Consider the following 60,948-nt stretch of genomic DNA (forward strand, 5'->3'; position numbering starts at 1 on the left):
AGTTGCAAAATATTCTGTTTTGCAACTGTTTGGACAAATGATTACAGCCCAGTCCATCATTCTGGAACTAGCACATCACTCTGGAACCAGACCATCACTCTTGAACCAGACCATCACTCTTGAACCAGACCATCACTCTTGAACCAGACCATCACTCTTGAACCAGACCATCACTCTTGAACCAGACCATCACTCTTGAACCAGACCATCACTCTTGAACCAGACCATCACTCTTGAACCAGACCATCACTCTTGAACCAGACCATCACTCTTGAACCAGACCATCACTCTTGAACCAGACCATCACTCTTGAACCAGACCATCACTCTTGAACCAGACCATCACTCTTGAACCAGGCCATCACTATGGAACCAGCCCATAACTGTGGAACTAACCTACCATTTTGTAACTAGACCATACTTATGGCTTTTTCCACAGTACCTGGGATCTTCTTTCATAATGAGTGATCACAGTGCCATTTTATACCCGTCTAAAACATAATGTTCTTTCACGACGAGTCAGCCCTGAGCAAAAACCTTTCTTTCAGTTAACTTGTTGTAATTACAAACATTGACTGTGGACAGTTGTCTCATTTTTGTAATCCCACTCCTGTATGGGTAAAGTGACTCTCACTGTCCTGCCACACTCACACCCCATTAGCAAAGGGCACGTTGGCTTCCTGATTGATACTCTCCTTGATCTCTAGGGGGAGTGAGTCAAACAGGTGGTCCTCCACCAACAGGCAGTTCCTGCGGAGGAGGTGACACTGGCCTAGCTGGGGCGGCAGGCGGTCCAGACAGTTTCCCTTCAGCTCCAGGTTTGTTAGCTGCACCAGATTGCTGATCTTCTCTGGAAGGACGGCAATACAATTGTGTCCCAGACTTAGTGTCCTCAGTTTGGTGCACTTAAACAGCTGCTTGGGTACTACCTCCACCTTGTTGCCTGTAATGGCAAAGTGCTGGAGGTTCTGCATAAAACCAATCTCCAGCGGAATCACCGCTATGGAGTTGTGGCTAATGTCCAGATACCTCAGCTTGAGCAGGTTAAACAAGGGTACGGGCAGAGATTCAAGTTTATTGTGAGAAAGGTAGAGGGACTCAAGGTTTTTGACATGGATTATTGACAATGGAATGGTAATGATTTTATTGTGCCACAGTTTGAGGCAGATCAGCCTCTTGAGGTGCTGGAAGCTGATGACCTCCTCAATGGTACGAATGTTGTTGGATTTCAGGTCCAGCTCCTGCAGGTTGGTCAAACTGAAAATAGCATGGGGTATCCTCTCCAGTTCACAGTTGTGAAGCTCTAGTTCAGCTAGGTTCATCATTTTCTTCAAACTGTTCAGTACCAGGAGTTTAGTACCATCATTGTGTACCACCAGCTTGATCAGGTGTGGAGAGAGATCTGTTATGTTGGTCGGGACCTTCGTCAAATTGCTTTTTAGATGCAGAATCTTTAGATGCCTCAGGTCTCTGAGAGATTCTAAACCGATCATCTTGTTGTTTTCAGAATTCAGATTCCCGACCAAGTACAGCTCCCTCAGACTTTTCAACAGGTACACCCAAGTGGGGATCTCGGCTACATCCGTAAACTTGACATGAAGGCACCGGAGGTGGTCACGAAGGAAACTGAACGCGGTCTGCTCGACTTTGGCAGGACAGTGGTAGAAGTGTAGCTCCTGAATGTTGATCATCTGGGAGATCTTGGCTGTTATCCTGGCCTCTGGGATCAGCTCCAGCTTCAGGATCTCCAGATCTGTCAGGTCAAAGACAGCGTCTGGCAAACCTGACAGCATGAAGAGATGGAGCTCCAGTTTGTCCTGAGCGTTGCGGGTTACATGCTGTCTCAGTTTCTCGAATGTCCACTCGTGATTCAAGCTGATCTCCCGCAGCTTGTTCTCACTGACTTCAGAGAGGAAGACACCAAAACGCTTAGAGTACAGCTGGTCGTACTGATCGACCATGTGCAAGAGAAACGCAAAGTCGTTCTTCACGTCAGGAATGTCACTGAAGCTACTCTCCTCCCTGACTTTCTCGAAAGAGTACTCCTTGAGAGGTCGTCGAAAGAGCCAGAAGAGAGTGTATATACAGATGAGGCCGTATATACACACGAGGGAAATATAGCTGACAAGCAGCTTCCTTAACATGAATGCCATGTTATGTGTGCATTGGAATTTAGTGTATCCAGTTAAATGTTTTATGTCAGGCTCACACACATGGTCAAAGTCAATGGCAGCAACAAACGTCATTGTGTAACACAAAATCAAAATGAACTTCACAGTTTTGATCACTGTTTGGGCAACGTAGAGCTTGTAGATCAAATCACTGTCTTCCACGTGGGTACGGAATTTCCTAACCTTTTCAAATAGGGCCTTGGCTTGCTCTCCATCTTTATTGTCTAGTATGGTCATGCATGGGACTTCAATGACAGGCTTATCAGCAGTGAACTTGACCCCAGACTTTGCCAGCATCGGGGTGGACTGGTTAGGACTTCCCTCTTCACTGCTTGTTGAGAAATGTTTTGGCAGGAAAGGGGCACCAGTGAGCCTTTGCTTATTCTCCTCTGAGTCCTCACATGCCGTCTCAGATAATGCCTTGGTCGTCCAAGGAGACTCAAAACACTTCCCCAGAATCCCCACAAAATGTTCTATTTTCGAACATGTCTTTGGATATTTGAACCAGAAGTTACTGCTGACCATGAGGACGATGGTGTGTATGAGAGCAAGGTATGGGAAGTATTTGGAATACCATGGCAGGGCGACATGGTAGCACATCTGATTGACAAAAACATATTGCTGAAAGTCCAGGTTTGTCCTGATGCCTGTTGGCAGAGGCTGCTGTCTAACACCACCAGAATGTGTAAAGTGAATCTGATGAACAACACTATCCGGTAGATCCTTAGTCACTAGGGGAGTGGCGGCTAGCGTCACCCTACTTCCTCCGTTCCCTGACCCAGAACCAGACCCCTCCGCTGGCTGCGGTGTTGTGAAGCCGCTGGGGTCCTCTGAAGCTGGTTCCAGGATAGGAAGGCAAACCACCTGGTCTTTGGTTAACTGCATGGTTCCAGAAAATATGGCTAGCATCAGCATGACGACGCCCAGGTAGTCCATAAAGACGTCCCACCATGGTTTCAGGATCCGATAGGTTGGCTGGATGTCATTCAGGGCGGCTACCTCGGTAAGAGTAAACATCACTGCAACAGAAAGCAGACGTATTAATTAAACAGTGACAAACATAATATACACATGATTTAACAAACAAGTGCAATTAAACCTTCTGAAAATGAATTAAGCCCAAAATGTTAAATCTGCAGGATTTACATTACATTAAATGTCTTGATTAGATTCACTATGGGTCCTAATTTGACTACATGCAATTTGGAAAATCAGTCATCACTGATAAACTCAGATTTTTGCAATAATAATGCAGAACACACATCATTGAAGAAAAGAACAATACATCTTCAAAAACATGAGGCTGCAGGTAGCCTACTGGTTAGCGAGTTGGGCCAGTAATCGAAAGGTCGCCGGATCAAACTGACAAGGTAAAAATCTGTCGTTCTGCCACTGAACAAGGCAGTTAACCCACTGTTCCCCGGTAGGCCGTCATTGTAAATAAGAATTTGTTCTTAACCAAATTGCCTAGTAAAGAAAAAAAATTGCATATGGCAACATTCCCTATTATGACTACGGTAGTATTTATTTTTACAACATAGCCTAGAGGCTATCTGCCACTCATTCCTTTCATTACTACATGAACATTAGGGTTGGGACTGGCCAGGGACCTCAAAATACGATATTATTACGATACTTAGGTGCCAATACCATATGTACTGCGATTTTCATGATTCTATATATATTGCGATTCAATACTGTGATTTTTTATTGCAATTCGATGTGCCAAACATATTGCTCACCATACAGTGCATTCGGAAAGTATTCAGACCTCTTAATTTTTTCCCTCATCAATCTACACACAATACCCCATAATGACAAAGCAAAAACAGTTATTTTATTTTTGCAAATGTATAAAATAAAAAACTGAAGTATTCAGACACTTTGCTACGAGACCTGAAAATGAGCTCAGGTGCATCCTGTTTCCATTGATCATCCTTGAGATGTTTCTACAACTTGATTGGAGTCCACCTGTGGTAAATATAATTGATTGGAAATTATGTTGGAACGACACACACCTGTCTATATAAAGGTCCCAAAAACCAAGCCATAAGGTCGAAGGAATTGTCCATAGAGCTCGGAGACAGAATTGTGTCGAGGCACAGATCTGGGGAAGGGTATCAAACATTTTCTGCAGCATTGAAGTTCTTCAAGAACACAGTGGCCTCCATCATTCTTAAATGGAGGAAGTTAGGAACCACCAAGACTCTTCCTAGAGCTGGCCGCCTGGCCAAACTGAGCAATCGGGGGAGAAGGGCCTTGTACAGGTCGGTGACCAAGATCCCGATGGTCACTCTGACAGAGCTCCAGAGTTCCTCTGTGGAGATGGTAGAACCTTCCAGAAGGACAACCATCTCTGCAGCACTCCACCAATCAGGCCTTTATGGTAGAGTGGCCAGACAGAAGCCACTCCTCAGTAAAAGGCACATGGCAGCCCACTCGGAGTTTGTCAAAAGGCACCCAAAGGACCCTCAGACCATGAGAAACAAGATTCTCTGGTCTGATGAAACCAAGATTGAACTCTTTGGCTTGAATGCCAAGCATCACATCTGGAGGAAACCTGGCACCATTCCTGGGGAGTGTCGTGGTGGCATCATCATGCTGTGGGGATGTTTTTCAGCGGCAGGGACTGGGAGACTAGTCAGGATCGAGGGAAAGATTAATGGAGCAAAGTACAGAGAGATCCTTGATGAAAACCTGCTCCAGAGCGCTCAGACTGAGGCGAAGGTTCGACTTCCAACAGGACAACGACCCTAAGCACACAGCCATTACAATGCAGGAATAGCTTTAGTACAAGTTTCTGAATGTCCTTCAGTGGCCTAGCCTGAGCTCGGACTTGAACCCGATCTAACATCTCTGGAGAGACCTGAAAATACCTGTGCAGCGACACTCCCCAAGCAACCTGAGAGCGCTTGAGAGGATCTGCAGAAAATAATGGGCAAAACTCCCCAAATACAGATTAGAGGTCGACCGATTAATCGGAATGGCCGATTCATTAGGGCCGATTTCAAGTTTTCATTAACAATCGGAAATCGTTTTTTTTTGGGCGCCGATTTTCAGATTTATTTAACTAGGCAAGTCAATTAACACATTCTTATTTTCAATGACGGCCTAGGATCGGTGGGTTAACTGCCTTGTTCAGGGGCAGAACGACAGATTTTCACCATGTCCGCTCGGGGGATTCAATCTTGCAACCTTACAGTTAACTAGTCCAATGCAATAACGACCTGCCTCTCTCTCGTTGCACTCCACAAGGAGACTGCCTGTTACGCGAATGCAGTAAGCCAAGGTAAGTTGCTAGCTAGCATTAAACTTATCTTATAAAAAACAATCAATCATAATCACTAGTTAACTACATATGGTTGATGATATTACTAGATATTATGTAGCATGTCCCGCCCCGCGTTGCATATAATCTGACTGAGCATACAAGTATCTGACTGAGCGGTGGTAGGCAGAAGCAGGCACGTAAACATTCATTCAAACAGCACTTTCGTGCATTTTGCCAGCAGCTGTGTGCATCGAGCATGGCGCTGTTTATGACTTCAAGCCTATCAACTCCCGAGATGAGGCTGGTGTAACCGAAGTGAAATGGCTAGCTAGTTAGCGCGGGCTAACTAGAGGGACGGAAGCTATACTGTTACACTGGCAATACTAAAGTGCCTATAAGAACATCCAATAGTCAAAGGTTAATGAAATAAATATGGTATAGAGGGAAATAGTCCTATAATTCCTATAATAACTACAACCTAAAACTTCTAGCCTGGGAATATTGAAGACTCATGTTAAAAGGAACCACCAACTTTCATATGTTCTCATGTTCTGAGCAAGGAACTGAAACGTTAGCACTTACATAGCACATATTGCACTTTTACTTTCTTTTCCAACACTTTGTTTTTGCATTATTTAAACCAAATTGAACATGTTTCATTATTTACTTGAGGCTAAATTGATTTTATTGATATATTAAGTCAAAATAAGTGTTCATTCAGTATTGTTGTAATTATTATTAATTATTACAACAACAAAAAAACGAAACAAAAAAATTGGCAAATTAATCGGTACCGGCTTTTTTGGTCCTCCAATAATCGTAATCGGCGTTGAAAAATCATAAGCGGCCGACCTCTAATACAAATGTGCAAAGCTTGTAGAGTCATACCCAATAAGACTCGAGGCTGTAATCTCTGCCAAAGGTGCTTCAACAAAGTACTGAGTAAAGGGTCTGAATACTTATGTAAATGTGATATTTCTGTTTTTATTTTTAATACATTTGCAAAAATGTCTAATAACCTGTTTTTGCTTTGTCATTATGGGGTAGTGTGTGTAGTAGATTGATGAGGGGGAAAAAAGCTATTTAATCAATTTTAGAATAAGGCTGTAACAACAACAACAAAAAGTTAAGGGGTCTGAATACTTTCCAAAGACACTGTATATCCGCTGCAGAGGGGCAAGAGAGAGCCATGAGAAAACGAGATTTGATCAGTGCTGATAAATTGGCTTCCTATTTAAAAAATAAGATGGAGAACAAGCTATGAAGAACCAGCAGAACAGCATAGCTCTGCATTTTTTCCCATTTCTAAAGCTAATCGACATAGGCGTAGTCATGACATGTTCCATCGAAAACTCTACTTTATTATCTAATCAAAAACGGTTTGTCATTACTGTCTTTGTTCTTTGTCTTTGCTTGTCTTTGTGATCTCTAGCTTTATACATACCCTTCATCATATGAAACTTATTTGGGCTTCGATGTGACTAACCCACGCGTTAAGAACAAACCCAAAGCCTTACTAAAAACTGGCAGCCAGATAGAAAAGATGGCAGGGGAATTAAGAATGTCTGGCTTGCAGAGAACTAAAAAAAACAACAAAGGGTGGTCCCTAATTCTGTCCTTTTGAATAGAGACCTGGAAAGTAAAGTGAACAGTGAGACAATCAGTCACACGTTTGCTATAGGCAGAGTACTCTGTAGCTCATTTGTAATTATGTGCATTTAAGCTAATTGCGGTCTCAAACATCCTATGTCTAATTGTACATATTGTCTTCAAATAAATAAATACTTCAATATAATGACTATATCATTTGAGATCCTTAAATTCTGATACACTTTCATAATACTGTAGGGAAAGGCAGTGCAGTAAAGGGAACCTGGGTTTGCTGGCGTGAAAGGCAAACACCCTACAAATAGGGTTAACCCCCTTGGTGGGAATTCTAACATGGCTCATAGAGCGAGGATCGCTACACTGCCCCCTCCCAATGGTAATGCGTGTCTCCATGCTTCAACTACTCAGCCTCCTCACCAGTCTGGGTAGTGCGTTCCGATGGCCTCACAGCCGCCATCCCACTTCTGGGAATTGTAACATGGCTCATATAGCAAGAATCGCTACAATACATTCCTCTGAGACCTGCTGTCCAGAGTGATGCACTTGGCCCATGTTATCACCTTCAGTGGTTCATCATTCATTCATCCAGAAGGTAACCTATCGACACAGCCTACAGGAATAGCATGCCACATATTCCCTAGTGCCGTCATAATACCAAACATGACCAATGCCCTAAATGTCCTTCTGCTTACCACAAGACTAAGGATGTGTCCCAAATGGCACCACATTCCCTATATAGTGCAGTACTTTTGACCCTTTGGGCCCTGGTAAAAAGTAGTACACTATATAGGGAACATCTGTGTATAATTCCTCTAGCTAGCCTTTCTCCACTGCATATAAATGTGTAAAAGACAAAAGCAGAGCCCAGTGACATCATGCCAGAGAGAACTAGTGATTAGCACAATGCCAGTGTGTTTTTATGAAGGTCACACTTGCAAGCAGACTAGACTGTGGTTTAGTTTCAGTCAAATGTGGTTAAGGGTGTTGGTGGAAAAGTCATGTGGATGCAAAAGTCAGGTTTCCACATCCAAATCTGCTCAGACAAAATGCTGAAATATAATGGAAATCAACTGGTACGCGTTTCTGTACTTCAGAGGCAGTGCAAGTTGGAGATCAAGTTGTCGCCCTATTCCCTACACACTACACAGAGGCCCAGATGTTGGGGTTGCTTTAAGACGGAACTGAACTCGAGTGAGCAGAAATGTAGACAGTACACTGTGTACTTGTCCCAGCTTCAAGATTTAGTGACACATTTGTTATCGTTTACCTTTATACATCGGTTGAGAACACTTATGTTTTTATAAATTGAAGCGGCAGGTAGCATAGTGGTTAAAGAGTTGGGCCAGTAACCGAAAGGTTGCAAGATCAAATCGCCGAGCTGACAAGGTAAAAATCTGTCGTTCTGCCCCTGAACAAGGCAGTAAACCCACTGTCCCTTGGCTGTCATTGTAAATAAGAATTTGTTCTTAACTGACTTGCCTAGTTAAATAAATGTGCACCTAAAGAAGACATATATTCCAAGTTCAAATAAACCACTATGCCAACTCTATATTTTCAGCTATATTGCCAGCTGTGCACAAGAGGGTTAAGACTAGAACAGCAGCTTGGAGGATTATGCCTAGTTATGTAGAATTTGGTTAGCATACTGACTGAAGACCTAAGCTAACCTCAGTATGGACATTTTCCAAAGTAGGTCAAGTGCTGAAGAGCTATGCAAGTCACTCATTTGTCAACAAATAATGATTGGCATCTAAAACATCCAATCAGAGCACTCAGTAGACCCATTGACATGAAATTAACAATAGGATCTCCCAATGGTGAGCATTATCACACTGAGGAAGGCTATGGTTTGCTGGGCAGATCACTACTCTACCCAGCCTCTTGGTGTCAAGAATAGGCAACTGTGTTGTGCAACATGCCCATATTTTAAACTGAGCAAGCATATGCACTAGATTGTTGCATGCAATTGATTTATTTGGATCCCCATTAGCTTTTGCAGAAGCAGGAGCTATTCTTCCTGGGGTCCACACAAAAACACGACAAGTAACAAAACACTGATAGGCAAGAGCAGTCACACAAACAAAATGTAATGCAAATCTGTTCAAAGCCTGGGTAGGTGAGAGGAGAAATTGACATTTGAACTTCAGAGACAGTAAAATATTCATTTTAGGCCTACCATAGATCCAATGTCTTATCCTGAATAAAAATAGAACTCCATGTCAACTATTTAGTTGTAAATATAGCATAGGCAGTACAATGCTGATGTAGTATTCACAAATATGTGGGACATATGTGGGATATGCAAAGCATTGATAGAGGTAGCCTATAGCGTTTTAACATCAGCTGGGGCTTTGTCCCAATTCCACAGCATCCCACAATCAAAAGTGGCCATGTTTGCGGTAGCTACGCTGTTAACTGGGTTTCTCAACATCGTGGAGTTTATTAAAAACTCGTCTACACTACTGTAGGCTACTGTATTCACAAGCTGCTGGACCACATTTAAGGGCAGTAGTCAGATATTAAATATGCCTTGTTTACATTGCCATGTGACAGAAAGGCTAAACACTGCGTTATACATCAGCTACTGTAGGTTATATGGTTCCTATATTATGAAGAGCTTCGGCTACTTACTGTGTTCCAAAATGGGATCAGTACGCCGACAACTGAAATTGCATAGGCTACCCACCACCTCCTCCTACATAGAACATAATGTTCACCAGCGCTACTGTAGGCTACATAGATTGAATGAAAAGTCCAGTGGCTGTACGTGACTATGTCGATTTTAAAAATGTTATAACACATAGCGTGGTAAATACATCGCCGGTTTAGTCGACCAGACTGGATATATCCAACAACATCATCGATGGCGCACTGAGCGCATGCACTGGCTCTGGCTCAGACTGGCTGGCACGGGATGCGCGTGAGTGGCCTCCAAATGTGACACAGCATTTTTCCTCCTCGCTATAGCATTTTGATAGCACTGCGAATGGATGATGTCTTATCCAGCGTATTTGAACTATACCCAAATAGTACAGTTCAATGCACATTGCCCAAGGTATTGGGATAACATCCACAAGCTATTTCTACGCGGTCCACTTGGATTCGTTTACCCCAAAATCCTGTAGCCCAATAGCGCATGTACGGAATTGCTCAATGCCGACTTGGGAAATAAATCTCGGCCATTGAATGTCCTGTTTGGGAGTGCATGCGTTCTATTTTCAATTTCGGATGTATAGTTTGTGCTTCATACGAGGTAGCCTACGGGAGATCCAATATTGCGCGCCTGAATCTGCATTGAAATATGTTCTGACGGGGCGAAGTCTGTCTAAAACACCTCGAAGTACATCTCTCTTTGAGCTATGAGACACTTGAGTCGCGCCAGCCAATGGCGGAGGACGTTGAAAATAGAAATGGTTTTAGCCGACCAAAGATGATGGATAAATAAAGAGTTCAATCAGTCCGTTTACCATTGAATAAAAGTGTCACTTCCGGTCTACTTAACAGGGTGGGTCTCCCATAGACACCAATGCAATAGCAGCTGGGTTTGGTCTACATAGTACATTCTTCATTGACTTTCATTGAACCAGAAAAAAACAGCGAGTGGAATATTTCGATTCCTCTTCCGTCTCTGAGCCTAACGCTAGAGCGTATAGGACAGGTGTAGGCAACTAGATTCAGCCGCGGGATCATTTTTGTCGGAGCGGATGGTTTGAGGGCGGGTGTGATATGAGAACTCGATCCGGTGGAATACGATGATACGAGCGCATATTTCAGAGCGCTCCTTAAGCCACGCCCCAGTGGGGAGAACTAGGCATGTTGGACTGGGACACAGAAGATTTGTATTACTTAACCAAGATAGACCACAGCCTGTCGTTTCCAATGTGAACAAATTAGTCAAAGTGGGCAGAACAAGATAGGAGGTGGACAGAGCCAAGCACGAGATCTAGCGAGGTCCTATTGGCGATATTTTTAGATATTTAAAAAAATGTTATTTGACCTTTATTTAACTAGGAAAGTCAATGAACAACACATTGTTATTTACAAACCCTAACCCGGACGACGCTGGGCCAATTGTGTTCCGCCCTATGGGATTCCCAATCACAGCCGGTTGTGATACAGCCTGGAATCGAACCAGGGTCTCTAGTGATGCCGCTAGCACTGACATGCAGTGGTTAGAGCATTGGACTAGTAACCGGAAGGTTGCAAGATTGAATCCCCGAGCTGACAAGGTAAAAATCTGTCGTTCTGTCCCTGAACAAGGCAGTTAACCCACTGGTCCTAGGCCATCATCGAAAATAAGAATTTGTTCATAACTGACTTGCCTAGTTAAATAAAGGTAAAATATATATTTCCGTAAGGGAATGCCTCCTCTGTGAAGTGCGGGTGTGCAATAACTAAATTTGCCTTTGCACTCCTTCTAAACAATGTGATTTAAAAAATTAAAAAATTCCAAAGGGTAAAGTCTACAAAACTTAGTCCACTCTGTTCATAACATATTGTAGTTTTAGGAACAGAACTGTTTTGAGATCAAGTGTTTCATCAATGAGAAAATGTGCAGAATGTCAGCCAAAATCTGTGGTTATGTGTTGCCTAGTTATGCTAATATATTTAGTCTTTGACTTAATAAGTCAAATATCTTTGAGTAGTCAACAGGGAAACAGTGAACCCTAGACAGTTCGCAATAGAACATACCAGAGGGGGCATCATTTACTAGGTAACCTAAATTATTGGGATCGTCTGCTTACCACAAGTCTTTGGAATAGGGTCTTGAAGTGTGAGTACTTTCTCTATAGCCATTATGGATATTGTCTGAGCCTGCTGGCCATTAATACTGGTATTGGCCTTTCCTTATTGAAATGGTGGATAAAGGAAGACTATGCTTTCATGTTCAATTAAAACACAATGAAGACATTGTTAGATAGAATGTATGCTTTTATACTGCCTGTATCTCTGTATTACAGCAAATCAAATAAAGATTCGTACAAACTGGATATGTGACTTCTTTCCCAAATTATTTCCTAAGGATTAAGTACTTTGTCCATTATCAGTTATTCTCTACCAACGCTAGATGAGGCTGAATGGCAACAACACCAGACACAACTGCAATAAAACTAATTCATCTCATGTGTACATGCCTGTTCAGTCTGTTGAATATTTCATCAAGGAAAACATGGACAACCATACACAATAAAGGGTGTTAATCAAATAAAGTCATAGACAGAAAAAGTAATTTACTGCATTAATTATAGTCACAGCCTCTCCCCTTCGTTTGCTAAACTGAGTGAATGGGATGGAGATGGTTTACAATGGGCTGGGTGGGGCTCATGGCTACATGGAACTCTATTCCACATCAAGCAACTCATGCAAGCAGTAAAATCAGATAAAACAATTATAAAAAGACACCTTATGGAACAGCTGTGATTGTGAATAGACACACACACAGGCACAGGCACATGCATTCACTCACACACCCATGAAAACATACACATGGATTTTGTGTTGTAGATACAGTTGAAGTCTGAAGTTTACATACACTTAGGTTGGAGTCATTAAAACTCATTTTTCAACCACTCCTCAAATTTCTTGTTAACAAACTATATTTTTAGCAAGTTGGTTAGGATATATATATATACTTTGTGCATGACACAAGTACTTTTTCCAACAATTGTTTACAGACACATTATTTCACTTATAATTCACTGTATCACAATTACAGGGGGTCAGAAGTTTACATACACTAAGTTGACTGTGCCTTAAAACAGCTTGAAAAATTCCAGAATTTTGATGTCATGTCTTTAGAAGTTTCTGACAGGCGTATTGACATAATTTGAGTCAAATGGGGGTGTACCTGTGGATGTATTTCATGGCCTACCTTCAAACTCAGTGCCTCTGCTTGACATCATAGGAAAATCAAAAGATATTATTCAAGACCTCAGAAAAAAAATTGTAGACCTCCACAAGTGTGGTGCATCCTTGGGAGCAATTTCCAAATGCCTGAAGGTACCACATTCATCTGTACAAACAATAGCACGCAAGTATAGCACCATGGGACCACGCAGCCGTCATACAGCTCAGGAAGGAGACGCGTTCGGTCTCCTAGAGATTAATTACTTTGGTGCGAAAAGTGCAATCCCAGAACAACAGCAAAGGACCTTGTGAAGATGCTGGAGGAAACAGGTACAAAAGTATCTATATCCACAGTTAAACGAGTCCTATATCAAAATAACCTGAAAGGCCGCACAGCAAAGGAAGAAGCCACTGCTCAAAAACCGCCATCAAAAAGCCAGACTATGGTTTGCAACTGCACATGGGGACAAAAATCGTACTTTTTGGAGAAATGTCCTCTGGTCTGCTGAAACAAAAATAGAACTTTGGCCATAATGACCATCGTTATGTTTGGAGGAAAAAGGGGGAGGCTTAAAAGCTAAAGAACACCATCCCAACCGTGAAGCACAGGGGTGGCAGCATCATGTTGTGGGGGTGCTTTGCTGCAGGAGTGGGACTGGTGCACTTCACAAAATAGATGCCATCATGATGAGGAAGGAAAATTATGTGGATATACTGAAGCAACATCTCAAGACAACAGTCAGGAAGTTAAAGCTTGGTCGCACATGGGTCTTTCAAATGAACAATGACCCCAAGCATACTTCCAAATTTGTGGCAAAATGGCTTACAACAAAGCCCTGACCTCAATCCTATAGAACATTTTTGGGCAGAACTGAAAAAGTGTGTGCGAGCAAGGAGGCCTACAAACCTGACTCAGTTACACCAGCTCTGTCAGGAGGAATTGGCCAAAATTCACCCAACTTATTGTGGGAAGCTTGTGGAAGGCTACCTGAAACGTTTGACCCAAGTTAAACAATTTAAAGGCAATGCTACAAAATACTAATTGAGTGTATGTAAACTTCTGACCCACTGGGAATGTGATGAAAGAAATAAAAGCTGAAATAAATAATTCTCTCTACAATTATTCTGACATTTCACACTCTTAAAATAAAGTGGTCATCCTAACTGACCTAAGACAGAGCATTTTTACTCAGATTAAATGTCAGGAATTGTGAAAAACTGAGTTTAAATATATTTGGCTAAAGTGTATGTAAACCTCCGACTTCAACTGTATGTGGTAATAGAGTAGTGGCCTGAGGGCACACACTTAAAGGACATTTCCACCCCCAAACCATATTTTGGTATTTGTTTCATTAGTCCATTGTTGACATAGTCCCAAAATGTTTTGCTTGTCAGCAATCAAGATATGTAACTTAAAAAAAACAGAAATATTAAATATAATGTAATGTTTTTAAATGTTTGCAGCCACTAATGGGGATTCATAATAAATACAAATACAACAGGCAGAATGTGTCCCAAAGGGCACTCTATTCCCTATAACTTTTCCTTGTATAATGCACTACTTTTGACCAGAGCCCTGGTCAGAAGGAAAGATGACTTTTCATAAAGATGGGGGGAGGGGTTCAGTAATTTGAGGGGGACCAGCAGGCAGGTAGCAGGTTGAGTGTGGCCAAGTGTTATTGGGCCAGGCACATCCAGGTGTCAGGCCAGGGTGTACTCAGTCACAGTCTAAGAGCCTCAGGCCACACCTGTTTGACCTCGCTGTGATACTGTAGGCCTACTTATGGTACTTTTCTGAGTCAATTCAGGTATCATCATATATCCTGTGTTTATTTTTTTTTAAGAAACACAATTTATTTAAATCTCTAGTTGAGTAAAATACATTTTTTTGTTCTGGTCACAAGATAATCCAGAAAAATGCGGTAAACAGCGCCACACTCAGGCAGAAAACTGAATGTTGGGCCTCCCGAGTGACGCAGCAGTCTAAGGCACTACATCTCAGTGCCTGAGGCATCACTACAGACCCGGATTCGATCCCAGGCTGTGTCACAACCGGCCATGACCAGGAGTCCCATAGGGCGGCACACAATTGGCCCAGCGTCGTCCGGGTTAGGGGAGGGTTTGGCCGAGGGGGCTTTACTCGGGGAGCAAGGCCTTGTGGCAGGCATGGCGTCTGCCACAAGGAGTTTCCCTGGCAGATTTGGCTTCTACTTAGAAATACTGTAAGAGTAAATGAATAGATGACATTCACTGCCTATACACCTGTCTCCAATATAATCACATAATTTACACAGACCCACCACGGACCTTCATGTGAAAAGGCGTCTGTTTTTTCAACAAGCTCAATGTATTCCAAAGACTTTTGGTAGCCTTGTAAACTATGTCCCCTTTGGTATGTTCTATGTTCTATTGCGAACTGTCTGGGACTCGTTGTTGTTTCCCTGCTTACTACTTTACTACTAGATATTCTACTTACTAATTCAAAGACTAAATTAACTGCAATACACTGGTCTCAAATATATTAGCATAACTAGGCAACACATAACCACAGATTTTGGCTGACATTCTGCACATTTTCTCATCGATGAAACACTTGATCTCAATACAGTTTTCTGTTCCTAAAACTTAAAAGTTATCTCTTCACACCGGAACATAATTATAATAATTTGTACAGTGCAAATTGACCACAACTACAGTAAGGCCAAAAACAGGGTATTGAAAATAACATTTTACATACCTTGATTGCATTGACACACAATTACTTACTGTATTTCTCAGTTTTAATTAGTTGGAATACTTGGTGAACAGATTTCCTAACTTAAAAGCATTTTTTGCAAGAAAAAAAATCTCAGTGGCAGGTTTTGGCCCTTGTAGCTAACCCCTGGTATAGACTATAGAGCTTGCCAGCTTGTAGTCCTAAGAACCGGAAATGAGGCCCTTCTCTGTTTCATTCAGCCCTTCCCATGTGGGAAATTCTTGGAGAAAGAATGGGGTTTAAATACAGAAAATAAGATCTGAGGTTAACACAGGCTGTTCTATGAGATAATATCCATCCGTTAACATGACCTTTATGAATTATGAAGACTTTGTGCTTGTTTTGATTAGATAAATGCTTAATATTCACAAACAGTGACATTAGCTGATGAAGATCACATTAGCTGATGAAGAAGGCTTGGATCCACTCTACAAAAAAATCTCACTCACACTGTGCCAAAATCATCTTTATCACTATCGGGACGAGGCTCAAACTCGGCGGTCGTCACCGCACCTGCCACTGTAGTTATCTCATCCTCACTCTAGTCATGTTCAATTTCCTTCTGCAGCACTCCATATTTACACTTAAAATGTTCCACTGTCTTCCTTTTTTTCCTGCCCACCTTCTTACCGACCCTGACTCCAAATCCGACAACCATTAGGGCGTACCCGCCATCTTGTCCCAAACCTCATTACATTCTCCCCCCCAAACCTTCCTCTTCCGTCTCTGCTGGAGCGACCATATACAGTCTTAGAGAGCTATGCACTTTTATCACAAACTTTCTGGTTTGATGGGACAGGAAGTGTATTTTCATGAAACACCTGAACAAACTTATCAGCCAATCAAATGCATCCGGTTCCGGTTGGAGCGAGTGGTCGCATCTGCACGTCGCTCCAACGGGTAGTATAACTTTTTCATTATATTTCATTATATCACAACGGTTTGATTTGTCTTATCTTAGCAATTTCTTCTCAGCTAGCTACATAGCCGTCTTTGTATCAAAGATAATTGCGTAATTATCGTATTTCGCCGTCCTAACGTAGTCTTCACTAGCCAGCTAGCTAACGTCCACTGATTAGCTGCACTGAGAAACTATTACTATTACACTCAACTGAACGACTTGATTAGTTTAGTGTCAGCTACCTACATAGCTGTCTTTGCTGTCTTCGTATCATCGTATCCAATATAATTGTGTTGTTTAGGTTTAGAGTGTGTAGTCTTAGAGTGATTATCTTAATTTACCGAGGTTAGCTAGCCAGCTATTTGTCGTCCTTAACGTAGGTGACTCTGCTAGCTAGCCAACTCTGCTAGCTAGCCAACAGCTAGCCAACGCTAGCCAACGTCTTCTGTATAGAACTCAACTACCCGGTCGCATTCACAGGTTGTATCACTTTTTCACTTCATTTCATTACAGTACAACGGTTTGATTTGTTTGATCGTAGCTAGCTACTTAGCTAGCTACATAGCCGTCTTTGTATCAAAGATAATTGTGTAGTCTAGAGCGATTTTCTAGGTTCGCTAGCCATCTATTGTCGTTCTTTTAACGCAACGTAACGTAAACAACACTGCTAGCTAGCCTGCTAGCCCCGAATAGCAACACTGCAGAAACTATTACACTCAACGGAACGACTTGATTAGTGTAGTGTCAACAACGCACCCACTGCCAGCTGGCCTACTTCAGCAGTACTGTATCATTTTAATCATTTTAGTCAATAAGATTCTTGCTATGTAGCTTAACTTTCTGAACATTCGAGACGTTTAGTCCACTTGTCATTCCAATCTCCTTTGCATTAGCGTAGCCTCTTCTGTAGCCTGTCAACTATGTGTCTGTTTATCCCTGTTCTCTCCTCTCTGCACAGACCATACAAACGCTCCACACCGCGTGGCCACCCTACTCTGGTCGTCCCAGCGCGCACGACCCACGTGGAGTTCCAGGTCTCCGGTAGCCTCTGGAACTGCCAATCTGCGGTCAACAAGGCAGAGTTCATCTCAGCCTATGCCTCCCTCCAGTCCCTCGACTTCTTGGCACTGACGGAAACATGGATCACCACAGACAACACTGCTACTCCTACTGCTCTCTCTTCGTCCGCCCACGTGTTCTCGCACACCCCGAGAGCGTCTGGTCAGCGGGGTGGTGGCACCGGGATCCTCATCTCTCCCAAGTGGTCATTCTCTCTTTCTCCCCTTACCCATCTGTCTATCGCCTCCTTTGAATTCCATGCTGTCACAGTTACTAGCCCTTTCAAGCTTAACATCCTTATCATTTATCGCCCTCCAGGTTCCCTCGGAGAGTTCATCAATGAGCTTGATGCCTTGATAAGCTCCTTTCCTGAGGACGGCTCACCTCTCACAGTTCTGGGCGACTTTAACCTCCCCACGTCTACCTTTGACTCTTTCCTCTCTGCCTCCTTCTTTCCACTCCTCTCCTCTTTTGACCTCACCCTCTCACCTTCCCCCTACTCACAAGGCAGGCAATACGCTCGACCTCATCTTTACTAGATGCTGTTCTTCCACTAACCTCACTGCAACTCCCCTCCAAGTCTCCGACCACTGCCTTGTATCCTTTTCCCTCTCGCTCTCATCCAACACCTCCCACACTGCCCCTACTCGGATGGTATCGCGCCGTCCCAACCTTCGCTCTCTCTCCCCCGCTACTCTCTCCTCTTCCATCCTATCATCTCTTCCCTCCGCTCAAACCTTCTCCCACCTATCTCCTGATTCTGCCTCCTCAACCCTCATCTCCTCCCTCTCTGCATCCCTTGACTCTCTATGTCCCCTATCCTCCAGGCCGGCTCGGTCCTCCCTCCCGCTCCGTGGCTCGATGACTCATTGCGAGCTCACAGAACAGGGCTCCGGGCAGCCGAGCGGAAATGGAGGAAAATCCCTGCGGACCTGGCATCCTTTCACTCCCTCCTCTCTACATTTTCCTCCTCTGTCTCTGCTGCTAAAGCCACTTTCTACCACGCTAAATTCCAAGCATCTGCCTCTAACCCTAGGAAGCTCTTTGCCACCTTCTCCTCCCTCCTGAATCCTCCCCCTCCCCCCTCCTCCCTCTCTGCAGATGACTTCGTCAACCATTTTGAAAAGAAGGTCGACGACATCCGATCCTCGTTTGCTAAGTCAAACGACACCGCTGGTTCTGCTCACACTGCCCTACCCTGTGCTCTGACCTCTTTCTCCCCTCTCTCTCCAGATGAAATCTCGCGTCTTGTGACGGCCGGCCGCCCAACAACCTGCCCGCTTGACCCTATCCCCTCCTCTCTTCTCCAGACCATTTCCGGAGACCTTCTCCCTTACCTCACCTCGCTCATCAACTCATCCCTGACCGTTGGCTACGTCCCTTCCGTCTTCAAGAGAGCGAGAGTTGCACCCCTTCTGAAAAAACCTACACTCGATCCCTCCGATGTCAACAATTACAGACCAGTATCCCTTCTTTCTTTTCTCTCCAAAACTCTTGAACGTGCCGTCCTTGGCCAGCTCTCCCGCTATCTCTCTCTGAATGACCTTCTTGATCCAAATCAGTCAGGTTTCAAGACTAGTCATTCAACTGAGACTGCTCTCCTCTGTATCACGGAGGCGCTCCGCACTGCTAAAGCTAACTCTCTCTCCTCTGCTCTCATACTTCTAGATCTATCGGCTGCCTTCGATACTGTGAACCATCAGATCCTCCTCTCCACCCTCTCCGAGTTGGGCATCTCCGGCGCGGCCCACGCTTGGATTGCGTCCTACCTGACAGGTCGCTCCTACCAGGTGGCGTGGCGAGAATCTGTCTCCTCACCACGCGCTCTCACCACTGGTGTCCCCCAGGGCTCTGTTCTTGGCCCTCTCCTATTCTCGCTATACACCAAGTCACTTGGCTCTGTCATAACCTCACATGGTCTCTCTTATCATTGCTATGCAGACGACACACAATTAATCTTCTCCTTTCCCCTTCTGATGACCAGGTGGCGAATCGCATCTCTGCATGTCTGGCAGACATATCAGTGTGGATGACGGATCACCACCTCAAGCTGAACCTCGGCAAGACGGAGCTGCTCTTCCTCCCGGGAAGGACTGCCCGTTCCATGATCTCGCCATCACGGTCGACAACTCCATTGTGTCCTCCTCCCAGAGCGCCAAGAACCTTGGCGTGATCCTGGACAACACCCTTCGTTCTCTACTAACATCAAGGCGGTGGCCCGTTCCTGTAGGTTCATGCTCTACAACATCCGCAGAGTACGACCCTGCCTCACACAGGAAGCGGCGCAGGTCCTAATCCAGGCACTTGTCATCTCCCGTCTGGATTACTGCAACTCGCTGTTGGCTGGGCTCCCTGCCTGTGCCATTAAACCCCTTCAACTCATCCAGAACGCCGCAGCCCGTCTGGTGTTCAACCTTCCCAAGTTCTCTCACGTCACCCCGCTCCTCCGTTCACTCCACTGGCTTCCAGTTGAAGCTCGCATCCGCTACAAGACCATGGTGCTTGCCTACGGAGCTGTGAGGGGAACGGCACCTCAGTACCTCCAGGCTCTGATCAGGCCCTACACCCAAACAAGGGCACTGCGTTCATCCACCTCTGGCCTGCTCGCCTCCCTACCACTGAGGAAGTACAGCTCCCGCTCAGCCCAGTCAAAACTGTTCGCTGCCCTGGCCCCCCAATGGTGGAACAAACTCCCTCACGACGCCAGGACAGCGGAGTCAATCACCACCTTCCGGAGACACCTGAAACCCCACCTCTTTAAGGAATACCTAGGATAGGTTAAGTAATCCCTCTCACCCCACCCCCCCTAAGTTTTAGATGCACTATTGTTAAGTGACTGTCCCACTGGATGTCATAAGGTGAATGCACCAATTTGTAAGTCGCTCTGGATAAGAGCGTCTGCTAAATGACTTAAATGTAATGTTAAATGGAATAGAAGGGCGGGTGCAGTGATTGAAAGGTAAATAATCCAATGAAACAAACCAAACCAAAAGTGAGGTGTGACGGTTGAAAATTACCAATCAAATGAAAGCGATTTGAAAACTCTACCATAGATGCACACGGCGAGGCATGACGTGACCATGCCGTCGAGTTTGGTTCAGCCATAGGGTATTCCCTTCACTCCCATGTTAAAATTGCCTATTTTACTCATAACCAGACAATAGCTGTATTTTTTTGAAATCATTCTATAAACATTTAGGATATTCTTGGTTGGTCGTTTTTAACATTCTTCCATGTTGTCTTAATCAACAAACTACATCATACCTAAAAAACACTTTGGTTCTAAATGTAAAAAATGTTAGCAGGAACAGATACTGTCACATGGAATGTACATCACGATTATCAGCCAAAGAGACGATTCCAATTGACTTTCTTCAGCTAGCTAACTTTAGTTAACTAACCACGCTTTTATAGCTAAGATGTCGAAATGATGTTGCATACTGTTTTGTTTGAACAATAGTAGGAGAAAAGACCACCAAATGAAGTTTCATCAACTGTCCAAGGACCAGGTTAGACGAACCTCGTGGTTTCAGGCTATACGCCGCGAATATGATAGAAAGCTATGCGCTCCGGTTACTCAATACATTTGCGTGTTCGAAGCATTTAATTCACGGTAAGTCACTAGCTAACACTTGTTTGCATCTAACTAGCTATGTGTATTGCCCATGTAAACCTGGAGATTCCAACAAGTAGGTGTAGATATCGCCATAGGCTACTTTGGGCCATTTGGTAGGGTTGTCTGCACAGCTGGTCCACTAAGAAATGTCCTTGTTTTCCAAGAAAACATAAATCAAATGAGTTGCAAAATGAATAGGAAATATAGTCAAGACGGTGACAAGGTTATAAATAATGATTTTTATTAAAGTAATAATTGTGTCCTTCAATGTTTGCTTTTATCAAAGAATCCTCCATTTGCAGCTATTACAACCTTGCAGACCTTTGGCATTCTAGTTGTCAATTTGTTGAGGTAATCTGAAGAGATTTCATCCAATGCGTCCAGAAGCACCTCCCACAAGTTGGATTGGCTTGATGGGCACTTCTTACATACCATTCGGTCAACCTGTCCCACAACAGCTCAATAGGGTTGAGATCCGGTGACTGTGCTGGCCCACTCCATTATTGACAAAATACCAGCTGACTGCTTCTTCTCTAAATAGTTATTGCATAGTTTGGAGCTGTGCTTTGGGTCATTGTCCTATTGTAGGAAGAAATTGGCTCCAATTAAGTGCCGTCCGTAGGGTATGGCATGGCGTTGCAAAATGGAGTGATAGACTTCCTTTTCAAGATCCCTTTTACCCTGTACAAATCTCCCACATTACCACCACCATAGCAACCCCAGACCATCACATTGCCTCCACCATGCTTGACACATGGCATCAAGCACTCCTCCAGCACCATTTCTTTTTTTTCTGTGTCTCATGAATGTTCATCTTTGTGATCCGAACACCTCAAACTTAGATTCGTCTGTCCATAACACTTTTTTTCCCGATCTTCCTCTGTCCAGTGTCTGTGATCTTTTGCCCATCTTAATCTTTCTTTTTATTGGCCAGTCTGAGATATGGCTTTTTCTTTGCATCTCTGCTTAGAAGGCCAGCATCCCGGAGTTGCCTCTACACTTTTGATGTTGAGACTGGTGTTTTGCGGGTACTATTTAATGAAGCTGCCAGTTGAGGACTGTTTCTCAAACTAGACACTCTAATGTACTTGTTCTCTTGCTCAGTTGTGCACCGGGGCCTCCCACTTCTCTTTCTATTCTGGTTAGAGCCAGTTTGCTCTCTTCTATGAAAGGGAGTAGTACACAGCGTTGTACGAGATCTTCAGTATCTTGGCAACTTCTCGCATGGAATAGCCTTCATTTCTTAGAACAAGAATAGATTGACGAGTTTCAGAAGAAAGATCTTTGTTTCTGGCCATTTTGAGCCTGTAATCAAACCCACATATGCTGATGCGCCACATACTCAACTAGTCTAAAGGCCAGTTTCATTGCTTCTTTAATCAGAACGACAGTTTTCAGCTGTGCTAACATCACTGCAAAGGGGTTTTCAATTAGCCTTTTAAAATGATAAACTTGGATTAGCCAACACAACGTGCGATTGGAACACAAGAGTGATGTTTGCCTACGTATGAATTTCATTGAAAGAAATCTGCCGTTTCCAGTTACAATAGTCATTTAGAACATTAACAATGTCTACACTGTATTTCTGATCAACTTGATGTTATTTTAATGGACAAAAAAAATGTGCTTTTCTTTCAAAACAAGGACATTTCTAAGTGACCCCAAGCTTTTGAACAGTAGTGTACATCTAGGAGAATTTTATAATGCAACAAAATCCTTTTTTAAAACTATAAATAATGTTTCCCTGCCGGACAAGATTGTCTAATTTTGAAGATTATCTCAGCTAATTTCCTGGTGGTGTAAATAATTGTAAATTATGTATTGTACATAAGAATATAGTATGTATTCTAAACACTTCTACATTAATGTGGATGCTAGCATGATTAAGGATAATCATTAATTCATTGTGAATAATGATGAGTGAGAGAGAAATGAAACATCATACCCCCCAAAAAATGGAGAGTCACAAACTGTATTTAGTCCTTTGGTGCTAGGAATATGGAACCAAATACCATACTTTTGACTACCTTTAGTGAATTTGTCCAAATACTTCTGGCACACACACACACAGTTAAAGGTGTAATCCATAAAATGTCCTGTTGCAAATCCATCCCTTGACGGTAGACGACTTAAAACATTTTGGTTGCATTACATTGTCATCCAAAACCAATGTTGCATTGTTTGGTCTTCATAGGGGACTTAGGATCATTTATTTTAGGCCTATATAGGTTAAGTAGCTTTCTCAACGGGATTGTTTTGGTAAACCACTCAAAAAAATAGTGCCCTTCAGGGAGCTCTTATACACACAGACGCTCCCCTGTGCTGCAGGGTAGGTTGATTCCTCAAGATCAAATGCACTGTACCTAGGAGCCATGGCATCTGCCTTTTACCCTATTTACAGAGGACCTGGTTCACTGCTTCCATGCTTACCAAGCCGTTAAACACATTAAATAATGCACAGACTTCAAGGACGCCACAGTACACAGACATGGAAATATAGAGCTATTCTTCTAACACCTGCAGCAGGTAGTGTTATGGTTAGTACATGTTTTGACAACCGAAGAGGAACTTCAAGATTGTCTGGCCAGGTAGCCTACTTAGCTGCAATCAATCCATGACAAGCCGTGAAATTTCAAGGCATTCTTTTCATACATCAGTCCACCAATTGAGGTATCTTTTGATTCGCGACCCACCATAGCGGTTGATTGGTAAAAAAAAACATACACTGACCAATTGGTATGGCTAATGCTGTGTCATTATGCTGAATTTAAAAAAAATAATGTGAATTGTAAATTCTCAAAGATTATAGGCTATTATTTTAAAATATATACAGTACTAGTCAAAAGTTTGTACACATCTACACATTCCAGGGTTTTTCTTTATTTTTACTATTTTATACATTGTAGAATAATAGTGAAGACATCAAAACTATGAAATAGCACATATGTAGTAACCAAAAAAGTGTTACACAAATCAAAATATATTTTATATTTGAGATTCTTCAAAGTAGCCACCCTTTGCCTTGATGACAGCTTTGCACACACTTGTCAATCTCTCAACTAGCTTCAAAGGGTAGTCACCTGGAATGCATTTCAATTAACAGGTGTGCCTTGTTAAAAGTTCATTTGTGGAATTTCTTTCCTTTTTAATTCCTTCTCAATAAGTTGTCTTCCTTCTCAATCAGTCGTAACCGCTGCTCCTGAGTGGCGGGCAGTGGTCTTAGGCACTGCATCATAGTGCAAGAGGTGTCACTGCAGTCCCTGGTTCATATCCAGGCTGTTTCACATCCGGATGTGATTGGGAGTCCCATAGTGCGGCGCACAATTGGCCCAGTGTCGTCTGGGTTTGGCTGGGGTAAGCCGTCATTGTAAATAAGAATCTGTTCTTATTTAACTGACTTGCCTAGTTAAATAAAGGTTAAATAAAACATTTTTTAAAGAAAATAAAAAATTGTGACAATGTACTGTCAATATGGAACATTTCAAGAACTTTTAAAGTTTCTTCAAGTGCAGTCGCAAAAGGCATCAAGCGCTATGATGAAACTGGCTCTCATGAGCTCTCATGAGGACCACCACAGAAAAGAAAGACCCAGAGTTACATCTACTGCGGGTCTTAAACCTTTGACCGGTAGTGTATGTTAGAATGAAATGCTGTGTCTCTCAACATGAGGGTGGTGTTAAGAAGACAGATTTCTAATAACATGGAAAAGAAAGTACCTATCTATCCTGTGGATGATTATTATCAATACTGTGCCTATATGCCATTCAGAATGCCACTATGTTCTCTGTAACATGCCCTTCATAGAACAAGCCATGTTCGTGGGCCAAACAAATGCTGCATAGCACAAATATAGCCATTGTCTTGGTTAGTCTTGGATAGCACAAATATAGCCATTGTCTCAGCTTGCTGGGAACATGGAACAAAGAGAGGTTGGAGCACTTCTGTTGAATGAACAAAAGCCAAAGTTATGAATCATTATTTTATTTTGGATGATCATTAAGAGTATTCAGTACAGATGTAGGATCTTAATTTGAGCCAGTTTGCTATAGCAGGCAAATAATCTTACAGCAACAGGAAATGTGAACTATTATGTGGATTTTAATTAATGGACATTTATGTTGGGTTTGATACATTTTTCGTAAGCAAAATTCAAGTCTGAAATTTTCAGTGGATATTACAAACTTCAGAAGTATTTTAAAAACTCAAAATACACTACAAGTTTAAAATGTCTTGGCTTCCACCATCTGTATAATGACAGCTCTATTTCTTTACGTTAATAGGCCTACATGTAGGTTACCTCGGTCCTGCCCCTCTGAAAGAATCTGCCTTGTCAATTCTTAATTATACAGAGTGCATTCATAAAGTATTCAGACCCCTTGACTTTTCCACATTTTGTTATTTAATTTTTAAAGCCCTATTCTAAAATGGATTAAATCGTCCCCCCCTTATCAATCTACACACAATACCCCATAATGTCAAAGCAAAAACAGGTTTTAATAGATTTTCTCAAATTCAAACTGAAATATCACATTTACATTAGCATTCAGACCCTTTACTCAGTACTTTGTTGAACCACATTTGGCAGCGATTACAGCCTCAAGTCTTCTTAGGTATGACGCTACAAGCTTGGCACACCTGTATTTGGGAAATTTCTCCCAATTTTCTCTGCAGATTCTCTCAAGTTCTGTCAGGTTGGATAGGGAGCGTCGCTGCATAGCTATTTTCAGGTCACTCCAGAGACGTTAGATCGGGTTCAAGTCCGGGCTCTGGCTGGGCCACTCAATGACATTCAGAGACTACTGCGTTGTCTTTGCTGTGTTCTTAGGGTCGTTTTCCTGTTAGAAGGTGAACCTTCACCCCAGTCTGAGGTCCTGAGCACTATGGAGCATGTTTTCATCAAGTATCTCTCTGTACTTTGCTCCATTCATCTTTCCATCGATCCTGACTTGTCTCCCAATCCCTGCCGCTGAAAAACATCCCTACAGCATGATGCAGCCACCACCATGCTTCACCATAGGGATGGTTTTGGCCAGATGATAAGCAGTGACTGGTTTCCTCCAGTATCTCTCTGTACTTTGCTCCATTCATCTTTCCATCAATCCTGACTTGTCTCCCAGTCCCTGCCGCTGAAAAACATCCCCACAGCATGATGCTGCCACCACCATGCTTCACCATAGGGATGGTTTTGGCCAGATGATAAGCAGTGACTGGTTTCCTCCAGACTTGAAGCTTGGCATTCAGGCCAGATTTCAATCTTGGTTTTATCAGACAAGGGAATCTTGTTTCTCATGGTCTGAGAGTCCTTTAAATGCCTTTTAGCAAACTCCAAGCGGGCTGTCATGTGCCTTTTACTGAGGTGTGGTTTCCATCTGGCCACTCTACCATAATTGCCTGATTGGGGGAGAGCTGCAAAGATGGTTGTCATTCTGGAAGTTTCTCCTATCTCCTATCCACAGAGAAACCCTGGAGCTTTGTCAGAGTGACCATCAAGTTCTTGATCACCTTCCTGACCAAGGCCCTTCACCCCCGATTACTTACTTTGGCCTGGTGGCCAGCTCTAGTAAGAGGTGGTTCCAAACTTCTTTCATTTAAGAATGATGGAGGCCACTGTGTTCTTGGGGACCTTCAATGCTGCAGACATTTTTGGGTACTCTTCCCCAGATCTGTGCCTCGACATACTCTTGTCTCGGAGCTCTACGAACAATTCCTTTGACCTCAAGGCTTAGTTTTTGCTCTGACGTACACTGTCAGCTGTGGGACCTTAAATAGACAGGTGTGTGACCAAATCACAGGTGGACTCCAATCAAGTTGTAGAAACATCTCAATGATGATCAATGGAAACAGGATGCATCTGAACTCAATTTCAAGTCTCATAGCAAAGGGTCTGGATACTTAAATAAATGTGTAGAACCTTTGCCACCTAGGAAATTTGTGTGACCAGACCTTCTCAAATAGTAATTGAGTACCCCTTTAGTAAAGAATTTCCCTCAGACACTTGAACATGGCTATATTCAAAGCACAACACTGCCACCTAGGGTGCAACTTTGATTCCACACACAACAACAATACACTTGGTTTACTTTCTCTGAGGGAAACCAGGAGTGCAGCTATACATGAAATGGGATGCAACATGGTTTATAGGAATAGGATAACACAGACTACAAAATATTTGTGCCACATTTAAAGCAGCTGCCATCTGGCTGTTTTTATTAATCAACATGAAGAACCAAACACAGCAAAAATGATCTGATAAAAAAATATGCACAGAAGATATGCCTTTTTATTATCTTTCTCTCTTTACCATCTGTATTAATTTGGTTGGAATATTTGACATTAGAATATAACGCCCTAAATACGGTAGGGAAACTGTTTTTATAAATTACGATAGCAGCTAACCATGGCACCTTTGCAGTGATCCACAGCTCTGATTATGATACACTGTAATGTCTAAGGCGTGGACTTTATTGTCCTCTCTATCTATAAGGCGTGTGCAAGGGGTTTGTGGATTGGAATAAAAACATGTTAATTACAACATGGCTGGTCTTTTTTAGCTTGTGTAAACTGTGACTAACTAAAACTAGCTATCCCTCCTGATAAATATGGTCTTGACAAACAGTTACAGCTGAGTCCACATTTCACTTGTAGCCAACTACACTGTTATATAAAGTACTTTCATTATCCGAGTACTACATAATATAGAGACTGAGTAGAAAAGTTATTTCAAAAAACATTTTAGTATATCTATTTTAGAATATCTTTGGACAGTAAATTAAGTCCAAATACGAGGCCGTTCAGGATAATACATTCAATATTTTGATTCTTGTATATATATTCAATCTTTCTGATTATAGGCCTACATTCTATCCAGTGTATGTTCATTGAAGCTTGTGCTAGACACTGCATAATACGGTATAACAAGTGTAATAAATAACAATATCAATAATACAAGAACAAGCAATCCTGTTGTTGAGTTCCTCTGATAGACAGTATACCTTAGCCTGGTCCCAGATCTGTTTGTACTGTCATTCCACAAACATTATGTTTGGCATAAGACACAGAGTACAAGGAGTCAAATCTTAGCACAAATAGACTGGTAGCCAGGCTAAGTATTAGTGATGCGCGGGTTGACTCATAACCAGCAGTCCCCGTGGTTATATGGGTTTAGGGTCATGAAATATTGTGCGGATGAAGGGTGGGTGGGTGGCGGGCAGCTTGATTAAAAAGAAAACAATACTTTAAAAATCTGTAAATGTAACCTATCATTCTTGTGAAATGTATATCTATAGGCTACATTGATGTTTTTCTTTAATTATTTTAGGCTATCTGGCATTGGTGCATAAGCTTAATCTTTAGGGCCTAACTGTAGGCGCGCCAAATAGCTTACACGCCGAAACCCAAATGCACTTGGGAATGGGCAGAAAAAAGTGAGCGTCTATCCATGGAGGCAAAAAGGACAATGTCAGACTTTAATTCATTAAGAGAAAAGCTGTGAAATGGAGAGTTGAAAATAAAGAGAAGGGAGGGACAGAAAAGTAATGTTTGGGAAAGAATTGGTGAAGTGGTTAATATTAACTCCTGCAGAATTAAGCATTTATTTAAGTAAAATGATACATCAAATGTAAGCAAAATTTGAACTTGGGAACAAGAGTGGAGAAATTAGATTTCTTTCTTTCAGCATCTTGAGAGAATGTGAATGCGCAGTTAGATAGTGTCTGTAGAGGTGATATCTTTATCAGCATCATAAAAGCTGACAATAAGCTATTTCAACCACAGAAAATATGCATCCAAGCTGAACTGAAATCTTATCAGAAACGTGTTGGGTCGTTTTCACACTTTCCTGTTTCCTCAGAACTGGTCAAACTGATTTTGCACAGAGAATCGTTTTTACCTATGTCAACTAGATTGAAGCATTATTTCTATCAATGTATCACATTATTCTGGTGATCAAAGGTTTATTTAGTCTTCTAGGGCAACATATTGGCCTAATGACAAGTTGAATAACAGATAGCCTACAAAATGTTGGATATTATAACCAGAAACGTATCTAAATCAGGCAAAAAAAGAATCCTGCACCCCCTGTCAAATCGTTCCGACATCTCACACTATCCTACAGCACATTTTTTTATATAAGCAAGTTAGATTTTCACTTTATCACATATAGACGGGCGGTTGCGGATGGGTTATTAGCAATTGCGGGCAGGTGCAGATGAACACAGCCCCATTACAAAATATACCTTTCCTGTGACTAATTATATTGTTAAGAACCATTTCATTACATCACAAAGCTTTATTCCATTCTGACATGAAGTAACACTTAGACATATTACTCAAAACATACACCCACACAGCAAATTGGCCAGTGTTACCTGGTGTTGATTTTTCAGTGTAACATTTCTAGTGTTGAGTCAGGAGTTAAATTAAATCTGAAATTAACACTCAGTAGTGTAAAATAACCCCAGTGTTAGTGTTTATATCCAATGTTAAGTGTGAGAATGTGATTGTGTCAGTTTTACTCCGCGGAGAGTAAAACATTCCCAATAAAACCATGCCCATCATTATCACATTTCCCAGCATGCTCTACTGGAGGTAGTCATTTTTAGGATTGTTTTTAATATCTGTGTTTTTGCATGTACATTGATTGATTAATATTATGGTACACAAATACAATTTTTCTCAACTAATCCAATCAGATGGATGCAATAAATGCAACTATTACTTAAATGGCTGTTCCAGTTGAAATGGTTTAGATAAGGGGTGGGAAACTCGGGCCCCGAGGTGCCTGATTGGTGTCACCATTTTGCCCTAGCTAATTTAGAACATAATTAGTTTAATCAGCTGTGTTTGCTAGGGATGGGGAAAAGTGTGACACCCTTCTGGATCCTGAAGACTGGAGTTGCCCATCCCTGACTTAGGTAGTCTCCTCACAATGTTCCTAACCCTTACAGACATACTGAATGATTAAAAATCTGCCTGGTTTCCTATAGGAATTACATCCCTTTGCAAGGCTCCATAATGTGACTTGCAGATGTGGCCTGTAAACCAGGATTGTCCTAGCACCACTGTTAGGGTAAAACTTGGCCATCAAAGTAATGCCTTATATATTTAACGTATTGTCCTAAAGCATTATATTTTAATGATAACATTCACCTCTAGTGGGAAGTCCAAAGGAGTGAAATTAATAAATTCAACAACCATGTCTCTGTCACTAACAAATACTGTCATGGGTGGTAAATCTACAATTAACTTGAAAAGGCAAGGCACTGGGAAATTAAATTGGAGGTGTGGCTTAGTTGAGGCATGGCTTTAAATTCGTTGTTTTTGGCACCCATGAATGGAAGTGTTGTATCAGTTTAAGTGGTCTATGGTTATACTTGTTTAAGTTAGAATATGTCTTCTGCTAGTCCTGAAGACTTTGTAAATGCTTACATAATAACAAGTAGCATTAAATACGTTATTATTATTGTAATCTCCTTAATCCAACACAAGCGACCTTGTCAACAGACACAGAGCTCTTTGCGTAATGGTTAAAAAATACTATATAAGGTGTTATTGCATAACACCATTAGTGTAAACTATATACACTTCCTAGTGTTAAAAATACTATATGAAGTGTTATTGCATAACACTAAAAGTGTTAATCATGTGGATCTTTATAAGTGTTGTGTTGATTTAACACTGGAGAATTTGCTGTGCATGAATATCACAATTTCCACCCCAGAACAGTATACTACTTTAGAGTTTGATCATGATAAACTAAGTATACAGTAAAATCTACCATTTTGGTAGACTATGATTGTCAGATTAAGACAAGATTGGCATTTTCTTTTTGCACATATAAGTAACTTGCTTTGTCCGAGCCAGATAGGCCCTTAGGACAGGAGCCAATCTCCTGTTTATGTAGTGTGAGGCTGCATGATGCACAAGTACACCCCCTGGACAGAATAGTAATGTATCGCATGGCCTTTTGCACAGATTCTGTAAGGCATTTCACTCAGCCTTCATTTTGTCTCTGATATCCGAAGGCAAGGTTTCAAACAGGACGTCCTCCACCACTAGGCCGCCACGCTTCAACGCCCGGCAGAACCGCAGCTCTTGAGGCAGGAGCTCAAAATGGTTGCCCTTCAGTTCCAGATGTGTCAATAGAACCAGGTATGAGATCTTTGGTGAGAGCAATGACAGCGTATTCTTGCCCAGCTTAAGGGTTTTGAGCTTCTTGCAAAAGAAGATCTCGTCTGGGAGGTTCTCGATCTTGTTGCACGTGACAGAGAAATACTGAAGACTCTGTAGGACGCCAATCTCCGGCGGAATGAACCGGATGTCGTTGTTGGACAGATCCAGGTAACGAAGCTTGTTGCATAAGAACAGGTGCGAGGGCAAGATCTCTATCTTGTTGTGACTGAAGTAGAGGCGCTCCAGGCTGCCCAGCTTCTTGATGTGCTCAGGGATGTAGCAGATACTGTTGTGCCAGAGTTTCAGGCACGTCAGCTTGTGGAGGTGCTGGCAGCTGACTATCTCCTCAATGGAGCGCAGGTTGTTTTCCTTCAAGTCCAACTCCTGTAGAGTTAGAGTTATACAAATGTATTTTAAGTGTCACTCCATAATATTACAGGAATTGGCAATACATATGACATATTTGAAGTCAAGAAAACCCAGAACAGAGTTAGCTGGAGATGCACCTTTTTATGCCCTTTGCTCAACTAGGAGCTTAAAGTCATTACATATTTAAAAACCACATTGTGGGCCACTCAGTGTGGAGACACTGTAGGGAATCTTACCAGACAGTCATAGTACTGTATATCAAACCTGTAGGTTGACCATTCTAGATAGAGTTTGAGACACTGTAGGCGATCATAGCAGGCGGTCAAGGTACAGCAATATCATACCTGTAGGTTCGTGAGGCTAAAGACAGCATGTGGGATGCGTTCCAGGTCACAGTGCACCAGCTCCAGTTCAGTCAGGTTCACCATCTTCTTCAGGTTGTTGAGCATCACCAGCTTGGTGCCATCGTTGTAAACGTACAGCCTCTGCAGGTGGCTGGACACGTCTACGATGGACTGAGGAATCTTTGTAAAGTTACTTTTGAGCGAGAGGGTCTTCAGATTCTTCAGCTCCCTTAGAGACTCCAGAACCACATTCTTAGACGCGTCAGGACTCAGTGAGCCAATGAGATAGAGCTCCTCTAGATTCCGCAGATGGTACAGCCAATGAGGCAGTTCCCTGCTGTCATCAAACTTTACCCTGAGCACCTTACATAAAGATAGAATGATACTTTATTATAAAAAATCAATAAAACATGCCACACCAAAGACTACCAGAATAGCATACCTTAAGGTTATCCTTGAGGAAGGAAGTGGCTGTGGTGTGGCTCTTTAAGCAACACTGATACAGAGATAGCTCCTGGAGGTTTTCCAGCTGTGCGATGGAGGCTGGGATGGTTACATTGTTGATGATCTCTAGCTTCAGGGATTGGAGCTCTGTCACCTCGAAGATGGTGTCTGGGAGCCCAGACAGCATGAAGAGCTGCAGCTCCAATCTGTTGTTATGGTTGGTCAGCAGTCTCTGACGCAGCTTCTCTGGTGTCCACTCGTGGTTCAGATTCAGCTGTTTCAGTTTGTTCTCACTGACCTCAGACAGGAACACTGCAAACCTGAGAGAAAGAAAGAAGAAGAATACGTTATTGTCCAAAGTAAACAGATATGCCATGGAAACTTCTTCTTTTGTCTTCTGCTTTATTCCAACCCCGAACGGTTGGAGCAGAGGGTAGCCATACAACTGCACCCGAATGGTTTGTTTTACAATTGGAGACATTACATCCTTATCAACAGCAACGGAGAGCTGAATTACTTGAAACAATTTACAATTTTCAAAAAATATATATTTGACACCTTTTGGAGTACAGTGGGTCGTACTGGTCGATCATGTGCAGCATGAAGGCAAAGTCATTCTTCACGTCTGGGATGTCATCGATTCCCGTTTCTTGCCGCACATATTCAAAGGAGTACTCCTTCAGTGAGCGGTAGAAGAGCCAATAGGAAGTGTAGAGGCAGGTGAATCCGTACACAGCCACGAAGCACAGGTAACAGTACGACAACTTAGAGAACAGGTGGGCCATGGTGTGATTACAGGAGAAATGCTTATATCCCGTCATGTCCTGTATGTCCACACTGCACTTCACTGTGATCTGCACCTCAGAGACTAAAGCACTGTTATACGCGATGATGAGGAGGAACTTGAACACTTTTAGAACAGTCTGGCGAACATACATAACGTAGAGGATGTCCCCCTCTTCTACGTGCAGGCGGAACTTCTTTACCTTCTCAAATAGAGCTTTGGCCTGTTCTCCTTCCTTCTTATCCAGAGCGCTGGCTGTGGGCTTGTCCACTACGATCTTCTCTGGGATGGATTTGAGGGACTGGGTCTTCTCCAGGCTGTCCAGGTTCCCCTCTACAGACACGTTGAGGATCGTTTTGCTGGCACTGTTGTTCTTGTTGTCCTTGAATGAATAAATAAATAAATGTATTAATTAATGCATTTTATTTTAAATATTTTGAATATATCCAATTCAGGGCTGTTTCCCGGATACAGATTGAGCCTAGTCCTGGAAACAGAATTTTGAAAGGAGATTCTCCATTGAGTTTTCAGTCCAGGCCTAGGCTTTATCTGTGTCCAGGAAACTGCCCCATAGTTTCCTCAGCCATTCGACTACAACAATACATACAGTTGAAGTCGGAAGTTTACATACACCTTAGCCAAATACATTTAAACTCAATTTCACAATTCTTGACATTTAATCCCAGTAAAAATTCCTTGTCTTAGGTCAGTTAGGATCACCACTTTATTTTAAGAATTTGATATGTCAGAATAATAGTAGAGAGAATGATTTATTTCAGCTTTTATTTCTCATCACATTCCCAATGGGTTAGAGGTTTACATACACTCAATTAGTATTTGGTAGCATTGCCTTTAAATTGATTAACTTGGGTTAAATGTTTCAGGTTGCCTTCCACAAAATTTCCACAGTAAGTTGTGTGAATTTTGGCCCATTCCTCATGACAGAGCTGGTGTAACTGAGTCAGGTTTGTAGGCCTCCTTGCTTGCACATGCTTTTTCAGTTCTGGCCAAATAATTTCTATGGGATTGAGGTCAGGGCTTTGAGATGGCCACTCCAATACCTTGACTTTGTTGACCTTAAGCCATTTTGCCACAACTTTGGAAGTATGCTTGGGGTCATTGTCCATTTGGAAGACCCATTTGTGACCAATCTTTAACTTCCTGACTGATGTCTTGAGATGTTGCTTCAATACATCCACATCATTTTCCTCCTCATGAAGCCATCTATTTTGTGAAGTGCACCAGTCTCTCCTGCAGAAAAGCACTCCCACAACATGATGCTGCCACCCCCGTGCTTCACGGTTTGGATGGTGTTCTTCGGCTTGCAAGCATCCCCCCTTTTCCTCCTAACGTAACGATGGTCATTATGGCCAAACAGTTCTATTTTTGTTTAATCAGACCAGAGGACATTTCTCCAAAAAGTACGATCTTTGTCCCCATGTGCAGTTGCAAACCGTAGTCTGGCTTTTTTATGTACATTTTGGAGCAGTGGCTTCTTCCTTGCTGAGCGGCTTTTCAGGTTAATTCGATATAGGACTTGTTTTACTGTGGATATAGATACTTTTGTACCTGTTTCCTCCAGCATCTTCACAAGGTCCTTTGCTGTTGTTCTGGGATTGATTTGCACTTTTCGCACCAAAGTACGTTCATCTCTAGGAGACAGAATGTGTCTCCTTCCTGAGCGGTATGACGGCTGCTTGGTCCCATGGTGTTAATACTTGTGTGCTATTGTTTGTACATATGAATGTGGTACTTTCAGGCTTTTGGAAATTGCTCCCAAGGATGAACCAGACCTGTGGAGGTCTACAATTGTTTTTCTGAAGTCTTGGCTGATTTCTTTTGATTTTCCCATGATGTCAAGCAAAGAGGCACTGAGTTTGAAGGTAGGCCTTGAAATACATCCACAGGTACACCTCCAATTGACTCAAATTATATCAATTACCCTATCAGAAACTTCTAAACCCATGACATAATTTTCTGGAATTTTCCAAGCTTTTTAAAAGCATGGTAAACTTAGTGTAAGTAAACTTCTGAGCCACTGGAATTGTGATACAGTGAATTATAAGTGAAAGAATCTGTCTGTAAACAATTGTTGGAAAAATTACTTGTGTCATGCAAAAAGTATATGCCCTAACCGACTAAAACTATAGTTTGTTAACAAGAAATCTGTGGAGTGGTTGAAAAACGAGTTTTAATGACTCCAACCTAAGTGTATGTAAACTTCTGACTTCTACTGTACATTTATACACTGCGTGTACAAAACATTATAAGCACATGCTCTTTCCAAGACATAGACTGAACCAGGTGAATCCACGTGTAAGCTATGATCCCTTTTTGACGTCACTTGTTAAATCCACTTCAATCTGTGTCGATGAAGGGGAGGAGACCAGTTAAAGAAGGATTTTAGAGCCTTGAGATAATTGAGATTGTGTATGTGTGCCATTGAGAGGGTGAATTGGTAAGAAAAAAATAGTTAAGTGCCTTTGAACGGTGCACCGGTTTGTGCCAACAGTTTTTCGTGTGTATCGTGTGTACCACCACCCAAAGGACATTCAGTCAACATGAGATAACTGTGGGAAGCATTGGAGTCAACATGGGCCAGCATCAGCATCTCCGTGGAGGGGTGGGTTCAACTCAATATTAGGAAGGTGTTCTTAATGTTTTGTACACTCAGTATACATAGAAACATATATACATTCATACATATAGTACATACTGTACAAACACATACCAACAATACCTTCTCCTCTGGGTTCTCTCCAGACACCTCAGACAGAGCTCTAGTAGTCCAGGGGGAGTCAAAGCACTTTCCCAAGATGGAGATGAAATGCTCTATCTTAGAGCTGGAGCCTGGGAACTTGAACCAGAAATTGCTGCACACCATGAAGATGAGGGTGTGTATGAGGACTAGGTAAGGGAAGTACTTGGCGTACCAGTGCAGGGCTTTCTCGTAGCACATCTGGTTTATGAAGCTGTACTGTTGAAGGTCCAGGTTGGTTTTCAGGCCCATCATCTCATGCACATCCTGCGACACTACAGGTGAGACCAGCTCGGTTTTATTTGGTAAGGGTATTGTTTGGTTCGCCATTGATATTCTCTGTGGAAGGCAGATGATTTTGTCCTGCACCACCTGAAAAAAAAGAAATGTGAAAAAAGACATTCACAATAAAGCAAGCAACCTTAATGTATGATGACAATAGAACTGTCAAACAAGACCCAATGATGGCAATATATACACAATATCACAATAACTGAGTAGTAAACAGTTCTGCAATATTGAAATTATTCACTGATTGTAATTTTCCTAAGATTTTATTAGGCACGTTTCTTTTTTTGCTCTTTTTTATTTTTTAATAATGAGCTAACCCACTAGGCAATTACATTACAACATGGACTAGATGTTGAACTGACGTCTGTGCCCAGTGGGAAAGTGAGTACAATTTCCAATGAATTCATGACAAAAAAGTATATTACAGTAACTTAGATACAATGATAATACAAACAACAGAGGGGGATATCGGATGTTATTTCTCATTTCCTTCTGTGACAACATTGGTAGGACTGTGACTCAGACAGGAAATTACCAATTTGTGTTTTAGCCACCGCAGACTAAAGAGGGAGTCCTACCATTGCACTTTTATAACACTTACAACATTACCAATTTTTCTACTGCAATTATAGACTGATCATGAATGTGGTGATGTATATACAGTTTTTTTCTTCATCTTTGTAAATATTTGCTTTTCTTATGAGCCAGACCAGTGATATAGCCTAAATATCATGTGGTTCCTGAGGCAGAGGACTCTGTCTGGAAATTTTGTCTAAAGAAAATGCCTGATCAGCTGGAAAAGGGGAAAGCTCTCCCTCTTTTAATGCAGGACAGGAGAAATTAAAAGTCAGACTTGCTGAGTACAGTGTTACATTTACATTTAACATTTACATTTAAGTCATTTAGCAGACGCTCTTATCCAGAGCGACTTACAAATTGGTGCGTTCACCTTATGACATCCAGTGGAGCAGCCACTTTACAATAGTGCATCTAAATCTTTTAAGGGGGGGGGGTGAGAAGGATTACTTTATCCTATCCTAGGTATTCCTTAAAGAGGTGGGGTTTCAGGTGTCTCCGGAAGGTGGTGATTGACTCCGCTGTCCTGGCATCGTGAGGGAGTTTGTTCCACCATTGGGGGGGCCAGAGCAGCGAACAGTTTTGACTGGGCTGAGCGGGAACTGTACTTCCTCAGTGGTAGGGAGGCGAGCAGGCCAGAGGTGGATGAACGCAGTGCCCTTGTTTGGGTGTAGGGCCTGATCAGAGCCTGGAGGTACTGAGGTGCCGTTCCCCTCACAGCTCCGTAGGCAAGCAACATGGCCTTGTAGCGGATGCGAGCTTCAACTGGAAGCCAGTGGAGAGAGCGGAGGAGCGGGGTGACGTGAGAGAATTTGGGAAGGTTGAACACCAGACGGGCTGCGGCGTTCTGGATGAGTTGTAGGGGTTTAATGGCACAGGCAGGGAGCCCAGCCAACAGCGAGTTGCAGTAATCCAGACGGGAGACGACAAGTGCCTGGATTAGGACCTGCGCCGCTTCCTGTGTGAGGCAGGGTCGTACTCTGCAGATGTTGTAGAGCATGAACCTACAGGAACAGGCCACCGCCTTGATGTTAGTTGAGAACGACAGGGTGTTGTCCAGGATCACGCCAATGTTCTTAGTGCTCTGGGAGGAGGACACAATGGAGTTGTCAACCGTGATGGCGAGATCATGGAACGGGCAGTCCTTCCCCGGGAGGAAGAGCAGCTCCGTCTTGCCGAGGTTCAGCTTGAGGTGGTGATCCGTCATCCACACTGATATGTCTGCCAGACATGCAGAGATGCGATTCGCCACCTGGTCATCAGAAGGGGGAAAGGAGAAGATTAATTGTGTGTCATCTGCATAGCAATGATAGGGGAGACCATGTGAGGTTATGACAGAGCCAAGTGACTTGGTGTATAGCGAGAATAGGAGAGGGCCTAGAACATAGCCCTGGGGGACACCAGTGGTGAGAGCGCGTGGTGAGGAGACAGATTCTCGCCACGCCACCTGGTAGGAGCGACCTGTCAGGTAGGACGCAATCCAAGCGTGGGCCGCGCCGGAGATGCCCAACTCGGAGAGGGTGGAGAGGAGGATCTGATGGTTCACAGTATCGAAGGCAGCCGATAGGTCTAGAAGGATGAGAGCAGAGGAGAGAGAGTTAGCTTTAGCAGTGCGGAGCGCCTCCGTGATACAGAGAAGAGCAGTCTCAGTTGAATGACTAGTCTTGAAACCTGACTGATTTGGATCAAGAAGGTCATTCTGAGAGAGATAGCGGGAGGGCTGGCCAAGGACGGCACGTTCAAGAGTTTTGGAGAGAAAAGAAAGAAGGGATACTGGTCTGTAGTTGTTGACATCGGAGGGATCGAGTGTAGTTTTTTTCAGAAGGGGTGCAACTCTCGCTCTCTTGAAGACGGAAGGGACGTAGCCAGCGGTCAGGGATGAGTTGATGAGCGAGGTGAGGTAAGGGAGAAGGTCTCCGGGAATGGTCTGGAGAAGAGAGGAGGGGATAGGGTCAAGCGGGCAGGTTGTTGGGGCCGGCCGTCACAAGACGCGAGATTTCATCTGGAGAGAGAGGGGAGAAAGAGGTCAGAGCACAGGGTAGGGCAGTGTGAGCAGAACCAGCGGTGTCGTTTGACTTAGCAAACGAGGTTCGGATGTCGTCGACCTTCTTTTCAAAATGGTTGACGAAGTCATCTGCAGAGAGGGAGGAGGGGGGAAGGATTCAGGAGGGAGGAGAAGGTGGCAAAGAGCTTCCTAGGGTTAGAGGCAGATGCTTGGAATTTAGAGTGGTAGAAAGTGGCTTTAGCAGCAGAGACAGAGGAGGAAAATGTAGAGAGGAGGGAGTGAAAGGATGCCAGGTCCGCAGGGAGGCGAGTTTTCCTCCATTTCCGCTCGGCTGCCCGGAGCCCTGTTCTGTGAGCTCGCAATGAGTCGTCGAGCCACGGAGCGGGAGGGGAGGACCGAGCCGGCCTGGAGGATAGGGGACATAGAGAGTCAAAGGATGCAGAAAGGGAGGAGAGGAGGGTTGAGGAGGCAGAATCAGGAGATCAAGGTTTGAGCAGAGGGAAGAGATGATAGGATGGAAGAGGAGAGAGTAGCGGGGGAGAGAGAGCGAAGGTTGGGACGGCGCGATACCATCCGAGTAGGGGCAGTGTGGGAAGTGTTGGATGAGAGCGAGAGGGAAAAGGATACAAGGTAGTGGTCGGAGACTTGGAGGGGAGTTGCAATGAGGTTAGTGGAAGAACAGCATCTAGTAAAGATGAGGTCGAGCGTATTGCCTGCCTTGTGAGTAGGGGGGGAAGGTGAGAGGGTGAGGTCAAAAGAGGAGAGGAGTGGAAAGAAGGAGGCAGAGAGGAATGAGTCAAAGGTAGACATGGGGAGGTTAAAGTCGCCCAGAACTGTGAGAGGTGAGCCGTCCTCAGGAAAGGAGCTTATCAAGGCATCAAGCTCATTGATGAACTCTCCGAGGGAACCTGGAGGGCGATAAATGATAAGGATGTTAAGCTTGAAAGGGCTGGTAACTGTGACAGCATGGAATTCAAAGGAGGCGATAGACAGATGGGTAAGGGGAGAAAGAGAGAATGACCACTTGGGAGAGATGAGGATCCCGGTGCCACCACCCCGCTGACCAGAAGCTCTCGGGGTGTGCGAGAACACGTGGGCGGACGAAGAGAGAGCAGTGGGAGTAGCAGTGTTATCTGTGGTGATCCATGTTTCCGTCAGTGCCAAGAAGTCGAGGGACTGGAGGGAGGCATAGGCTGAGATGAACTCTGCCTTGTTGGCCGCAGATCGGCAGTTCCAGAGGCTACCAGAGACCTGGAACTCCACGTGGGTCGTGCGCGCTGGGACCACCAGATTAGGGTGGCCGCGGCCACGCGGTGTGGAGCGTTTGTATGGTCTGTGCAGAGAGGAGAGAACAGGGATAGACAGACACATAGTTGACAGGCTACAGAAGAGGCTACGCTAATGCAAAGGAGATTGGAATGACAAGTGGACTACACGTCTCGAATGTTCAGAAAGTTAAGCTTACGTAGCAAGAATCTTATTGACTAAAATGATTAAAATGATACAGTACTGCTGAAGTAGGCTAGCTGGCAGTGGCTGCGTTGTTGACTTTGTAGGCTAGCTGGCAGTGGCTGCGTTGTTGACACTACACTAATCAAGTCGTTCCGTTGAGTGTAATAGTTTCTACAGTGCTGCTATTCGGGGGCTAGCTGGCTAGCTAGCAGTGTTGATTACGTTACGTTGTGTTGTGTCTTTGGCATCATTAAAAGTGGTGACTGTTATTTTATCAAATCAATTCTCTGTAATTATTATTACGTGATTCAACTAATAATGTAAATGTAATTAACTAGGAAGTCGGGGCACCACGGAAAATCTTCAGATTACAAAGTTATAATTTTCAGAATATTACTTCAGATATTTTAATATCTGATCAATTAGGCTTCTATTAAATGAATTATTATTTACCTCACGTCAGTCTCATTCCAAATGTCGTAAATTGTTGGTTATCTGCATGAACCCAGCCTAAACTATGAATTATCCATGCACCTGTCACGCTCGTCATAATGAGTAGACCAAGGCACAGCGTGAGTAGAGTTCCACATATTTTAATAAACTGAAACTCACCAAAACAAAACAATAAAGCACAAACGAAACGTGAAGCTACTGGTGTGCACTCAGGCAACTAAATGTAGACAAGATCCCACAAACACAATGAGGACAATAAGGCTACCTAAATATGATCCCCAATCAGAGACAATGATAAACAGCTGCCTCTGATTGGGAACCATATCAGGCCACCATAGAAATACATTTCACCTAGATGACCCACCCAAGTCACTATCACACCCCAACCAACACAGAGAATAAACAGCTTGCTATGGTCAGGGTGTGACAGTACACCCCCAAAGGTGCGGACTCCGACCGCAAAACCTGACTCAATAGGGGAGGGTCCGGGTGGGCATCTATGATGGATGACACAGGGCGTCGGTGGTGGCTCCAGTGCAGGGCACATCGCCGGAAACTCCGGACCGGGGATCGTCGCCGGAGGCTCCAGACCGTGGATTGTCACTGGAGGAACCAGACAGTAGATCGTTGCAGGAGGCTCTGAACTGAGAACCCCTGCTGAAGGCTCTGGACCACCGACCGTCGCTGGAGGCTCCGGACCGCAGACCGTCTCAGGCGGTTCCGGACCGTAGACCGTCTCAGGCGGTTCCGGACCGTAGACCGTCTCAGGAGGTTGTGGACCGTGGACCGTCATTGGAGGTTCCGGACTGTGGACCGTCGTGGAGGTTCCGGATTGGAAACTACGCCGGCAGCTCTGGACTGGGAACTGTCGCCGGAAGTTCTGGACTGGGATATGTCACCGGAAGCTCTGGACTGGGAACTGTCGCTGGAAGCTCTGGACTGTGGAGGCACACTGGAGGCCTGATGCGTGGTGCCGGCACTGGTCGTACCGGCACTGGTGGTACAGGGCTGGTGACATGCACCTCAGGGCGAGTGCGGGGAGGAGGCACAGAACGTACTGGACTGTGGATGCGCACTGGAGGCCTGATGCATGGGACCGGTACAGGTGGCACTGGGCTGATGACACGCACCTCAGGGCGAGTGCGGGGAGGAGGCACAGGACGCACTGGACTGTGGAGGCACACTGGAGGTCTAGAGTGCAGAGCTGTGCGGGAAGCTGGCACATGACGCACTGGGCTGTGAAGGCGTACTGGCGACACAGTGCGTAGAACCAGCGCCGGATATCCTGGACCTAGGAGACGTACTGGAGACCAGGAGCGCTGAGCCGGCACAATCCGTCCTGGCTGACTGCCCACTCTAGCATGGCAACTGCGGGAAGCTGGAACAGAGCGCACCGGGCTGTGAATGCGCACTGGAGACACTGTGCGCATCACTGCATAACACGGTGCCTGACCGGTCACACGCTCCCCACGGTAAGCACGAGGAGTTGGTTCAGGTCTAAACCCTGACTCCGCCAATCTCCCCATGTGCCACCCCCCAAAAAAGTTTTGGGGCTGCCTCTCGTGCCTCTCTTGTTGTTCTAACTCCTCGTATCGTCGCTGTTCCGCTCTCGCTGCCTCCAACTGCTCCCTTGAATGGCGATACTCTCCGGCCTGCGTCCAGGGTCCTTCTCCATCCAGGATTTCCTCCCATGACCATTCCTCCTGACCATGCTGCTTGGTCTGTTTTAGGTGGGTTCTTCTCTCATGCTCATTGTAATGAGTAGACCAAGGCGCAGCGTGAGTAGAGTTCCACATATTTTAATAAACTGAAACTCACCAAAACAAAACAATAAAGCACAAACGAAACGTGAAGCTACTGGTGTGCACTCAGGCAACTAAATGTAGACAAGATCCCACAAACACAATAAGGACAATAAGGCTACCTAAATAAGATCCCCAATCAGAGACAATGATAAACAGCTGCCTCTGATTGGGAACCATATCAGGCCACCATAGAAATACATTTCACCTAGATGACCCACCCAAGTCACTATCACACCCCAACCAACACAGAGAATAAACAACTTACTATGGTCAGGGTGTGACAACACCAATTGGCTTAATCATTTATTTACTAACTAACTAAATAATTACAGAAATGCATGAACAAACAAACAGTAGATATTGCTTACTAACAAGGATAGGGAAGATTCCCAAGTGGGCTAAGCCGATATGACAGCTTGGTGGACAAAGGGAAGTGGGTGTGGACTGAGAAAGAAGCGGGAAAGACAAAAGGGATCACTATACACAGTATATACAGTGGGGCAAAAAAGTATTTAGTCAGCCACCAATTGTGCAAGTTCTCCCACTTAAAAAGATGATAGAGGCCTGTAATTTTCATCATAGGCACGGTTCAACTATGACAGACAAAATGAGAAAATAAAATCCAGAAAATCACATTGTAGAATTTTTTATTTATTTATTTGCAAATTATGGTGGAAAATAAGTATTTGGTCAATAACAAAAGTTTATCTCAATACTTTGTTATCTACCCCTTTGTTGGCAATGACAGAGGTCAAATGTTTTCTTTAAGTCTTCACAAGGTTTTCACACACTGTTGCTGGTATTTTGGCCCATTCCTCCATGCAGATCTCCTCTAGAGCAGTGATGTTTTGGGGCTGGGCAACACAGACTTTCAACTCCCTCCAAAGATTTTCTATGGGGTTGAGATCTGGAGACTGGCTAGGCCACTCCAGGACCTTGAAATGCTTTTTACGAAGCCACTCCTTCGTTTCCCGAGAGGCGTGTTTGGGATCATTGTCATGCTGAAAGACCCAGCCACGTTTCATCTTCAATGCCCTTGCTGATGGAAGGAGGTTTTCACTCAAAATCTCACGATACATGGCCCCATTCATTCTTTCCTTTACACGGATCAGTCGTCCTGATCCCTTTGCAGAAAAACAGCCCCAAAGCATGATGTTTCCAGCCCCATGCTTCACAGTTTGTATGGTGTTCTTTGGATGCAGCTCAGCATTCTTTGTCCTCCAAACACGACGAGTTGAGTTTTTACCAAAAAGTTCTATCCATATGATATTCTCCCAATCTTCTTCTGGATCATCCACATGCTCTTTAGCAAACTTCAGACGGGCCTGGATATGTACTGGCTTAAGCAGGGGGACACGTCTGGCACTGCAGGATTTGAGTCCCTGGCGGCGTAGTGTGTTACTGATGGTAGGCTTTGTTACATTGGTCCCAGCTCTCTGCAGGTCATTCAGTAGGTCCCCCCGTGTGGTTCTGGGATTTTTGATCACCGTTTTGTGATCATTTTGACCCCACGGGGTGAGATCTTGCGTGGAGCCCCAGATCGAGGGAGATTATCAGTGGTCTTGTATGTCTTCCATTTCCTAATAATTGCTCTCACAGTTGATTTCTTCAAACCAAGCTGCTTACCTATTGCAGATTCAGTCTCCCCAGCCTGGTGCAGGTCTACAATTTTGTTTCTGGTGTCCTTTGACAGCTCTTTGTTCTTGGCCATAGTGGAGTTTGGAGTGTGACTGTTTGAGGTTGTGGACAGGTGTCTTTTATACTGATAACAAGTTCAAACTGGTACCATTAATACAGGTAACGAGTGGAGGACAGAGGAGCCTCTTAAAGAAGAACTTACAGGTCTGTGAGAGCCAGAAATCTGGCTTGTTTGTAGGTGACCAAATACTTATTTCCACCATAATCTGCAAATAAATTCATAAAAAATCCTACAATGTGATTTTCTTATTTTTTTTCTCATTTTGTCTGTCATAGTTGAAGTGTACCTATGATGAACATTACAGGCCTCTCTCATCTTTTTATGTGGGAGAACTTGCACAATTGGTGGCTGAATAAATTATTTTTTGCCCCACTGTAATTATATTAATTGAAATGCTAATCCTTTGCACACAACGCTCACTCATTCGGGAATAATTGCAATCAATATATATTACGCCCATGTGTCGTTGTGATCTTCTCTGTTGGAATCCGTTCCATCTGCTGGAGAGTTAATCCGAGTCTCTCTCTCGCTTTCTGTTTCCCTGAAGATCAAAGTCGTTAATGGTTAGAATGGATACTTCAGAGTACCATTCAGAAATGTTGTCATAGAATAGATGTTTTGGCGGTTGTCTGTATTCTCGTCCCAGGTTTACATGATGTCTAGCTGCAGACTAGTAATTCGTATCTAAGATTTGCTCTTATTCTGTAGGGATCGCTAGTCTCAGGGTTTAACCATTTCCAGCCGTGTAGCCAATGCTCCACATGGTATGGTAATTTAATAACTATTTGCAATCAAATCTCACGCTGTGGATTTGCTTAGTCTTGGTACACAAACCTGTGCCACCTCAGCTTACACCGAGGTATGCGTAGTCTGAAGAGGATTTCCTCAGGGGGGGGTTTTATTCGTAACAATAGGAAAGGGCTGTTCCATGACGCCAGATCATGTCTGTGCTTATGGGAATGGGACAATGACTTAGTTAAACTTTAAAGGGAATACAATTCTCTCACATTAAAGGTTTAACATCACATTACATCATTTCACAAATAGTTTCATCTTTACTCATTCATTTTATACAAGAATTAGATGCAAACACCATAATTGAGAAATGTACACATTCAGAGATATAGTTATGTGTTTCCTGTCGTTAGTGAGGTCACCAAATGAAACACACTCAACATAACTGTCCTTTAAGTGTCCACGGACTCTTCCCACATTCTCACAAGTGGACATATAGTTTCATTTTCACATTTTGGGGATTTAGGAGTTCAGCCACATGAAATCCTTTGTTCACTCTGTGGTCTCTCTTTCAGCGTGGCCAGGGGGAGATAGTCTCCGCCAGGAATTTACCACCTGAGATAACAGAACCTGGGTGTAGGAGAGAGTGAGAGGGGGAAGCCACGATCTATACCCAGAAAGAGCCACGTCATGACAACAGAGATCAGCAGAATTCTACACACCCTGGTCATCTCTCTCTCTCACACGCACGCACGCACGCGCACACACACACACACACACACACACACACACACACACACACACACACACACACACACACACACACACACACACACACACACACACACACACACACACACACACACACACACACACACACACACACACACACACACACACACACACACGCACACACACACTTCTCTTTCTCACTCTCCTGATCTCACTCTTGATCTTTCTCTTCTTTTACTTTCTCTCCCTCTCTGTCCTGCTCTCTTTCTCTCTCTGTCTTTCTTTCTCTCTCTCTCTCTCAACTTCCCCCTTACTGTTCATCTACATCTGGTAGCTACACTTGTGTGTGTAAAGCCAAAAAATGTCCCTTTGGCAGAGCCAGTGTTTACCTCCACTAATGTAAACTGAGACAAACAATCCCATAATGCCAGGAAATGTATTAATTAGGGACAGTGCTGTCTGCTTTGACTAGGCTGCGGTTCAGTTCACCATGTAAACTACCAATGTAAACTAATGAGGGTCATCAGATGGGTCATGTTTGGAAATCACCCACTATTTACAAACTGTGAATGCAGTTTTTCAAAATAGTCATTATTTTTTGTAGTGATCCTTCCCTTGTTTCAAGGGACAACACAGGATATTCTCACCCCAATAAACAAGTTCCTGTCAATGGTGTTTTGGGCTTTTCTAAAAATAAAGACTTATAATCTACAGGGGTTTATAAGAGGAGAAGGATAGCGGCTCGGGTTAATCCTTACAATTTCACGTGGAAAACATGATTTCACATGTGTAGTTTCATGTTATCACATGTTGCTTCACATGTTATAACATTAACTTCACATATAATCACCTGTGACCAGATCAAAATGTGATTGTGGAACACACATGTGATCATGTGAAATTCATGTTTTTTTTCCGTAAGGGAGGGTTCCACCCTCTTTCTCTGCAGCTGGTCATATGAGGGGAAGGGAAGTGACAGGCCACTGGTCGCTGGAAACATGGCTGTGTTCCAGATGGCTCTGGACAAAAGAAGTGCACTACGTATATAGGGGAGAGGATACCATTTCGGATGAAGCCCATGTGTTTATGAAGACGTGGTGAGGCAGGCGGGGGAGACATTTTTGGTGGGCAGTGTCTATGTGAGTGTGTGTATGTGTGGAGTGCAGGAATGTTTTCCCTATTCCGTTGGTAAACTTCCACTATACTGTGCAACTTACATGAACCCAACACTGGGCTGTTTGTGACTACAGGACAGGACACAGTAGATCTACAGAGCAGTGAATCAGCAAGTTACTTTAAAGACTAATATCTGCTATAACATCCTAACTCCACGGCACACAAGGCATACTGTGTGAATTACAACATATTTCTCATTATGACATCAATTCAACCACTTTTGCCCCACTAGGTATAGGACTATGCTACAAGATAAAGTTATAATGTGTATGCACCTTGTTCATTAGATTGTCAGGCCTTTTGGACACTCTGAGGCGGGGAAAACAGACATTGTGAGGTTTGAAGATACTGACCTTGTACTGTGTATCCGAACACTCATATCATGAGCATGATGACAGACAGGTAGTCTGTGCACTAACCTGTCGGGGGCATCCGAACACTCCGATCATTAACATGACCACAGCGAGGTAGTCTGTGCACTAACCTGTAGGGTGCATCCGAACACTCCGATCATTAACATGACCACAGAGAGGTAGTCTGTGCACTAACCTGTAGGGTGCATCCGAACACTCCGATCATTAACATGACCACAGAGAGGTAGTCTGTGCACTAACCTGTAGGGTGCATCCGAACACTCCGATCATTAACATGACCACAGAGAGGTAGTCTGTGCACTAACCTGTAGGGTGCATCCGAACACTCCGCTCATTAACATGACCACAGAGAGGTAGTCTGTGCACTAACCTGTAGGGTGCATCCGAACACTCCGATCATTAACATGACCACAGAGAGGTAGTCTGTGCACTAACCTGTAGGGTGCATCCGAACACTCCGATCATTAACATGACCACAGAGAGGTAGTCTGTGCACTAACCTGTAGGGTGCATCCGAACACTCCGATCATTAACATGACCACAGAGAGGTAGTCTGTGCACTAACCTGTAGGGTGCATCCGAACACTCCGATCATTAACATGACCACAGAGAGGTAGTCTGTGAACACATCCCACCAGGGCTTCAGAACCCGGAATGCTGGCTCCTGCTCTGAGAACTGCCGGAACTCCGTCACAGGAATCATGGCTCCCGCTGAGACAGAGATTTAGGGATTGTTTGCAAACAATGTATTTATAAACAATGTATAGCTTCAAAATATATTTAGTCCTTATATGTGCCAATCTTTACAATCAAAGCTCCATTTATGAATTTAAAAGTGGTTACATTTCTCCATCCCCATCCATTAGATTTTTATCCAACCAAGTGGCAGGGCTGCCTTTTGGTTGAAAAAAAAGTCTGGAAGCTCCATTTAAATGGCCTTGTCACTTTCCTGGAGGATGCTGACCTACTGTATATGTTCAACATGGCCAGCTTCCAGACTAGTTGAACACGCAGGGGGAATTATAGGGGGAAATGTAGCTAGCCTTCACAAGACAATACTTGGAACTAATAAGGTTTCCTTTGTGTGTGGGGTTTGGGTGAATTAAACTCTGCTTCCTGTCATGCTGTTAAACATGAAAAGAAACCATGTTGCACCTATACCTGCGTACATGAACATGTGTGTCAATTCGTACTGGTGATACGGTTAATGATTTGACTGTACAACAATTAACCGAGGCATGATTTTGGCAGTTGGTCTAGATCAAATCTTCATGGCTGACATACCCTAAACAATCTGCCTGTTGGATAACTGAATCATAACATACTATATAGAGCCATGCTAGTAGCATCATCAAGGCCTTATACATTTACATTTACATTTAAGTCATTTAGCAGACGCTCTCACCTCTCTCTCTCTCATCAACAACATCTGAGTCAGAGGAACATTCTTCAACATTAAGAGAAAAGGATGTCAAATGTTTTTCCTATGATAATCTCTTATTTTGGAAAGTTATTTCTCAAAGCATTAGTATGATTCTACTCTGTTTGCACATTAATGAAAATGTAAAACAATACAACCAGAATAGTAACCCACTGGGCACAAACTGGTTAAATCAAAACTGATTACATATACAAAAAATCATGAAGGTAAATGGATTATCAAGAATTTGTGTCTTTTTTTCACCCAACTTTTACCCTAAATCCAATAAAATGGTTAACATTTTTGTTGATTTCATTTTGACTTCACGTTAGTTGAATGTAAAACAAAACTAGATGTTGAACTGACGTCTGTGCCCAGTGGGAAGCATTTACATTAGTTGGCCTATATCGTTTACTCTGTAAAATGTCACACTTACATGATAAAGTATGTATATAGGCTACTTATGTATAAATATATGTATGTGTATAGGTATGTATAAGGACACAACTAAATAATGAATTAATATATCATATTCTAGAAGTTAGATAAACTTGACTGTGTTTGTTTGTCAATGGTTTTAATTTTGTTCTAAATTCATGTACAGTATATATAGTCTTCAGCACTAAACAACCACACAAGTGTATAGTCTATCAAAACATATCTCAAGAGAGCTACAGCTAAATATGTGAGACTTTTAATAACACAGCTGCACTGTTTAGATAGAGCACCGTGCTAGAAACAAACAACCATCTTTAACCAGAGTCGGAAAGCCTAAAACTTTGTCTCAAAGTCACAGATATACTGATTTTACTGTGGAAACTAGACCTATAGTGTCATCTCTATTGTCCTTTTATTGTCCTACAACTGAACACACTGTTCCCTTGAGGAGTTCCTGAGATATGGAAATAATGCATGTGCGTACCTCGACATTAAGGGTGGAAGAAAGTTCAGGTTCAATACAATTATTTTTAACATGACACTTAACTTAACTGAGTTTACCAAACATTAGGAACACCTTCCTAATATTGAGTTGCCCCCCTTTTGCAATCAGAACAGCCTCAATTTGTTGGGGCATGGACTCTACAAGGTGTCGAAAGCATTCCACAGGGATGCTGGCCCATGTTGACACCAATGCTTCCCACAGTTGTATCAAGATGACTGTGTCAGGATTTGGCCAGGGTTGTTCCGGTTTTTGGTCACTAGATGCCCCCATTGTGCCTTTTGTTTTCCCTTGATCCCCATTATTATTTGCACCTGTGCCTCGTTTCCCCTGATTGTATTTAAACCCTTTGTTTTCCTCATGTTCTTTGCTCTGTGTTTGTATGTTAGCACCCAGCCCTAGTACTCTGTGTACTCTTGTTGATCCCGGTGGACTCTCTTGGAATTCTCTAGGCCGTCATTGAAAATAAGAATTTGTTCTTAACTGACTTGCCTGGTTAAATGAAGGTAAAATAAATAAATAAAATTCTCGCTCATAAAACTCCTGTGGCTTGTTTTTCAAATTGTCATGTTTTGTTTCTAAATGTCTGCGCAAGAGTGAACATTTCCTGCGACAGAGTAACGGTTAATGTGATTGGATGTTAATTATTTGACTTGGCTACCTGTATTTGTGTAAGGTTTTGTATTTATTTTCTTAGTCAACCTTGTGTTCTGTTTCGTTTTGTTCTTGAAAGTAGCCCTGCCTTTCATTTTTGTTCATTGATTTCACCTGTGTTAGTTACTCACCTGGTCTCATCAGCTCCTTATTTAGTTCAGTTCATTCTGTTTGTGCATTTGTGAGGTATTGTTCGTTTTGACTCTACTAAGCCTTTTCCTAGGTCGTTTGTGAGAAGCAGTTGTAGCCTTCAGTCCTAGCGTTGACTCACCTGCCTGTTTGCCTACCTGTGTATGACCATTGCCTGCCTGTGACCACGATTCCTGCCTTCTGCAAAGGTGAAATTAACATCTGCCGCACTCTGCGTGTGAATCTACACCTTTTTCTCCCTGAGTATTCATTACAATTTTTCATTGTGCTGTTATTTAGCTGAACACTCACCCAAATGTATAGCCCCGGTGGAAAATATAAATTCACTGTTTGAAAATGTGTTTAAAAAATGTGAATCACATTTTTATTTGGCATTTCCCCCGACGTCATTGTACCCCAGTTTGGGAATAACTGGTCTACACTGACTGAAGTGGATTTAACAAGTGACATCAATAAGGGATCATAGCTTTCACCTGGTCAGTCAATGTCATGGAAAGGACAGGTGTTCTTATGGTTTTGTATCCTCAGTGTATATTGTATAATACAAATGTATATGAAGGTCCAATGGGTATAAGGCATTAGTAAACACTCTGTATCGGTTTAACTCCAATCAACTATAGTGGGAAAAACTGTACATAGCCTTTGATCATTTTTTACAAATGATTCCTCCCTAGCCTAGATAAGTTGTTTGCTTTGTCAACTCAATGAGCTGGCCTGGATGCCTGGGCCGCCTGGGTTTTATCCTTTGCCTGGCTCTTCCTGACAGGAAACTCTGCAAATCTCCAACACTGACTTATTGGGCCTGCCCAAAACAGACTATGACGGTGTCCCAAATGGCACCCTATACCCTATATAGTGCACTGCTTTTGACCAGAGCGCTCTCGGGATACAATATATAGGGCATAGGGTTCCATTTGGGACAGACATGAATGTCTGGATAGATCACACCCAGTCCCCAGTCAGTCCCAAGGATAACACATCCTGTCCAAGATGGGTTTATTAGTTAGGAGGACCATGGAAAAACTTTGTAGAAAATATTAGACTCCAGGGTCACTTTGAGAAAATAGGGGTGATTGTAACAATAGGTCTTAAATGATAACAACAACGTCAGACTTATGTAAGTGACTTGGGACATATTTTAATAACTTGTACAATGAAAATCCCAAATATCTTATACTACCAGTATTATTCAACTACATACTGCATACTGCATGCGGATCCTATCGGTTAACCTTAGCCGACTTCTCTTAGTTCACCTTCAAACCACATAATAGAAGGTAACAACATTGCATCTCTAGATAAGATTAAGATAAATATGACACCATCCCCTAAAAACTAAACATAAACCATTCCCTCTCCACAGGGTACTGAAAAGCTCAAGGGTTTAGTATTAGGGTGTACAGTATATGGCTAATCTATGGTGTGAATTATCTGTCTTCCATAAATAGGCACTCACACTGCTAACCAGTTATTCATATGGAGAATAATATTTAAGAACTATTTTTCATCTTCTTTCCTTTTTGGGAAGAGGGGGGAGGGGATGGAGGAATAGGTGATATCATTTTCCAAACTTGATAAATTCCCACCACGTTTCATATTTCTAGCCTTTAAGCAAAATAATAAAGCCTATGTGTGGGTTTAAATCTAATTGAGTTACAGTACATGGCATATGCCTAACTCAATGTTAGCATTATTCAGAGGCAGTGTCAGCTAGTGCAGGAGGCTCGGGTTACATGGGCTATAGACAGGACAAAGTTAAAATGTATATTTATATTGCTATGCAAAAATGGAAACAATGTGTAGGCTAATTTACAGTAAAACCCGAATACAATGTAACGAAATATGCGCTATGAAAACAACATGGACATTTATCCTCAATCATGTAAGAATACAATAACAACATGTGCCTTACCCTAGTGATATCCGCCTGACAGCCTAGATTCTATAGCGGTTTTTCGATGGGTGTTTTTTAGGGCAGCAGCGGCAATCATGTCCCTGTGGATCTGGTGTGGTCCTCAGCTTTCCGTTATTTCTGACTGCAAGCTAGTTCAATGTTCCTGTTTGTGATGCACAAAGACTATAGCCTACTGACTGACTGACGCGTTCAGGGCGGGGACTAGCCGGTAAACGTTTAGGGCTAGTTTGAATTGAAGAAGGTAGTCCATAAATGCAGACGAAGGATTTCAAGGAAAAGCTCTGTATTGAGGGACGGTCTAAGATCCCTCCCAATATGTTCTCCAATCTCATAAAGCATTTGGCTCAGTGCCATTATCCTCGCAAGGTGAGGCATTAAAGGGTATTGAGAACAGCAGTGCCAATCATTTTGACCCCTGTCTTTTTGAGAAATAAATATCACTTGGTAAACAAAATCTGTTTCTCTGAGCAATTGTATTAGCACAAAATAATATAATTTCCCTATTTTTTTGGAGCTTACAATATAGCTCAGTATATATATTATTTATTTCATGCAGTTTTTTGCTCATCTTCATCAAGGATGGAAAGAATACTGAAATATACTACTCAAGAAGAAGTACTGTTACTTTAATGACATTTTACTCAAGTAGCAGTACTATTACTGGTGTAAAACAAACTACAAGTAAAAGTAAAAAGTAGCTTCCCTTCCTTTATCCATTTCCTTCCCTAGCTTCCTTTCCTCCTTTCCTAGCACAAATCTGTATGTAGAAAAGCAAAGGATTTGTCAAAAATGGTGTTAATGTCACACCCTGATCTGTTTCACCTGTCTTTGTGCTTGTCTCCACCCCCTCCAGGTGTCGCCCATCTTCCTCATTATCCCAAGTGTATTTATACCTGTGTTCTCTGTATGTTTGCTGCCATTTCGTTTTGTTTCTTCAAACCTACCAGTGGCTTTTCCTGTGCGCCTGTCTGTCATTAGTTCCTGTATTCTAGCTTTCCTGGGTTTTGACCATTCTGCCTTCCCTGAGCCTGCCTGCCGTTCTGTACCTTTCAGACTCTGCTCTGGACTACTGACCTGGACTACTGCCTGCCCTTGACCTGTCGTTGGCCTGCCCCTTTGTTTTTGTAATAAACTTTTGTTACTTCGAAACTGTCTGCATCTGGTTCTTCTCCTTAGCCTTGACAGTTAACATTTGAGAGGAAAGGAAATTAGGAAAGGAAAGGTGAAAATGGAGCTGGAGAGGAAAGAAGAAAGGGATCTAGAAAAGGAGGGAAGAAAAGGGAGCTAGGACAGAAAAGGAGGAAAGAAAACAAATCCCAGAAAGGATAGGAGGAATGGACAGTAGAATATGAGGAATGGATAGGAGGAATGGAAAGGAGGAAATTAAAGGGAGCTAGGAAAGGAGGAAAGGAAGCTAGGAAAGGGATCAAGGAAGGGAAGCTTAGAATGTATAGGAAGAAAGGAAATGAGGAATGAAGATAGGAAGAGAAGCTAAGAAAGGAGGAAAGGAACTAGGAATCAATTATAAGGTGACCTTGGAAAGGAAAGGGAGAAAGGGAGCTAGGAGAGCACTGTTGGGGAGGGGAGGAAAGGAATGGGTGCTATCATAGGATGCAATGAAAGGGAGCTTGGAAAAGATTAAATGAAGTAAGAAAGGAAGCTAGAAAAGGAGGAACGAAAGGGAGCTTGGATACGAGGAAAGAAAAGGATGAAAGGGATCTAGGACAGAAAAGGAGTTCACATGCATGTGGTAGGGATTAACTACGTCCGGTAGATGGCGATAGTAAGCTATTGGATTTAGTGAGAGGTTAGTTTTATCTGCTGAGTGGCTGCTGCTGGGGCTTGGTTTGTGGCCCTGGGTTTCTGCTAGATTATAATGCATTCCTATGGGATTTTACCTAGAGTGACATATACTGGGCAGGTTTGCTGTCCCATTCCTTAAAAGTTACAGAGTATACCACCTTCCGGAGACACCTGAAACCCCACCTCTTTAAGGAATACCTAGGATAGGATAAAGTAATCCTTCTCACCCCCCCCCCTTAAAAAATTTAGATGCACTATTGTAAAGTGGCTGTTCCACTGGATATCATAAGGTGAATGCACCAATTTGTAAGTCGCTCTGGATAAGAGCGTCTGCTAAATGACTTAAATGTAATGTAATGTAAATGTAACCAGTAGACTTCAGATAATACTAAAGAAAATGTTTAAGGGTTTGAATGTAAAACAAAACTTAAACGAGAGTGAAATCATTGACAAAAAAATGTATTTGGAGCACTTTCTCACCACTTTCAAGGACACATAAATTATATATGCCATATCTCTTCACACCACCTCAAACATTTTAAGCAGTCATTGGGCATTATATAGCAATTATTTATCGAAATACAGCCATGTGAATCCTGTCCTATTTTGTGCCATGGAACTGGTTGCTGGCCATATTGGAAAAAAAGCTGCCCTACAGTGTAATAGATTAAATCTGCATTGTTACTATACTTAGACATGTTGTGTCATCATAAAGGAATTTTGTTCAAATGGGTTACTTACAGTACCAGTCGAAGGTTTAGACACATCTACTCATTCAAGGGTTTTTCTTTATTTTTACCCTTGTATACATTGTAGACTAATAGTAAAGACATCAAAACTGTGAAATAACACAAATGGAATCATGTAGTAACAAAAAAAGTGATAAACAAATCAAAGTAGCCACCCTTTTCCTTAATGACAGATTTCCTTCCTTCTTAATGCACTTTAGCTAATCAGTTGTGTTGTGACAAGGTGGGGGTATACAGAAGATAGCACTATTTGGTAAAAGACCAAATCCATATTATGGCAAGAACAGCTGAAATAAGCAAAGAGAAACAACAGTCCATCATTTCTTTAAGACATGAAGGTCAGTCAATGCGGAACATTTCAAGAACTTTAAATGTTTCTTCAAGTGCAGTCTCAAAAAGCATCAAGCTCTATGATGAAACTGGCTCTCATGAGGACTGCCACAGGAAAGGAAGACCCAGCGTTACCTTTGCTGCAGATTATATGTTCATTAGAGTTAACTGGCAGCAGAGATTACAGCCTCCCAAAATACTTCACAGAGGTCAGAAACATCTCATTATCAACTGTTCAGATGAGACTGCTTGAATCAGGCCATTGTGGTTGAATTGCTGCAAAGAAATCACTACTAAAGGATACCAATAAGAAGAAGAGACTTGCTTGGACCAAGAAACACGAGCAATGGACATTAGACCATCTGTCCTTTGGTCTGATTAGGCCAAATTTGAGATTTTTGTTCTAACATGTCTTTGTGAAATGCAGAGTAGGTGAATGGATGTGTGGTTCCCACCGTGAAGCATGGAGGAGGAGGTGTGATGATGTGGAGGTGCTTTGCTGGTGACACTGTCAGTGATTTATTTAGAATTCAAGGCACACTTAACCAGCATGGGTACCACAGCATTCTGCAGCGATACGCCATCTCATCTGGTTTGTGCTTAGTGTGACTATCATTTATTTTTCAACAGGACAATGACCTAAAACACACCTCCAAGCTGGGTAAGGGCTATTTGACCAAGAAGGAGAGTGATGGAGTGCTGCATCAGATGACCTGGCCTGCACAATCACCCGACCTCAACCCATTTGAGATGGTTTGGGATGAGTTGGACCGTAGAGTGAAGAAAAAGCAGCCAACAAGTGCTCAGCATATGTGGGAACTCTTTCAAGACTGTTGGAAAAGCATCCGTCATGAAGCAGGTTAAGAGAATGCCAAGAGTGTGCAAAGCTGTCATCAAGGCAAATGGTATGTACTTTGAAGAATCTCAATAGAACACATTTTGATTTGTTTAACACTTTTTTAGTTACTACATGATTGCATGTGTTATTTCATAGTTTTGGTGTCTTCATTATTATTCTACAATGTAGATAATAGTAAAAATCAAGAAAATCCCTTGAATGAGTAGATGTGTCCCCTCCCCAATTTTTTTGTTGTTGTTGTGATATCCAATTGGTAGTTACAGTCTTACGGACGTGGGAGTGGCAAAGGTCAAGAGCCATACATCCTCTGAAACATTACCCCGCCAAGCCACACTGCTTCTTGACACAATGCTCGCTTAACCTGGAAGCCAGCAGCACCAATGTGTCGGAGGAAACACCATACACCTGGCGACCGTGTCAGGGTGCATTGCGCACAGCCCGTCACAGTAGTCACTAGAGCGCGATGGGACAAGGACAATCAGGCCGGCCAAACCCTCCCCTAACCCGAACGACGCTGGGCCAATTGTGTGCCGCTTCTCCCGGTCTTCTGCGATATGGCACCAGGTGTGTCCAGACTTTTGACTGGTACTGTATCTTCCTGCTGGATATAATGCATTCCTAAAGGGATTTTACCTTTAGTGATGTGTACATTACATATTTCCTGTCAAATTTCCTCAAAGTGACACGGTATATAATATATTATATGTCATTGTAACCAGTAGACTTCGGGGATTATGTATATACCTTTCTTGGAGTGTTAAAGGTTATTTTGTATTTAATACTGGCTTTTCATCATTGTTGCGATCATCAAGGTAAACGCAAAGACCATGTGGTTTTGGCTGCTCCCCAAACCAATACAAACATTTTAATCTACACTACATGGCCAAGAGTATGTGGACAACCCTTCAAATTAGTGGATTTGGCTATTTCAGACACACCTGCTGCTGACAGGTGTATACAATCGATCACACATCCGTGCAATCTCAAGACAAACATTGGCATTAGAATGAAGCTCAGAAGCTCACAGAACAGGAACACTGAGTGCTGAAGTGCGAAGCTCGTAAAAATCATCTGTCCTCGGTTGCAACACTCACTACCGAGTCCCATACTGCTTCTATAAGCAATGACAGCACAATAACTGTTCTTTGGGACATTCATGAAATGGGTTTCCATGGGCGGGCAGCCGATGGAAACAAGCCTAAGATCACCCTGTGCAAAGCCAAGTATCGGCTAAAGTGGTGTAAAGCTCGCTACAATTGGACTCTGGAGCAGTGGAAACGCGTTCACTGGAGTGATGAATCACCTTTCACCATTTAGCAGTCCGACGGGCGAATCTGGGTTTGGTGGATACCAGGAGAATGCTACCGGCCTGAATGCATAGTGCCAACTGTAAAGTTTGGTGGAGGTAGAATAATGGTCTGGGGCTGTTTTTTATGGTTCAGACTAGGCTCCTTAGTTCCAGTGAAGGGAAATCGTAACACTACAGCATACAATGACATTCTAGACGATTCTGTGCTTCCAACTTTGTAGCAACAATTTGGGGAATGCCTTTCCTGTTTCAGCATGACAATGCCCCCGTGCACAAAGTGTGGTCCATTAGAAATGTTTTGTCAAGATCGGTGTGGAAGAACTAATCAGGCCTAATCGTTCAACATCAGTGCCCGACCTCAATTATGCCTGTGGCTGAATTAAACCAAGTCCCCGCAGCAATGTTCCAACATCTAGTGGAATGTCTTCCCAGAAGAGTGGAGGATGTTATAGCAGCAAAGGGGAGACCAACTCCATATTAATGCCCATGATTTCGGAGTGAGATATTCGACGAGCATGTATCCACATACATTTGGGACCATGAAGATCTGTAAGAGCAGGCAAATGCATTTTCACTATTGACCTATAGGGAGAGCTACAGGCCAACCTGAAAATGGTTGAACTGGCACTATCAGGTTTTGTTCAAGGTAAAAATAAATATACAAGTATGCCAATTTTCACACTTCAAAACCAAATCGAACAATATGGCATTTTTTATGGTCATAGGCAATGTTTTCTCTAAACTGCGCGCAGCTCCCCGAGACTGCAATGCAGAATAAATATGAGCCGGCGAAGAGAAGCACGAGATTGAACTTCACTTAACGTTCTAGTTTTCCCCGTTAACACTATCGACTTTTCCCTTTACTGTGTGATCGAATCAACGCAATATTAGCACATTTAAATGCAACATACCGAAACAAAACGAACTAGGCAAGACTTGGTATGTAAAACTAACTATGCAAGATATTTTATTTTAGGCACAACGCATCGGAGTAGGATTCTATTACATTGACATCCATACTCTACATAGACCGGTGCAGAATAACCAAGATGGCTTGTTTTGAGATCAAAGCTCATATCCTGTTCATGTTCTTTGCTAGTTAGTGAGTTATTAGCCCAGTTACAGACAATTTGTTGTCAGTAATCGGGAGTGATTGCTTCCTACAATAATTCAAAACGTTTACATATCTAGATATCTTTGAAAAGCGAGTCTGGTAAATAGCTTTTTGTCTTCAAGGAGCAGTGTTGTATTGTTGTATTTTGAGACTTTGAGGCTTGAATAAACTAAATAGCCACTAGGCAGATGGAAGCATAATTTGTCTGATTCTCTGTAATAATGGTATGGGAATAATAATGCATTTTATTTTGTAAAGTGGTTTCTTGCATCAAACACAACATTCAGTCACCTCCTTGTCTGAACTACAAGTAGATTAACAGTTTAATGTCAAGCCCTGCATGCTATTTGTTTTTCAAAAGTCATGGAATGTCATTGAACACCACACACTGGCTGCTATTGTAGACTGAAATAATTATGGGAAATACGGTCACAGGCTACTCCTAGTGCATGAGATGCAAGCCTAATTTATGCACGAGTGAAACAACTTTTCAGTATTGATTTACACCAGGGAAGGTAATTACTTGCATGTGTGTGCACTTATGATGCAGATGTATGATGTAGTCTGTCCTATGCAATTGCATGACTCTCGTTTCAAAATTTAAAGTTATTGCATGCTGGCATGGATCAAGGTAATTCATGATTTATATATTCTATAACCCAAAACAAATGAATTAATGAATTTAAACACAAATCAGATTTATTTGACTTATTTGAATACTGTATTGGAGAAGTTTAGCATCTGAATCCATCTAACCACCTTCCAAAGTCAACATGTGCCAATCTAAAGCAGATAAAAGTTATGCAGTTTATGACATGTCTTTTTAAATTCGAGCCTTGTCCCAATTAATCAATCAATGAATCAGTAAAGTTGCCTTGTATAACATGATAGTAGATTCTAAGGGATAGACAGCATTTGATAAAAAAATATTCATATAAGTAGTATAATATACCAACTCAAGGATTCTATAAGATGCTCAATATGATGTATTGTCAGAGCCACTGAAATAACTGTCACATACAAGCCATTGGCATTACCTGGACTGGGGGGGAGCATTGTTCACTGCAGGGAAGTCAAACCAACATAGCGTTTGCTGTACCTGTAGGGGGACCATCCTTTCTAACCCCTGCCAGGAGATCTCTTTGATCTGTCTTTTCAACATGAGTACAGCATGAGGTACTTGATTTCTGTCCTGCTATTCAAAACATTCAATAATGGCTGCATCAGAGTAAGAATGGGTTCAATCATATTCATTCCTTACATAAAGCCCTGGCCTATTATGTGCTGCCTCTATAATAACTGTTAAAGACAATAGTGTATGGCATCTAAAAAACACTTTCCCAACGAGGTGTGATGAACTCTGTCACGCAGGAATAGGCCAGGGCTATCGTGTTTTGTTTTACGTGAGGATGCCTAATCCAGTGCCCACCCAAAGCTCGAACAAATATGGCCAGCACATTGTTCACAATAGCCATGTTTTGTTAATCTTGCTCCACCTGGAAGCCCTCGACCGGCGCTGCAGAGTAATTGATGAGAAGCCCAGCTAAATCTGGTATACTGTCCAGGCCGGACTCAAACCCACAACTCTGGCATTGCTAGCAACATGTTCAACCAACTGAGGTACACCTGACAAAACTAAACAAATACAAAAATGGAGACATTTTTATATATCAAATCAAAGGAGATGAATACATTAGTTGACCCACTTTGCAGTGTGTCAAGCAGAGAGCGGTGCAATAAACGACTCAATTATTCTGTATTATGTTATCCCTACATGTAACAAAATGAACATCTGGGGACAATACAGTTTGAGCCATTACACCGCTAAAACAACTAATAGTTTTATCCCATCTCATTTCAGAAAGGGCCCTGCTGGATATATGAGCCAAGGTGGTACTCAAAACCAATATAATTAACTATAGGTTATGGGCCTAAGTTGTAAAGCGATAAGGCATTAATAGTTCTCCTCCCTTGTTTTCTTCTGTATTGAAACATTAGTCAACACAGTTGCTTAAGACTCCACCCAGTTCCGTATATATGGCACCCAAGTCATTTCCATGATGAATACTGTGTACTCTACTCCTTCCTGTTTGAGGCATAAGACTACGTGTCCTCGCTGTGAGGGCCTCGTCAAGCTCAAACCACAGCCTGGTACAGCCCAGCTCCCACACCTACTGAACAACAAGCTCACCCACAAGCTCAGCCTGGATCACTTCCAAGAGTTCTTCAACACCATAAAGACCTCCAGTGGCACTTAACTACTGTGTTTGGAACTGGAGCCACTGTAAATATATCATTTTCTGCATCGTAC

At 42.8% G+C, this 60,948-nt stretch overlaps 2 protein-coding genes across 4 annotated transcripts in view; both read right to left on the reverse strand.

Moving 5' to 3' along the window:
* The window catches only part of LOC123996329 (volume-regulated anion channel subunit LRRC8D-like), a 12,282-nt gene extending 1,587 nt beyond the window's left edge, over positions 1–10,695 (reverse strand). Inside the window, exons 1-2 of one of the 2 annotated variants that reach the window (XM_046299692.1) lie at positions 10,517–10,695; positions 1–3,189 (exon numbers count right to left, since the gene is read on the reverse strand). The exon at positions 1–3,189 is cut by the window's left edge and continues 1,587 nt beyond it. In XM_046299692.1, the coding sequence (XP_046155648.1) occupies positions 647–3,187 (2,541 nt within the window). In that variant the 5' untranslated portion in view covers positions 3,188–3,189; positions 10,517–10,695 and the 3' untranslated portion in view covers positions 1–646. Of the gene's footprint in view, positions 3,190–9,680; positions 10,438–10,516 lie in introns of those variants that run through there. The other variant, XM_046299691.1, reaches the window with a different exon arrangement.
* An 18,467-nt stretch (positions 10,696–29,162) lies between these two features.
* LOC123996783 (volume-regulated anion channel subunit LRRC8C-like) lies at positions 29,163–52,691 on the reverse strand. 2 transcript variants are annotated; one of them, XM_046300471.1, is made up of 7 exons: positions 52,471–52,691; positions 47,960–48,105; positions 36,070–36,468; positions 33,113–33,720; positions 32,553–32,874; positions 32,111–32,473; positions 29,163–31,781 (listed from the first exon to the last, which is right to left on the reverse strand). In XM_046300471.1, the coding sequence occupies exons 2-7, from the start codon at positions 48,095–48,097 to the stop codon at positions 31,215–31,217; spliced, it is 2,397 nt and encodes a 798-aa protein (XP_046156427.1). In that variant the 5' UTR covers positions 48,098–48,105; positions 52,471–52,691; the 3' UTR covers positions 29,163–31,214. The 2 variants fall into 2 exon arrangements, with proteins under 2 accessions (XP_046156427.1, XP_046156428.1); XM_046300472.1 differs by having other exon boundaries at positions 36,079–36,468; positions 52,471–52,690.
* Between the last annotated feature and the right edge of the window lie 8,257 nt (positions 52,692–60,948).

Source organism: Oncorhynchus gorbuscha, linkage group LG15 (genome assembly GCF_021184085.1).
Source record: "Oncorhynchus gorbuscha isolate QuinsamMale2020 ecotype Even-year linkage group LG15, OgorEven_v1.0, whole genome shotgun sequence".
Taxonomy (NCBI): domain Eukaryota; kingdom Metazoa; phylum Chordata; class Actinopteri; order Salmoniformes; family Salmonidae; genus Oncorhynchus; species Oncorhynchus gorbuscha.

Bases quoted from the DNA above. Each gene is read 5' to 3' on its own strand.
- LOC123996783 (XM_046300471.1), bottom strand. From the start codon at position 48,097: ATGATTCCTGTGACGGAGTTCCGGCAGTTCTCAGAGCAGGAGCCAGCA. The intron at 32,875-33,112 runs GTGTCAAATATA...TCTTTCTCTCAG, and splicing joins GACCCACTGTACTCCAAAAG to GTTTGCAGTGTTCCTGTCTG. The intron at 32,474-32,552 runs GTATGCTATTCT...TCTTTATGTAAG, and splicing joins TCCTCAAGGATAACCTTAAG to GTGCTCAGGGTAAAGTTTGA.